General features: G+C 43.8%; 4 protein-coding genes across 6 annotated transcripts in view; 3 read left to right on the top strand and 1 right to left on the bottom strand.

Annotated features, from left to right (window-relative positions):
- Window positions 1-20,301: 20,301 nt before the first annotated feature.
- On the top strand, window positions 20,302-34,647 carry LOC124464892 (integrin alpha-2-like). 3 transcript variants are annotated; one of them, XM_047016798.1, is made up of 30 exons: window positions 20,302-20,478; window positions 21,434-21,557; window positions 22,001-22,110; window positions 22,309-22,394; window positions 22,742-22,856; window positions 23,309-23,436; window positions 23,595-23,743; window positions 23,969-24,119; window positions 24,298-24,463; window positions 24,711-24,787; window positions 24,892-25,030; window positions 25,271-25,416; window positions 25,630-25,773; window positions 25,896-26,099; window positions 26,254-26,384; window positions 26,671-26,839; window positions 27,070-27,114; window positions 27,986-28,096; window positions 28,320-28,405; window positions 28,985-29,126; window positions 29,345-29,440; window positions 29,531-29,607; window positions 29,736-29,819; window positions 30,499-30,601; window positions 30,819-30,929; window positions 32,754-32,864; window positions 33,178-33,291; window positions 33,496-33,585; window positions 33,926-34,042; window positions 34,162-34,647. In XM_047016798.1, the coding sequence occupies exons 1-30, from the start codon at window positions 20,433-20,435 to the stop codon at window positions 34,246-34,248; spliced, it is 3,459 nt and encodes a 1,152-aa protein (XP_046872754.1). In that variant the 5' UTR covers window positions 20,302-20,432; the 3' UTR covers window positions 34,249-34,647. The 3 variants fall into 3 exon arrangements, with proteins under 3 accessions (XP_046872754.1, XP_046872753.1, XP_046872755.1); XM_047016797.1 differs by having other exon boundaries at window positions 26,671-26,834; window positions 26,963-27,114; XM_047016799.1 differs by lacking the exon at window positions 33,178-33,291 and having other exon boundaries at window positions 26,671-26,834; window positions 26,963-27,114.
- A 2,232-nt stretch (window positions 34,648-36,879) lies between these two features.
- Window positions 36,880-42,913, top strand: fsta (follistatin a). Its single transcript, XM_047016806.1, has 6 exons — window positions 36,880-37,068; window positions 38,230-38,421; window positions 38,676-38,894; window positions 39,123-39,347; window positions 39,806-40,036; window positions 41,843-42,913. The coding sequence occupies exons 1-6, from the start codon at window positions 36,975-36,977 to the stop codon at window positions 41,929-41,931; spliced, it is 1,050 nt and encodes a 349-aa protein (XP_046872762.1). The 5' UTR covers window positions 36,880-36,974; the 3' UTR covers window positions 41,932-42,913.
- Window positions 42,914-43,398: 485 nt separating this feature from the next.
- On the top strand, window positions 43,399-54,798 carry ndufs4 (NADH:ubiquinone oxidoreductase subunit S4). Its single transcript, XM_047016826.1, has 5 exons — window positions 43,399-43,561; window positions 45,089-45,167; window positions 53,891-54,063; window positions 54,272-54,345; window positions 54,584-54,798. The coding sequence occupies exons 1-5, from the start codon at window positions 43,479-43,481 to the stop codon at window positions 54,685-54,687; spliced, it is 513 nt and encodes a 170-aa protein (XP_046872782.1). The 5' UTR covers window positions 43,399-43,478; the 3' UTR covers window positions 54,688-54,798.
- An 11,809-nt stretch (window positions 54,799-66,607) lies between these two features.
- The window catches only part of arl15a (ADP-ribosylation factor-like 15a), a 32,100-nt gene continuing 27,573 nt past the window's right edge, over window positions 66,608-71,134 (bottom strand). Inside the window, exon 3 of the mRNA XM_047016598.1 lies at window positions 66,608-68,065. Within this exon, the coding sequence (XP_046872554.1) occupies window positions 67,913-68,065 (153 nt within the window). The 3' untranslated portion in view covers window positions 66,608-67,912. The remainder of the gene's footprint in view (window positions 68,066-71,134) is intronic.

The following is a 71,134-nucleotide window of genomic DNA, read 5'->3' on the forward strand; positions in this document are numbered from 1 at the left end:
AAAATGAGAAAAACCTGCAAGCTGCCAAATCAATTCCAAAAGTTAAAGCCATCTTCTTATTGTCAAACTGCAGGAAGCAAAATCCAGAGATTTTGTATTTTAATACCTGAAAACAGTCTAGATATTTCTAGCAATCACAATATTGTAAGCATCCAATAAAGAAATGGCTTTTAGTTTACGAAAAGGTCATCAAATCGAAAAATAGCCCCCCACCCCCCGGTAATACAAAGTTCTACGAAAATAACACAATTTGATTTCTGTGTCCAGAATAAAACGATGGTGGATTTCAGAAGTGTTGGTCTTCATTTAAAATGATCTACAACCTAACTTGTGACTTGTGGACTGGGCCGTCAAGTACAGCTGTGACGTGCTGTCAGATGATCTTCCAGTTTAATGGAGATGAAGGAGAACAGTATTGACTGTATTAAGGAGCTTTTAAACTCACTTTGCACTGTACAGTACCTTTTGACTGTGATATGACCCCATCTTAACATCTCCCCATGTTGCCTCCACCGTCATGTACACACAGGGTTCAACAGAAAAACCTTGGGGTACACCTAATACAGCATCTGGGGGGAGGGAGTCAGATGGCTCAGCGGTTAGGGAATCGGGCTATTAATCAGAAGGCTGCCGGTTCAATTCCTGGTTGTAAAAAATTACTTTGTGTCCTTGGGCAAGGCACTTCACCCTACTTGCCTCGGGGAATGTCCCTGTACTTACTGTAAGTCGCTCTGGATAAGAGCGTCTGCTACATGACTAAATGTAAATGTAATCTCGTCCCACTGCATGTACAAGATGTTGAGCAGTGGGTATTTATGCTGGTGTCTTGTAAGATGTGTCCACAGCTACAGACAAGTAAAAACATGCAGGGTCTGCATCACTGGTCCACAAATTCCCTTCTTGAGGCAGTGTTCAGAAACAGGAAGAGCTTCCTGACACAAACACACACACACACACTTCCCCGACACCTGTCACTCACAGAGTGCAAAAGAAGTCAATTTGAAAGTAATATTTTTCTCTCTCTGTGACATCTCATTTATTCCTGGTAATCATCATTTTCTTTTTACACACCCTTCCCTTCTGCACGGCAAATCCCCCCTCCTCTTCCTCCCCCTCCTCTTCCTCCCCCTCCCCCTTCATCTCCCCTCCCCCTTCATCTCCCACATCCCTCCTCTCCTCCCACAACCCTGTCATTTCTGATCCGGTCAGAACCCCCAGCCATCTACGGGTCATCGCCTAGTCTACTGGCGGCTTGTCTCTTCAGAGGGGACCCTGGTGGGGATTTACATCTCACAGCAGAGTTTTCCCCTCCATTTGTCTGAATGCCAGGTCACTGCACCGCTCCTTTGACGGAGGGGGAAAGATAATGGCTTCACTGCACTCTACCTTCCCATTCATTACACACTCGGAGGCATCGACCTTGTTCAGGGCTTCAGGATGCATTCTGATTTCCTGTCAGCTCTTGCTAGCTTGCTAGCTAGCTGGTTGGCTAGCTAATGTTGATCACGCTACATAGCTGACCCTGCCAGTGGCCCAGTCAAAGTTCGGATCTCAATCCCATTCAGAATGTGTGTGTTTGTAAATTGCGTCCCACAAGCATTGAAAAGGTAGTCTAGACTCACTTTGCCATGCTGTGCAAACCTAGTACTAACCCCAAAAGTCTGTAACTATAGGTCATACTGTACAAAAGTGGCTATTGAAGAGAAAGGTGGCTGATAGTGTAAGGGGGTTGAAAATGTACGCAATCCAGATATTTCATCGTAGGTTTTTTTTTTTTTTTTAAGTATTTATCCGAACATAAACTAAGATCCCATTACAATGACTGCTATTTTAATATTCTAAAACACAATTTCAACATGCCATTCATACATATATATGAAATAATTGATGAGATGTCTGCAAGGCACCGAGTGTCATACACAGTTTTCATCCAATTTCTAAAATGAGGGGGCCACAAAAACATAAAATAAAGATTCCTTCATTTTTGATGTAAGCAATCCGAAATCTAGGGGGGCCGGACACATACATGAAGGGCCCTAGTCCCCCCAGGCCCCCTCGTGGCTACGCCACTGGTTTACAGGAGTGAACCAGGAACCAGAGTGATGTTGGCCATGTCAATGCTATCTCCCTCCAGAGAGCTTGTCTCTCCACCAGCCTCCCCTCCATAATAGCTGTGATCAAAGTGGTGGCAATGGTGAGAGACCGCTGTGCACAGAATGGTCGGCAGGATACTCTCCTGGAAATAGCATGTGCTGTTAGTCTATAACTGCCCCTGTGCATTCTGTGTAATTACAGTCACTTCACAACCCAAGAAAATTGGGACGATGGCTTGCAGGAAAGCTTGTTTTCTGGAGCCAAAGCTGGGAAGTGCAGCATTTGGACTGTAGCATGCAGCGCTATATACATTCGATGCATATTTAATTTGTATAGAATCTTCACCTTAAACTTCTCCCCTGATGCTTCTGCAGTGGGGTAATAATGCTCGACGGTACAGTACCATTTTACCATGTTAAACTTTCAGAAATCCGATACTATTCACAAGGTGCCTTTTGAAGCCTACAGTACGAGGATCACATTTTCATCAGCTTATGGTCACATAGAAATATTATCCACTAGTAAGACCAGGGACAAAGTTAAACAGAAAGATGCCCCGTTCTCAAGACGACGGAGCCACAGAGTCAGACACACCGATTCCTGTATTTTGAATTAGATCAGAATGCTGCCCCCCCCCCCCCCCCCCCCACAGATGTCACAAAATGGAAATGCTTGGATGGCCAATAACACTAAGGAAATTGAAAAAGAAAACTTTGTATTTTTCTGCCACCGTGCCTTGTTGTTACTGACATAGCCATGTGGCACCTAGTGTCACTGGAAGATGACAGTGTCTTTCTGCCTGAGAACACAGCCATATCACACAGACGACTGACTAAATGAAAAAGAATAGAGGAAATATATAAATATATGCCATTCAAGAGCGTGAACACCCCGAGATGCACACATGAAACAAAAGTACCTGAACACACACGTATATGTAGGCCTGCACGCACACACACACACACACCTTTTCATGGCCCTGTCATCTCAGGCCTGTGGATTCACTTCATTATAAAATGTAAAAATCTAGTCAATTTTATTTAATCAGCTGAAAAGGCAAAGCACTTCTGGATCATTAATCAAGTTCACCCTCTCAGAAGGGGGCCCGTCCTTCCACACCGCTCCCTGAATCATTAGGTGGAAAAAAAACTCAGGCGGAGAATGGGGCGAAATTCAGAGGGACCCAATCATTTCCCAGACAGAGAAGTCCGCACACTGTAATGAGTGAAACCAAGCACACAGCGCCCACGAGGCAGCGAGGTAAACACCAAGCGCCCACGAGGCAGCGAGGTAAACACCAATGGATGAGTCTTTTGTGTAGAAGAAGCCAGCGTTCAACATCAAAATGTACAAACTGGAGTTTTTTTGCGTTAGGCAGGCAATCTATGTCGGATTATAATTTCTCGTATGCTTTGTTTGAAGAAGCACATGGGGGACAAAAAACACCCATTCCAGGGGCGTTGTTAGACATAAAGCTCTACTGGGGCACAGGCCCCCCTCACAGGGGCACAAGCCCCCCTCACAGGGGCACAAGCCCCCCTCCCTGGGGCACAAGCCCCCCTCACAGGGGCACAAGGCCCAGTAGAGCACAGACCCCCCCTCACTGGGGCACAAGCCCCCCTCACAGGGGCACAAGGCCCAGTAGAGCACAGACCCCCCCTCACAGGGGCACAAGGCCCAGTAGAGCACAGACCCCCCCTCACTGGGGCACAAGCCCCCCTCACAGGGGCACAAGCCCCCCTCACTGGGGCACAAGCCCCCCTCACTGGGGCACAAGCCCCCCTCACTGGGGCACAGGCCCCCCTCCCTGGGGCACAAGCCCCCCTCACTGGGGCACAGGCCCCCCTCCCTGGGGTACAAGCCCCCCTCACTGGGGCACAGGCCCCTATTCATATCCCTTTTTTTCTTCCATGCTTGCTGCACACAATGCTCTACTAGGCTATAGAAACTCCCCTTGCTTAACCCGCTTAACCCACTATACAACAGTTCAGGGACGCAAGTTTGATATCAGCTTTGGCAGGGACATCAATAGTTAATGCAAGCGTGCAAAAAAAGAAATTGCATTCATTTGAGCGCAAATAGTTTTTTGAGGTTCATGTTATATTTTTTTAATGTTTTAGTCAAAATAAGATGATCGGTAGGCCTATCATTTAGAAACTTTTAGTTTTGTAATGTTTTCTTAGCCTACCTCAATTCTGCCGAGTCCGACACCTGGACTTCTGTGTGCGTGCTGCAGTGGCTATTTGGCAAAATCAGAAGAGCGCGCTGACATGGAATTCTGCGGTAATCGGTTTGTGTTTTCGGTTAAACTGCTTTGATTTTACAAGCATTGATTGGGACACTGCGTTTATTTTTTCCGGGATTATTAATCTAAATGAATGGACTGACTAATAAAGTAAATTGTTAAAACTCAAACTTTTGATTTTACTGGGGCACAGCAGATTTATACTGGGGCACGTGCCCCAGTAAAAAGGGTCTAACGACGCCCCTGACCCATTCCTCTTTGCTCTCCGTTCGGGGCATATTTGTTTTCCTTGCTTTGCAGCGCTCGCTATCTGAAAGAGTGCCAAAAGAGAAAAGAAAAAGGATTTGTTTTGCGCCATCTTCTTGAGGAGCTGGGCTCACAAACAGGCCAGTAATAATTACACACCTTTCCAAGCAGCATCGATCAAGCACTGTGCAGATCGTTGCACTTTCAAAGAAGGTCCCTCTTCATCAACATCAAAACCATTTGAGCAGAAAAACTGCAGTGTCTAAACGATGTTTACACTTCGGCTTCCATGTCTCTACTTAGTGATCTACCTAGTGTACCAGGCATACTTCCCCCGCCAGCCCAGGGAAAGATTAATGATGCATTACAGTGGCAACCCAATAACATTATGTGACATTTATAGAAGGCTAAACAGCAAAATCAGAAACACAGCAATTTTTCAAAGGTCATCCATTTGTGTGCTTGAAAGAACCAAGCTTTGGAAGGTGGAGGGGGGAAAAAAAGTAGGCCTATATTCTGTTCTGTGTGGTATTCTGTTTAAGGCATTGTCGACTATTCTTTAGCTGATTATCTACAGGTTCATCCATTTACAGATTTGTGCTTACACGTGTGTATTTCTGATAAATGAAACCTACCAGGAGTTTGGTCTGAGTGGGTCAGTGGGACTGGAATTAAGTAGTTACACAAATGTGTCACTTAGCATTTGGTTGACAAACTTTCCTCTCTGAGAAGTAAAAGCCACCGTGACATGAACTGACCTGGAATCTTGTCCCACAGTGAGTTATTACAGGCCTATTCATAGAAACATCATCAACTTGTCCCTTTCAGATGCTCAGTTATAGAGAATCAGTTTGATATCCAATCCTTTGCAAATGTTGCTCTTGAAAAAGCCTTCATTTAGCATATAAGGTAGACATATTTTCTTAAACAATGAAGTGAAAGTACGGTTAAAGTATATAACGTTCGTATATATAAAGTGCGGTGATAAAAATATAGCCTACTATGATCCTGAACTATTGGGCTGAAAATTATTCACTAACGAGCTAAACAATGATGAATGATAAATAAATAAAAAGTTGTAAAAAAATATGTGCATCTACAGTACGTAAAACAACGATCCAGCTGCATTCAAAAATGTAGCACATCCAGTTATTTTCTTGTGACCGTAAATCTGTGCCCAAAACATGGTCAAACATTAAAATGCTTTGTTTTGTACACCCACTTCACACGGCTGGACTTCACGTTTGAGCTGGCGAGGGTGGGGGTGGATGTGGGGGTGTGGGAGGGCGCTAATGCTGTGAGACGAGGGAATGCTGGGTCCTTAGCGGAAGGTGCTACGCGACCCGCTCCCTTAATGGCATCCTGGTAAACAGCTGCTCGTCTTCCGTCAAATATTTATTCGGTATGGCTATCTGACATGGCGTTGCCTTATCATCGTTCAAACAGCTTATATAAACACCTTTTACATGACCTGCAGGGCAGACCGGCCGGGCCCCTTGAGTCAGAGAGCGGGGCACCGCCCTCTGTTTTTCTCAGTAGTGCAGTGAAGCGTATGGCGAGTGTCTATGTGGGGGAATACGAGTTGGGAGGAGAAAAAACGGACAGGTAGTTGATATTTGACTTATGTTTCACAACAGATGCGGGTTATTTTCCTAAATGAACATTGACACAAGTCTCAGTCTGTTCACACGTTCGGGTAGTAACAGTAGCCGAACACAGACAGCGTATATTAACCACCCTAAAAAGACGTTAGTTCCGACTAATCGAAATAATGTTCGACAAAGCAGGCTTTGTACATTTTTGTTGTCGACGGTGTTACGTCCGGACACAACATTAAAGTCTCATTGTCTGGTACAATGCAGCCGGTGTGCCGTCTGGAGAGACGATCATCACAGGCGGTTTGAGTAGCTTACTGTATGCCCCCACAGCGTAAGAACAAACAGGTGCTGTCTATCTAGAAACCGTCATCTGCTAGAAAGCAGTGAAAGTCTAATCTAATCCGGTATCATCTGTAAACATCTCTATTCTCCACTTTAAGGATATCGACTTAGTTCCCCCTCCTCTCTGAGTAAAGCTCTTTAGTGGAGAGTAAAGCCAGCGAGGCCGTCTGTTGCGAGTGGAGTCTGTGTACGGCTGACCTAGCGGACGGGTCACCCACGGTCAGGAACTCCTTTCAAAGAGCTTGTTGTTGTTTTATGTGATTGTACGCAGGTTCTTTCACACAGGTACTTTTTTTGTTTGTGGTTGAAATTTTTGATCCTTTAGATTGGTTTAATGAATCGATTTATGGAGCGTGGGTCTACTAAGCAGTTTACTATGACGGAAGCATTTATTTACAGTAGGCTGTATCAGTGTATTCATATTCAGTAGGTGTTCAATGCCTAACTCTATTCCACTTTCCCGACTGACGGCATTTTATACTTATTTTTCGACAATGCATATTCATTTTCATGTTTTTTTTCCACAATACCATCTCAAGAGATTAACTTCTTAAAAAGAAGTCTTGTCACTTCTTAAACCACGCTGCAGAAACCTAAAGAGGGTACACCAGAGGCATGCATGTTTACACCCCTGTAAGAGAACCCTATGTTAGCATCCGACCCAGGTCAACCTTCTCAATGGCCCTGATCCTCCTCTCCTCCCTTCCCTTCCAGACCAGCAGCAGATGCCCGGACACTGTCAAATGGCCTACAAACCAACCAGAAGCACTTTAATCCTATGTGTAGCCAGCATTAAAAATTGGATTGGGGTGGATAAGATTAGATCTGCTGGATTTAGATGGGGGGGAAATGTAAGGAGAGAAAAAAAATATATGCAAAAGCTCCATTTAGGCTTGAACATAATCTCCTTTAATTCTCAGCTAGCACCAAGCTTGCAAGCAGATGCCAGACATTTTGCATGAGGATGTTTATCGAAATTTGTTTTCAAAATGATATTTTGGGGGGTGGTTTTCAATTTTCGTCTCTGTTTTCTTTTTCATTCATTTGGGGTTTCATATTGGAAAGCTTTTCGGGTTTGTTCTAGCAGGTTTAGACCCTTATGGAGCAGGTTGGTTGGCTTGAGCCACAAGCTTTTACGCTGATTTCCTATTTCTTCACAGCTAGGAATCCGATTCACGTCCACGGCTGTTGCATCACTTTTAACCAAATAAACCAGAGTGCTTTTAGGATATTACCTTTACCCCAGAAAGCAATTTATAGGGCATTTTGGGTGGGGGAAACGTAATACAATGTGCAATCGCAGACACAATCATATCAGGACACAAAGTTATATTTCTTGATTGAAATATTGAGGGGAACAATGTTATTTTTATATGATTCATTTATATATAAATATATATTTAAGTATTTGGGGGGGGGGGGGCCTGGGGTTGCGCTCAGCATGTCCCTTTTTGCAACAAGCACGATGAATATCAGATTATGCTGGCCAGTTCCAGCTCCAAGGCAGATCTTTAAGCACGTTTTAAGAGGCTCTTTGCCCAAAATGTGTCCTTAATTTCCCCCACGGCTCTGAGACGTCCCTGGGACCCAACTAAAGTGGCCTGCTGGTGGTGTCGTCTCTGAAGGCTTTAAAAGAACACACACACACACACTTTCATACACACACACACACATTCATACACACACACTAACAAGCCATCTTTCCCCAGCAGCAGTTAGCAGGAGCCTTGCTCTTGGGTAACATCTTAATCCTCCAACTCCAATCTGGCCTGCATCTGCAGCACAAGAATTACACTGATCTACACTCATCCCCCTCCGCCTCCCACGTACCACATTAATGGACATAGGAATAGACAGCTTAGACTGGAGGCTGTCACTTAAAGAGATAGCTGTGATATATGATGAGAAGTGATGTCAAGGTTCAATGCAGGCAAGACAGTTAAGGTATGTTACTTTGTTTCCATGTGTGATTTTACTTTGTAAATAAGGTAAAGGAATTGTTTGTTTTATGTTATAATATTAAGGAGGACGTCCACATATATATTTTTTTAAAGATCTAAAATACTTACACACGAGTATGTGTCAGCTTTACACTTTTAAATTATATTTTTCTAGTCAGAAATAAAATGGGCAGATTTTGTATATTCACATACTGACCATTTTAATGCGTTTTAGGGTCTATACTTAAAGTTTACTTCAAAAGTATTCTTTCGGTTTGGGGTACTGAATCGGGCAAGGCAAGATCTCCACGAGTACTACTGAGATCCTCTTGTGACCAAAGCAGATTTGTCTGATTTAAGAGCAGCCTGTCTTTGCTGCTCACTACCAGCCAGGGATAAGAGCATCTCCCTGGCAGCAGCTTTCTAATCCATGGCCATGCTACTTAGCAGGCTAGTAGCAACATGCTACTTAGCAGGCAAGGCAGCAACATGCTACTTAGCAGGCAAGCAGGAACATCCTACTTAGCAGGCTAGTAGCAACATGCTACTTAGCAGGCAAGGCAGCAACATGCTACTTAGCAGGCAAGCAGGAACATCCTACTTAGCAGGCTAGTAGCAACATGCTACTTAGCAGGCTAGTAGCAACACCAGGGTTTCCCCCCCTGCACTCAACTTGAAAAGCAGCAACAGCAGCTCTGGGTGTGTGTGTGTGTGTGTGTGTGTGTGTGTCTGTGTGTGTGAGTGAGTGAGCTTGGCCGGTCTGTGAGAGGGGGTGATGTAGAGATAATGTCAGTGTGCCTCTCTACACACGGGTGAAGGTGTGTATACTCCTGCATGCTGTGTGTGTGTGTCTGTAGGAAGGACGGAGGATGGTGTTGGGGGGCAGGGTGGGTGAGGTGGGGGGGGGGGGGGGGGTAGCAGGACAGCTGTCAGAGTGGAACTGGACCCCACAGCCTCCCAGTCGGTCCCTCCCCATATGGCACAAGGCCAGGTAGCAGCGCCCGGGGTTACAGGGCTGAGGCCCAGCGAGAGATCCTCTTTCAGAGGCCGGCCTGGTCTCCCTGCTCGAGGGGGAGGGGGGAGGGCACTAATCTGGACCCTTGGCCTATACCGGCCACTGGATTAAGAGGGCAGAGGGGGCAGTCTCGCCCGGACTGTGGAGGTTTGTCTGGGGAGAGAGCGACCACTCAGCTCCTTCCCAGAATTCTTTGAATGACCTTTTGAGTAAGTGCTCTCTCTCATTCTGTCTCTGTCTCTCTGCTTTTCTCTCTGTTTCCTTCCATCTCCATTGCCAGAGTGACAGCAAAGCATCAATGAATCTTTTCTTAATATATGATTTATTTTATTTTTTTCCTTAATTATTTTATATTTGTTACTCAGTAGCCCCTCAACTTGATCTCCCTCCCACACTAGAATGTAGACGAGTGTCTGAGACTGAGAGAGTGGACCTCCCCCTGCTCCTCACCAGGTTGACCGTCCGTCCGTCTGTCCGTCCTTCCATCCCCGATACAAGAGAGAAGCAGAGTGGATGGAAGGCTGAGAAAGGAAAACGGGGATGCACAATGAGCTGTGTCGCATGACTGCTTCCTGTCTACCGAGGTAGTGGATCTGCTGCAGTTTCAAACCTTCCTCTTCATGCAGGAAGTGAAGCGCATCCAGGCTGTCAGGTGTTGATGACAGAGATTCCAACTACAACTGGTATGTTTTGATTTGACAGTTGAACCTAACTGCAATATACCACAAGCATATTTCTCGCATGGCACCAAGGTGTTGAAATACAGTCGTCCACGTCACGCTAAATACTCGCGTTATCGCCAGAATAACAATTCAATGTTTTTACTTGCAGACAGTAAAAACAATATTCTCCCTGGTCCCCTTCACCCTCAATCATGTCGCATTATCTCTACAACAACTCATTCGCTGAACCTCACAAATAAAAAAGCGTCCCCTATTTCTGAATTTCGGCTACTTTTTACCACTTGGTCTGACGTCACCTTGGCTGAAACCGTATAAACGCCGGGTGTTAATAACGGCCTGTCATTCGCGGTGTACCCAGACTGTGGAGATATGCGAGGGGGTGAAGGCACAAATCTTCCCCTCAGGGCAGTAGGTACTGGGATCCCTGCCATGGCTTTGAAGTTGATATTGCCCAGAAATGAGTCCAGGACAAAAAGGAGATGAACCAGCAGGGCAGGGAGGATGAGTCTATCGGGGCCCGTGTTTTGACGGAGGACAAGGAGGGAGGGGAGCATCCTTTCTCTTGTGATTAATCACTCGCTTCCTTGCAGTTCAATGGACTTATGGACAAGTCTGTGTGTGTATGGATTACACCTGTAATAATAGACCAACAGAAACGCCATTCATCACCCCCTTCCTCCACCCTGCCCCTCCCTCTTTGACGTGGTAGCTGAAAGGAAACATCACACCTTGGGTTAGCTGCTTTTCAGGGTCAGAATCTGGGCTCAGAATCAGATCTCAGATATGCTTATGTGTCAAACTATTAGAGAACATACAGTGCCCTCCAAAAGTATTGGAACAGTGAGGCGAATTCCTTTATTTTTGCTGTAGACTGAAAACATTTGGGCTTGACATCAAATAATGAACGTGAGACCAGAGATCAACGTTTCAGCTTTTATTTCCAGGTATTTACATCAGGATCTGATGCACAACTAAGAAAATATCACATTTTGTTTGAATCCACCCATTTGTCATGTGAGCAAAAGTATTGGAACAGATATACTTAAAACATATTTAAGTGAATAAGACTTAATATTTAGTTGCAAATCCTTTGCTTTCAATAACTGCAGCAAGTCTGTGACCCATTGACGTCACCAAACTTTTGCATTCTTCCTTTTTGATGCTTTCCCAGGCTTTCACTGCAGCCTCTTTCAGTTGTTGTTTGTTTTGTGGGGTTCCTCCCTTCAGTCTCCTCTTAAGCAGGTAAAATGCATGCTCTATAGGGTTTAAGTCTGGATATTGACTTGGCCAGTCTAATACCTTCCATTTCTTGCCCCTGATGAACTCCTTTGTTGTTTTGGCAGTGTGTTTTGGGTCGTTATCTTGCTGCATGATGAAGGCTCTGCCAATCAGTTTGGTTGCATCTTTCCTTAAATTGGCAGACAAAATGTTTCTGTAGACTTCCGAGTTCATTTTGCTGCTGCCATCATGTGTTACATCCTCAATGAAGATTAATGAGCCCGTCCTAGAAGAAGCCATGCAAGCCCAAGCCATGACATTACCTCCACCGTGTTTCACAGATGAGCTTGTGTGTTTGGGATCATGAGCAGTTCCTTTCTTTCTCCAAACTTTAGCCTTTCCATCACTTTGGTAAAAGTTAATCTTTGTCTCATCAGTCCATAAAACTTTGTCCCAGAATTTTTGAGGTTCATCTCTGTACTTTTTGGCAAATTCCAGCCTGGCCTTCCTATTCTTCTTGCTAATGAGTGGTTTGCATCTTCTGGTGTAGCCCTTGTACTTTTGTTCATGAAGTCTTCTGCGAACAGTAGATAGTGATACCTTCACTCCTGCCATCTGGAGGTTGTTGCTGATCTCACTAACAGTTGTTTTAGGGTCTTTCTTTACAGCTCTCACAATGTTTCTGTCATCAACTGCTGATGTTTTCCTTGGTCTACCTGTTCGACGTCTGTTACTTAGTACACCAGTAGTTTTCTTCTTCTTCAGGACATTCCAAATGGTTGTACTGGCTATGGCCAATGTTTCTGCAATGGCTCTGATTGATTTTCCATCTTCTCTAAGACTCACAATTGCTTATTTTTCACCCAAAGACAGCGCTCCGGTTTTCATGTTGTTTTCACCTCTGAATACAGTCTGCATAGACAAAACCTATCTTACCCAATCTGAACCTGAGTGTAGACATTCAGTGGTATTTATTGATTGAATAATGTATGTAATAGGACACACCTGGGCAACAAAACACACCTGTCAGTCATATGTTCCAATACTTTTGCTCACGTGACAAATGGGTGGGTTCGAACAAAAAGGTGATATTTTCTAATTTGTGCATCAGATCCTGATGTAAATACCTGGAAATAAAAGCTGAAACGTTGATCTCTGGTTTCACATACATCGTTTGATGTCAAGCCCAAATGTTTTCAGTCTACAGCAAAAATAAAGGAATTGGCCTCACTGTTCCAATACTTTTGGAGGGCACTGTATATTGTGCTTTGGTCATGCTTCTGCTGAGACAACAGGTAATAATTTGCACCGCATGATGCTGTATAACCAAACTATACATTTACATCTATACAAGCTGTCACATTTCAAGTCATGTATACAATATGACCCTACAGAAGGGGAGGAAGGGATCTGGGAGTCAGGGGGTATCTGGGCCTGGGCCGTTACACATGTACACACACACATATATATATATATTTTTTTTAATTATCAGGACAAGAGTTATTTTAAAATGTGTTCAAACAGGATGTGATCAATAAGAAAGTGGGCTGAGGGCTGTGGAGGTCATGGGGGGTACCATCTGGTCTGTACAGTATGTGTGTGAAAGGGTGTGTGTTGATGTATGGGAGAGACAGAGACAGAAAAACACATCTCAAACACACACATATTATATATTCATCATAAAGTATCTCAACTTTTTTGCTGTATAAACCTAGTACAGAACATTCTAATCCTATTGGAGGCATCGTGGATATTTTATTTCAGATTTTGAGATGTTGTTTTTCATTCTACTCTTCTGTGCCTTTTTTCTGTTCATTCAATTGTATCCTTTATCCCATGGGCCTGAAGAAAGCTATTAGAACTGAAACAGAACAACAAGATGAGTGTGTGTGTGTGTGTGTGTGTGTGTGTTTGAGTGTGTGTGTGAGAGAGCGTGTGTGTCGGAGTGAACTTACAGCCTTTTACATTACACCGAGCACCTGCAGGAAAAAATGATCTTCTTATTTTAGCCATGCCAGAGAGAATAGGAGGTTTTAAAGAGAGAGATGCCTCAGAGGGAAATATTTGAAATCCACTCAAACATACTCTGATTCATTATACAATAAACATGTGCCAATCACTCCTATTCCCCCTCCTACATCCACTGAACAGTGCAGCCTGGATTTAGGAACAGCACTCTACTGCCCCCCTTTGGACCACACGGTAACTACATGCCAGAGACATCCTCTTGCAAAGGTGAACAATTTGCTAATGAACAATCCCCAGCAAATTGCAATCCCCCCTCTCTACACGCAACATATTAATTTCTCTAATTATACAGTTTATTCATTTTCTCGGTTCGGCAGGTATGAAGGCCTCCTTCGTCTCACCTGGGAATGGCAAAGTCCAATCACATAATCCAAATCCATGAAATAAATAATAACCAGCAGTGTGACTCAGAGACGCATGTGACGGGGGGGGGGGGGGGGGGGCGTACTGCTTATGTTGTGTTTTAATTGTATGAGGATGCATTCACTTTGTCAGAGCTAATTATGGATTAGCGCTTGCTAGCTCGGCCCGGCTGGGTAGACCTTTAATTGTACGCTGACTGGCTGTTGGAAACCTGTCAACAAACCTCCAGGACAACCACATGCACGCCTGTAACAAGGGGTTTTATTTTTTATTTTTTTCTTCTTGAGATTAACTAAGATTGCATAATTTGTTTTCTATAGGCTACTGTATACAATACAAATATATTTTAGTGTCTGTAAACTAAGACAGATTTAACTTTAATTTGCCAACTTGATTTGGCTTACTTGAGAGAAACCTGCAGCTTGTTTACATAGTGCGCTGTGAAATAACTCTAAGCCTTTCTTTTATTCTCGAGTAGTATACACAATGTATCATGAACGTATACATTTAAGTGTTTAATAAAACACAGCGCTTTAATTAATGATACACTGTGACTTGCTGGTCCTAGTCAAAGGTTTGCGTCCATGTTGTGATCGACCTGGGGCCTGCTGCTCATTTGGCCGGTGAGCAGAGGCCTGTTCCATAAAGCAAGCTCACAGAATAAGCCAGGCTTAAGGTGTCAGTTACTTTCCCTGACATTAAGCCTGGCTTATTCTGTAAACTCGCTTTATGGAACAGGCCTCTGCTCACCGCCCAAATTAACAGGAAAAGCACCACAACCAATATCGCCAGTTTCTCCCGACAGTGTGACCTTGCCAACAACTGGAGCGAGCCCTACGTGCAGCTTAATGCATACAGGCTGTCCCACCCTCCCACTACCAAAGTGCTAATGAGTTTCAATTACGGTTTTGCCTTCATCCCAAATGACCTACTGTAACTCTTCCAAAGCCTGTCACCCATTTGACCATATGCATAATGTATCACAAACAGAGCACTACAAGAGCTCTTCCTCCCCTCCTTGAAGGATTATTTATAACCCCACCGAGACTAAATGATTCCTGTAGGAGCAAGTAGCGGTTCAATAGATAGAGATAAGTGAGAGAAAAGAAGAGAGATAAGTGAGAGAAAGGAAGAGAGAGAGAGTGGGAGAGGTAGAGCGAGAGGAGGAGGAGGAGGAGGAGGGGTTGTGAATATTGCGGCAGACTGGCGTTCATGACTTATTCATGTGTGCATATCAGAAGAGGACGCAGCCATTTTTAATGTAAGATGTAAGAGTTCCAGGGGGTCTGAGGTGCGCTGGCCGACTGACTAATGGCCCACAGTACACTCCGAGGTTAGACAGTACAGCCCAGCCAGTCTCCCCACACAAACAGGGGAATCATTTGCTTCCATGCACCCCCCCCCCCCCACCCCCCCAAGTCTGGTGTATTGATTGATTAATCACTCCGCCGATGAACTAACAGATACTGACCTTTCAGAGGTGCATGAGCATTTAGCCTCCTAAAGTCTGCTAAAAAAAAAAGAGAAAAGTGCATCGATCATTTAATGGAACATCAAGCCTCAGCACAGATTAGCCGACCAGCATTTTGTCAAGCGCGCACCCACCCCCCATGCCGATCAATGGGTCTTCGATACATTGACCTTCCCTGAAAGTAAACAACAACACCAGAGGCCAGGGGATTACGGCTACTAACCCTCATCATCATTATTATCATGATTGTTGTTGTTTGGATCTGAGATAATGAGCATACTCCTCCCTCGTGGCAGTCTGTAGTACTTGTGTTTTGAATAGAAACTACATGCTAAAGGAGTTCCTAGGGAGAACTAGCCGTGCTAGCTACCCTGTGGGGTTGGGCTTAAAGGCTGCGAAGCTTGTTTCATTTCTATACCTTGTTACTGTTACTTGTATTTCATGTTGTTTTGGTTTTGTGTGCACAATCATAAGGCACAGCACACACTCCTGGGGAGAAAGGAAGTTGTCATCTTCAGGAGGAAGTGAGACCTACTCTTAATGGCAGAAGTATGTCGATGATCCCGTCCCCAACCAACTCATCTTTAAACACGATGTTCCGAGCACCCTCCACAACCCAACGCCGCATCCTTAGTGTCCCAAACAAAACAGCGAAACACACAATGTAAACATGACAGCTGGAGCTGTACTGCGGGGCTCTGAGGGGGTCCCAGGCCCTCACGAGGACTGCGGGCATGAAATGAACTGGATGCACAAGTAAAAAAGAGGAGGCTTAACAAACAAAAAAACCCGACAACGCAGCAGATCCATCCTGACTTATCGGCAGGAGAGGTCGTGTGGGAGACTCCTGGAGCTGAACTGGCTTTCTCAATAGACGTCAGGCCCATCCAGACTAATGGGAGATGACACGCAACATCATGCACCAACTACATCCCAGACAGGCAGGAGTAATGGGTCATAAATTCGAGGCCCCGAGCGGGGTCTGTTAAAACTCGCCAGTGCACGAATGGCTAATGGTTTTCATCCACCCAGCCCCCCCCACCCCCCATTTCCACCCCCCCCTCCCCACCCCCACCCCGCATCCCACCCCTCACCCCCCTCTGCTTCTAGAGAAACTGCAAGCACTACTGTGTGTCCGTCCGCGTGCACGCGCGTGTGGGGTTGAAGGGGTGGGGGAAGGGGGGTCAAACACAAACACACAATGACAAACACACGCACCCCTCATGCACTCTGTACCCTAAGGTGAAAAACCCAACCACCCTCCTAAAAAACGGTTTGCTTTTTAATTAATCACGCCGATACAATGGCGGCCGCCGGCTCGAGGGGCTTAAGTTCAAATCAATAGCACAAGCCAGGGCCCATGCCGTCAATACTTTACGAAGTGCAAAAATCATTGTGAGTCCTAGAGGCTCTGGCTGTCCCCAATAAAGCGCCCTGGGGACGGATACTGCCCTGGCAGACCCCTTGCTGTGCCCCGGATCTCCCAGCATGCATCACTCCTCTTTTGTTCTCTCCAGTCAGGCATGGAGGGCTCGATTCAGCAGGCAACCATCTCGGCCAGCCTGACAAAGACGCGGGCTGTGACCTGGTGTGTCGGGTCACGTGCGTCCCTGGCGAGCCTTTCACAGACGCACTTTGCCCTGCGGGGCCAGAGTAGCTGTGTAGGAGGCACAGTTTTTATTTGGTTCGGTGTGCAAGGGGATAAAAGTTTATTCAATTTCGTGAGCAGGGTGTTTGATCTCAAGGCCGACTACATCAACGTTGCTGGTTGTTAATAAGCATTCTGATGTTCTAAAGAAAAGTCCTTCATTACCCTGATTGGTTTTCATGAGCAGAAGTAATGTTACTGGAACAACTTTTTCCTTTGCCCTACAACTGGGTATGTCAGTATGAATATAATAAACTTCTGTAGTAACAATTGTTACAGATTTTTCATATCGAGCCATTTTCAACAGCTTTGATCTTGAAGTTGCCTATGTCACTTACCTCCTAATGGTGATTTTCCTTTTTTAGATTCTCATCAACATGATGATCTGCTTTAAGGCCCGAGCACGCTAAGCTAGCAGGTCTTCCAGAGTGTTAAGCTAAAACAATGTGATTATAAAAAGCTTGTGAGGTGAGCAATGAAAAATGATCCAGTGGTGATTAACTGATCCAGTGGTGATTAACTGTTCTATTCCAGAGTTACACTTCCCCGAAGCGTTTACTCACTTCATTGGTCCAACACATTGCCTAGAAACCATACTGGCAGATGACCACTTCAGCATGAAGGAAAATTATATTTGTGTCTTTAAGTCTTTATAATGGTCCATTGCCATTAAAGACAAAACTCAACCAAAAGAACAACTGTACTGTAACTACCCAACATCACCGTACCTACCAAATGAGGCCAGTATTTCGTCATTCAGCACACACTTGTGGCCCCTAACTCTGTCTATCACTGGATTTCTCCTCTGTGGTGATTCTTGGTCCACTATTGAGCCGCCCAGATAAGCAGCTGACCCAGATTGATTCTGGATAGTGTTTCCTGTGGAACAGAACCCTGGCTGACCACCAGGGGACCTGGGGACACCCCTGTGCTCTGATCAATGCTGCGGGTGCTGGTGAAGAGAGTCAGGAAGACATGCTGTCTGGGTCCTTGGAGGATCTGAACACCTCCACACACACACACACACACACACAGGCCACACACACACCAAAGCCACACACACACACACACACAGGCCAGGACACACACACACACAGGCCACACACACACACACAGGCCACACACACACACAGGCCAGGACACACACACACACAGGCCAGGACACACACACACACACAGGCCAGGACACACACACACACAGGCCACACACACACCAAAGCCACACACACAAACACACACTCAAAGGTCAGGACACACACACACTTGCAAGCCAAGATGACACACAGACAGTTTTTGAATATTTTAGGCATAATATTATGAAAATGTACCTAATCAGCATTTACCAACTTCTAAATTACCTATTTTATGTGTTGATGTGCATTGTTTACCTAATGTATTCTTACATATACATTAACTCTTTTAGCCTAGACACATAATATGTCAGAATTAAAAGACAGTCCCAAAGTGAATGTCGTAGGCGGTCATTTTATGACTGGTGCAGGGCTCTTTTTAGACTGAATTAAAATTAGTCTAGGTACACACTGCCATCTGGTGGCAGACAAATGTAATGCACATATCTGCGAGGGGCCCGTTGTGGGCCCTTAAACGTCGGTTAAGGTTATCTGGAGATGCAAGACAGATCCAAGGGTACATTTACGGCGATGTAAGGCCACAACTTGCAGAAAACAGGCGAGCAATTTCAACACAGTGGACAGTGACGCGGATTTACCATTTAGCCTGTGTGACACGGCGGTCTGAAAACCAAGCAGCAGCAGCAACGCCAGTTTCTGTGACGACATGGCTGTCATCCCAAACAATTAATATGTAACACCTCATCCTACCATTGATGTCTTTATCCAGCGAGGGTCAGGTTGAATCCAATCCAGCACAAAGCACATGGAATCCACTGTAGCCCCCGTGAACTGTCCAATTTCTCAAACTCGTCTGAATACGCCAAAAACTGTCATGTGTCCTGATATTTTGGCAGCATCATCCTCTCCTTCGTAAACTTATCAATAACAACGGTAAATTGAGTTTAGAGAGGGGCCTTCTTTCTCCATTACCGTGTAGTTTTAAAATAACTTCTGTGACTGAAAGAGCGTTTGAAAAAATCTGATGACGTCTTCCGTAGGCCCCAAATACAATGTAGCCGATGGTCACAAGGCCCTTTTCATAACGTTGCAGGTGATTTAGGGCAGAACAGCTTATGTTGTGTTGAATTTACACTTCACTACATATAGTAGTATATGAAACGAAATAAACAAATTCACCCAAAACTCTCTCAGCAACACATCGTCTGGCTAGCTCCTCGTTAGCGACGTTTTCACTTTTTAGGCTAGCAGCCTAGAGCTAGTCAGGTAGCTAATTTGCCAGACATGAAGATTGAGTTGTTTAGAGTGAGAATCAGTTATTAACACAAGGCCGCAATATTGTTTCTCAGCTCTGGCTCCTTTTGCTTTATTGCGGTCGACGTTGTACTTTTTTTTTTACATTTTAGCCACCACAGCCTACGGTTAACTTCTACTGACGAACAGGAGACAGCACAGCGTCACGTGCTCTTTCAAAGTCAGAGGTCGTCCAAATGACGCACTTAGCCTACGCGCACGGAGAGAAACATATCAACAGAGAGGGGGGAAAACTGAATGAAATATTGACGTGGGTAGTGATTGATTGTCACATTTTCTCCTCTTGATTTGAAAATGATTGTTACGAAATACAACAATCTAAACAGAAATAGGCTACAGCAGACATTCCAGTTTTTAAAACTCGCGGCAGCCAAATCGATTTGATAGAGGAGGTGGAATCAAGGGAAAGACCAACAAATCCCCCCCACCCCCATTTCGAAACACATATTTAATCTCTAACAATGGAGACCGCCAGAATGGTTCACCAGAAACAGATGCTTTCCTAAAAGAGATTATTGTGGGTGCTGTTGGGTAGGTTATATGGACGACAACAGAATGTCACGCCACAGATTCCTCACAATTTCAGCAATTGACCACAACCCGACTATAGTCAGCAGAATAAGCGCCAATTGAGTTTGTGTCCTTTAATAACTGAATTTCAGACTACGTGACGTCGTTCTTGTCCTGTTAGGTCTCCAGTCCGTTTCAAGATTAAAACTGAGAAGTCTTTATTAGTCTTGAAGCCGTCTATCGGCTTGATAGACGGTTTTGAGGGACAAAAAATAAATAATTAAAAATGTTGAGAATTCCGAGACTAATACAGTGGGGACAATGATTGGCTAGCCTACATCTGAGAAATGAAATAAGATTCAATGGATAACTCCAAATTGGTTATGACACTATTATTATGTCAGATTTTTTTATATTGCGGTGAACTACATGAATCCTTGTTATACGATGCAAATAAAAGAGCAATATTTAGAATCGACCAAACGTCATCGCCGACTCATAAACGCCCAGTCAAATCTAATAAGCCTACAGGACAATAGTCACTTATGGAGCAGTCTGCAAAAAGTTTGTCAACTACTGAACGGAAGGAGAGTTGAACCATCATTATCAATGCAACCGACGTGAAAATGTCATCAATCGGAACGGATATCCTCGTTAGTCTTCTCATTCTTTGTAAGTAGAATCATATATAAACGTAGGCACAATACAATCATTATGCAAACTCAAGTCTGTTAGTATTAGAAGTAGGTAACATAAGCGTGATGAGATTGGAGGTGTAGGCTACGTGTTTCTCCCATTTGACAAAGTAAAATAGAATACTTGTTTGTAAATATGTATCGTATTAACATAGTGTTACATTTTCTGATGGTGTTAAGCAAATATCCGTTTTCCCACTATCAAGTTTCTTTCCGATATCCATGCAATAACATATTTGACATAGCCTAGTTACATTAAAAATAACAAAAAATGTTCAGTAGCCTACACTTGCACCTGACATATTTAATTGACGACCTAATCCCTAATCATTAATCAAATTATGTTGAAGATACTAACAAGTTGGTTGTCTGGTAGGCTACTGTGCGGAACCTAATTTATTACACTGTTGTAATAAAGTTGTAGAAAGTTACCCTCTTTGATACTACACAAACACGTAATGGAGGTTTGGAATAGATTTTTCTCAGAGAAAATAATAATTTAAACCAGGCACGTTCTAATGCCTTGATTTATTTCTGAAACAAATACGACTACAAGTTTTTTTTTGGGGGGGGGGGGGCTCTGTTAAAGCATGCATCATAGTCACAAACTATGGACTGCATGCTTACACGTCGGTCTGACAAGCTTGGGCTTGTGGGTGAAAGCTGTTTGGAGCAGGTACATTCCATGCCCTCAGGAGTACACAGCCTACCTGTGAGACATGCTCCTCACTTTATACACCATTTTGGATCGCACAGCGGTTTGGTAGAAATGAGTTGTGTTTGAGGATGTTTTGTGAGGAGGATGGAGAATGTTTGCTAAACTCAAGCTCACTCCTAAAACGGGGAATTCAGGATGGATGTGAGAGATGGATCTCTCACTTGTTACTTTACTATACCCAATCATTTCCCAAACCCTTTTGGTTCTGCCCCAGTTGACAGGTTTGGGTCCTCGGTGCTGTTCAACGTTGGCACGGCCGGTGCCAAGATCTTCTCTGGGCCCACAGATGGGCAGTTTGGCTACACCGTTCAGCAGCTGACTAATCATCAAGGAAAATGGTACAGAATGAGGAACTCAGATCACCCATGCAGACACACTTCCTTGTGCTTCTTAAAGACTTACTGTTCTTAGATATTAACGTCCTGTTATAGACGGACGATGACTTTATTCCTTCAGAAGATCATCTATTTTTAAAATGTCCCCCTTAAACATGCCCTCCATACTTAAAAATGCCTGTTGAAAGGACTGTCAAACCCATTCATTTCCCCATGAATATCTCAGGTTCACTCTAATTAGCACAATTTACTTTTTGAGTATGAATGATCAGTGAGTATAACCACTACGCGCTGTTGTTGCAAAACTGTGCTGCTTTCAAGACCCTGTTTAATATAATGTCATGCATTGGGAATATGAACACTTTCATGGTACAAAAAAGTATATGTATGTATATATGTTTGTAAGCGTGGAGGAAGTCTAAACGTGAGGCGTTTCTGCTTTCTAGGCTCCTGGTTGGTTCTCCCTGGAGTGGTTACACTCAAAACAGGAAGGGAGACATTTATAAGTGTCCTGTATCAGGATCCACAATCAGTTGTGAAAAGCTCAACATTCAGGGTAAAGCCCACTTATACACATTTTAAACCTTAAGCGAGACTGAAACACACTAAAAAGTTGTTTTTATCATAACGTTAATCTTTGACCAAAGAAAAGACATGGCTCCCTATTGAAACTGGAATTATCTAAACAATGTTTAATTCACAGTGTCTTGTAACTGAAATTATAAACATTGAGAACCCTTTTTTATGTTGTTAGACTCTATGAATATTCCCAACGTGCGAAACATCAACACCAACATGAGTCTCGGTCTGGCTCTAACTCGCAGGGCCAGTGGATTCATGGTAAGACTTTTCACTGTGTCTATGAAGGCTGCAATTGTTGTGATGTTGTGCTGTATTCATTTAGCCCACCCTTTTATCAAAAGCGACGTACAGGGTTGTATTTGAACCTGGAACCTCCTGATCTACAGTGACATTTTCTACCACTGAGTGATGCCTTCCTGTTTGGCATGTAAATCATTGACATTTTAAAACTAGTGTGACAACTCTCAACATTTAAAATGAATCACACTTCACACCCCAACACCAAAAGGATGCTATTCAAATCTTCAAAACGTGTGCGTGCTCAGAATGATGCGTATTTTGTAAGGAAAAGAGAAGTCAAAGCTCAGTTTTTGTTGTCTCTGCAGGCCTGTGGTCCACTGTGGGGGCAGCAGTGTGGAAGTCAGAGATATTACCCTGGGGCTTGTGTTGAAGTCAGTCCTCTCTTCAAACCTCAACCTGCCTTCTCTCCTGCTGTGCAGAGTAAGACACTTTCATCTTCCAGAGCATGTTGTTCCTGTTAAGATAAAAGACAGTGTGACAAAAAACTGTTATCAAGGTAATGTTATGTTGAAGTTCCTCTTCAGGAACAGCAAGACTAGTCAGTTGGATTCTGGGTTTATGAGTATTAAGCAATCTGCAGATTGGAGAGAATGTTTAACACACCTTGACATGACAAAAAAAGAATACATGAACAGATGATAAGGCAACCGCTGATCTGCTGATCCTGATGAACATAAACACAAGAAATCCCTGATATCTTCCACACACGTGGTCATCAGTAGGAATTCAGGACATGTTATTGTTAAGGGTAATAATGGAACATAGTTTTAGGACACTTTACTGAAATATTATTATGGAACAGTGGTTCAAGTAGCTGTGTAATGCTATCCATATTCGTTATTAATCACAACTTTCGACCATTCCTTCTTCAGCTTGTGGAGGCCCTATGGACATCGTCATTGTTTTGGATGGCTCGAACAGCATTTATCCTTGGACACCAATGAACGACTTCCTCACAAAGCTAATTCCTGCTTTAGACATTGGACCACAAAGTGCACTGGTTAGTATACAGTATAATGCATTGTACATATGAAACTTAAATATTACTGGGCTTAAAAAAGTAAAATGTCCTGAATCAATTAATTGTGACCCTAGAGTGTCAGATATACACTTGGATATACATTTAAATTAACTGGACGTTTTTTGTTTTTCACCCAGGTAAGTGTCATCCAGTATGCTGTAGAAGCCCAGTTTGAATTCAGATTGAGAGATTACAATACCAAAAAGGGAGTTTTGGAAGCTGTTTCCAAAATCACCCAGATGTACGGTCACTCCACGAACACATTCCACGCCATCAGTTACGCCTGGTTCGTATTACTTTGTGGCACTCAATTCAACCAAACATTTCACTTACCTTTCTGTCTGTAAGACTTCTAGGTAGGCCTATCCATTTTCTTTACCAACCTAAAAGTTTATCACACTGCCCGTGTAAAAGTATTTTTAAATTGTACTTTTTTTTCTTCAGTCTTGGAAAGCTTTGCAAGTTTGTTAAATGAAATCAAACAGGTTGTCAAGTTGAGAATTGTTTCCAGTCAGTGGGGTTTTCATGCGGATAGCGGCGGTCGGCCTGGCGTGCCCAAGGTGATGGTGGTGGTCACCGATGGGGAGTCCCATGACCGTGCCTTCAGGGACAATGTCATACAGGAGTGTGAGAAACAACGAATAACCCGCTTCGGCATCGCTGTAAGTGAGAAGACGACTCCTAAATCAGCTCTTCTTAAGAACGCTCTTCTTAATAACGTTCTAAGAGCGTTCTAGAGCGCTCTTAGAACGTTCTTAAGACGCTCTTAGCGTTAAGAGCGTCTTAACGAATCTGGGAAACCCGGCCTTTGTCATTTCTGTGTTCTGCTTCTGGGCTTAGGTGCTGGGGTACTATTCCAGGAACAACATCGACACAACAAACCTTATAGCAGAGATCAAGTCCATCGCCAGTGTCCCCAGCAACAAGTATTTCTTTAATGTCTCCGAAGAGGCAGCACTATCCACCATTGCTGGATCACTGGGAAACCGAATCTTCAGTATCGAGGGTACAGTTTGACTGAGAACTGTGTCATTTTCGTTGACAGGCACAGTAAAGTATTTCACTATCCAGAATGACTGGATAGTGAAATACTTTATACTGTGCACATGTTAAACATATCACGTTACTTGACTGTTGACTTTGAGGTGTGAGAGAGCCAGTTTGAGATTTAAGGAGAGTATTCGATTACCATAATCAGACCTTCCTCATAATCACTTGAAGAGCAGCGTATTCTGGTTGTCTTGACTCACTAGGCACGGGGACCGCTGGTGAGAACTTCAAGATGGAGATGTCTCAGGTGGGCTTCAGCGCTCACTACTCCAGCTCACAGGTTGGTCCCTGTCCTCTCAGGCTAGCATGCCAGCTTTAACAGGAGAGGGAACCTGGGCTTATTTTCTTTTCTTTTTTTTCACATCCTGTTTGTTTGCCAAACAGGATGTGATGATGCTGGGGGCGGTGGGTGCGTACGCCTGGAGCGGAACGGTTGTCCACCTGACTGGAGCCCAAGCCGACATCTTCCCCTCCTCTGTGTTCGAGAACATCCTGCAGGATAGAAACCACAGCGCCTTACTGGGTAAGCTATCATAAAGAACAGAGATTTTACTGTAAAATTATCTTAGGATCCAGTTATTTTACCATTCACTGTAAGCACAGCAATGTAGTGCTTGGAGGTTGCAGGTTCAAATCCCACTCTGTTCGTTGCTTTGGATAAAAGTGTCTGCTATATGAACAGTGTTGCACTGCCCCATCCCACCAGATGTTGTGTTCAGGTTGTGTATCATAATGTTCCATGTCAAATTGTTTTTGGTTCCAGGTTATTCTGTGACCACTTTAAGTGATGGAGCCTCTGAATACTTTGTGGCTGGGGCTCCCCGCGCTAACCACTCAGGTCAGGTGATCGTCTACACGGTCAACTCCCAAAAGCAGCTCACGGTGGTGGACTCAGAGAGAGGGAAACAGGTACTCACAGCCTCTTTCTACAACAAATGGCAACAAATGCACCAAAAAATGCGGTGTCAATTTTACAGCCTGATTTCAACATTTTGTAAAGTAATGCCCCTGTCTGTAAAGTAAAGGCCCCTGTCTGTAAAGTAAATGCCCCTGTCTGTAAAGTAAAGGCCCCTGTCTGTAAAGTAAATGCCCCTGTCTGTAAAGTAAAGGCCCCTGTCTCAGATCGGGTCGTACTTCGGGAGCGTGTTGTGTCCTCTGGATGTGGACCGAGACGGAGTGTCGGACCTGTTGCTGGTCGCGGCCCCAATGTTCATGAGTGACCTGAGGAAAGAGCAGGGGGTGGTCTATCTCTACTCCGTCACCAAGGTAACATCCAGAACGGGCAAAGTAAGGGGTGTCGGTGACGCTTATAGAATTAAGTGATGGCTAGACACCTTTTGTAGAAAACAGAGTCTTTGTAATAAATCTCCCTCGTCTCTCTCCTGAAGGGCGTTCTGAGCGACCACGGCGTCCTCCAGGGTCCGTCCCCGGGGGAGAACGCCCGGTTCGGCACGGCGCTGTCGGCCGCCCAGGACCTGGACCTGGATGGCTTCAGTGACGTGGTGATAGGGGCACCCCTGGAGGACGGCGGGAGGGGAGCCGTCTACCTTTACAACGGGGAGAAGAAGACGCTGCGCACACAGTTCTCTCAGGTGAGGGGGACGGGAGGTCGTGTTGGGGTCGTGCCGGTTCAGTGTCAGGGTGTGGATTGACCTTCCAAACACCTTCAACAGGGCAGAGATCCCTGCTGTTTTTGGCTTGATTCACCACATGCGCTTCATCATACATTGATTTGTTTTATTCCAGAGAATCCTTGGGTCTAAATTAGACTCTAAAATGCAGTATTTCGGGAGGTCTCTGGACAGCTATGGAGATTTGAATGATGACACCATTCCTGATGTTTCAGTCGGGGCACATGGCAAAGTTATCCAGCTGTGGTGAGTTAGGCTTGTCAGGCATCAGTGGGCAAGAACTACCAAGTTTAATACCAACAAACCCTTAACCTATTGAAATGTTGAAATCAAGTTACCTCATAAAATCAGGTAAATACAATCACAAACTGTTCCCGTCTAGTTATTGCTCCACTTAATTATACACGCAGACATATCTTGAAAAGTATCTTGTGAAAGGGATCAAGTCTTAACATCCTAGCCCCATCTGAGATATTTCCATTATGGACATCTAATCAGAAGCTAACGTACACCTCATGGTATTTTCCGCCAGGTCTCGTGGAGTTGCCACGGTGATCGTCCGTGTGTCCTTTACACCTGATAATATCAACATCCTCAACAAACCCTGTTTGTTTAGCGGCCGAAAGCTTTACTGCTTTGAGGCCAAGGTGTGCTTCACAGCCTCCTTCAAGCCCAAGAATCCTGTCGGCCCTGTAGGTAAGGTGAGCATGCTGGCTTTGTAGATGGGTTTAGCTTAGCGGTTAGAGCATTTGAATAAATCCTCTTAAATGTTACAAAATTCAGGTTAAAGGTTAGGGGTTTATAACTAACTTTTATTTCTCTAGTGATATCCTACAATCTTCTGCTTGACGCTGACCTCCAATCAACACATGTGACCTCCAGAGGGCTGTTCAGTCAAAACAATGATAGACTTCTCTCTGGAAACCTGCAGATATCATCTGTTCCTGTGTGCCAGCCCTACCAGATATACGTCCAGGTATCTGATGATACACTCACCAGGCGAAGCTAGCAATACGTCCAGGTATCTGATGATACACTCACCAGGCGAAGCTAGCAATACGTCCAGGTATCTGATGATACACTCACCAGGCGAAGCTAGCAATACGTCCAGGTATCTGATGATACACTCACCAGGCGAAGCTAGCAATACGTCCAGGTATCTGATGATACACTCACCAGGCGAAGCTAGCAATACGTCCAGGTATCTGATGATACACTCACCAGGCGAAGCTAGCAATACGTCCAGGTATCTGATGATACACTCACCAGGCGAAGCTAGCAATACGTCCAGGTATCTGATGATACACTCACCAGGCGAAGCTAGCAATACGTCCAGGTATCTGATGATACACTCACCAGGCGAAGCTAGCAATACGTCCAGGTATCTGATGATACACTCACCAGGCGAAGCTAGCAATACGTCCAGGTATCTGATGATACACTCACCAGGCGAAGCTAGCAATACGTCCAGGTATCTGATGATACACTCACCAGGCGAAGCTAGCAATACGTCCAGGTATCTGATGATACACTCACCAGGCGAAACTAGCAATACGTCCAGGTATCTGATGATACACTCACCAGGCGAAGCTAGCAATACGTCCAGGTATCTGATGATACACTCACCAGGCGAAACTAGCAGGACAATACTTTCAAATCTGTGTTTTTCCAGATTAGCAGCACTCACTGTCAAAAGTCACTGTAAAAGTCAGGACAGGCTTAACATTTAAGTTAATTTTTAGCCTCACTTAACCCTCAGAATATTTTTTTGGGGTGTGGTATAACTTTAACTTTATTAAATTAATATCTTTCATATGTATTAATTTAAATTTGCATCTTTCCAACAGGAAACCCCAGACTTTGTCAATTCTATCAGTTTACGTGTTGACATCAGTCAGCTGAACTCAGATTCCAACCCGGTGCTTGACGTCTTCTCCCCTCACGCATGGGAGTTTTTTGTAAGAATATTTAATGGTTTTGATTTATGCACACAGTCATATTTAGTAAGGCTGTTTCATCCGTCATATGGATTACATTTTTCAGTTTGTGTCCTCTAATCATCACCTTTACAAGCTCTGCTGTAATGTTGTTTGAAAGCTTGGTGCGGAATTAGGTGGTATGGTCAGTTTAAAGGGTTTGTTTGAATTATTTGGGGAAACTGACGCAGAATGTTTCGGGCAGATTCCCTTCTCCAAAGACTGTGGCTCCGACAAGGTGTGTGTCAGCGATCTGGTGCTGAAGGTAAACAAAGGAAGAGAGATACCTAGGTGAGTTCTGTCATACTAGGACAACCATCATGGAAGAATGTGTGGAAGTGTCTTCCATCTTATTTCACTAATACTTTCCAGTCAGAATATCTAAAGTGATGATTCCTAACCATTGTTTTCATTTACCGACCTGCCTCACAATGTTGTGTTTAAAAGGAACATTATATTCGACATCCCGAACTTCATTTGTTCCGTAGATGTCGTGAACGTTTTTCAAGAGTTCTATTTAATTTTATACAAGCCTCTTTTACTAAAGAATTCCTTTAAAACTTATTGTTCAAGCTTCAACTCAGAGCTCAATCCTCATAAAATGGGTGTGTCTCTTTCAGCCGAGGCAGAACAGCTCAGAATCTATTTTCAGAACCTGGAATGACAAACGCTTAATAATACCAGCTCAAACTAAATACAATTTGAATGCCCCATTTTTGTGTGTGACCTAAACCATATCGTCAATAGAAGTTTTTGATATTGTATTATAGATGTTTTCCTGTTCTCGTGGATTGTAATGGTTAGTTGCACGCCATTATTTGATTTTTTACAAATGTTTCAGTTATCAGTTGTTGGATCTCTTCCTTGCAGTGATTCCACAATGCTGGTTAGCTACAAGAACCGTAGAATCTCATTTGAGGTACTCGTGAGTAACACGCTGGAGAACGCATACAACACTCGGGTCTTAGCTACGTACTCAAAGAACCTCTTCTATGCTTCGATAACTCCCCCGGTGAGCTTTGAGTGACTGGTTAAGGTGTTGAACTGATTCACCATGTTAGATAGGCGTTTTTACCCTGTACACTACTGAGTCTGTAATTCATCCAAAGTTTATTTAAAATCCAACACTTCCATTTAGATAGGATGAAAAGGAAAATACAAAACTAAAGACTCAATTGAATTCCTGAAGAGTTTGCTTGGAAACAATCAAACTGTGACTTGTTGTTCCAGAGTGATGGGACTTCAGTGAAGTGCTCCACCTCCGCTGAGCAGTCAGCCTCCTTGGCTTGCCAGGTGGCCTACCCTGCCTTGAAGAGAGACCAGCAGGTCTGGAACAGTGATTAACCATGAGCTCCACACTAACATGCAACGCTTCCTGAACAACACTTCAATGTCTGTGTTCTCTCTCGTCTGCAGGGGAAGTTCTGGATCAACTTCGACTTCAACCTGAATCACTTACAGAAGCAAGCACAAGTCACGTTTGAGGCCATAAGGTAGATTAAGTTCACATTTGCCTCATTTCTGAAAGATAAAGATGACAAAGACAACAGTAAGAAGTACATTAACTTGTTTGTGCCTGATGTTGATGATGTGCAATAAATGATCGTAATCTCACCGACAGTGATGGCGAGGAGAAGAAGCCTAAAGACAACAAGGTGGTCGTAACAATCCCTGTCAGCTACGACGCGGGGATCATCATGACCGCGTGAGTCTACCAGAACCGTTCAGTCTACCAGGACCGTTCAGTTTACCAGGACCGTTCAGTCTACCAGGACCTTTGAGTCTACCAGGACCATTCAGTTTACCAGGATCGTTCAGTCTACCAGAACCGTTCAGTCTACCAGGACCGTTCAGTCTACCAGGACCGTTGAGTCTACCAGGACCGTTCAGTTTACCAGGACCGTTCAGTCTACCAGGACCATTGAGTCTACCAGGACCGTTCAGTCTACCAGGATCGTTCAGTCTACCAGAACCGTTCAGTCTACTAGGACCGTTCAGTCTACCAGGACCGTTCAGTCTACCAGGACCGTTGAGTCTACCAGGACCGTTCAGTTTACCAGGACCGTTCAGTCTACCAGGACCGTTCAGTCTCACTCATGACAGTACAACTTGATCAGGTCAATAGCAGGGTTTCCCGGTGGCAGGCGTGTTGCTTAGGCGGCCGCCTTAACTGAAAAGTCCTGCTGGAAACCCTGAACAGTATGGTGGTTAGTAATGATAGAACCACACATTTTGTATTTGTTATAAATATGGTTAACCAAGAGTGCTGTAGTCGGTTTAAGTGACTGTACAATGCCAAGAAATAAGATAATATGAACTGTTGGAACAACATTGATGTATCAATCGCTATTTTGTAAAATATCATGTAATGTTTATGTCCTCAGGCAATCCAATATTAATTTCTATGTGGTGGACGAGGCTAAAGCAGTGAAGACCACCATTAACAACCTGGATGACATTGGGCCCCAGTTCAACTTTTTCCTAAAAGTAGGTCAATAAATATTTTAAATAATTGTGTGACAGTATTTCCATCATAAAGTAAGTTACTGTAATATTTTTAATAACAGTTACTGTATAAAGAATGTATTTAGGGACGTGTTTAGGGAGGTTTGACTTCTACATGAGGTGAGAGTGCAGTGTGAATTTGATCAACGTTGCTGCATATGTCTTTGGTTTATCGGTACTACAGTAATTTCCCTTCTAGATTTCCACAGGCAACATTCCCGTCAGCCTGGTCTATCTCACCATCTTCTTACCCAACACCACCGATGCTGGAAACCCACTGCTCTACATTACAGGCCTGAGCACGCAATCGGTGAGAGTCCAATCTGAAATACTTATTAACTACTGCTTGAAACGACAATTCTTCTACTCAGCTGTACCTACAGTGTAATTCAACCATGGACAATTTCGAATGTCGATTTTCCACTTAAATTTCCCTTTTCTCCGCCCAGCCCCAAATACAGCTTCTACACATGTATCCTTCTCGTGAAAGCTGGGGCGTTGCTGTTCGTAGTTAGCCCGTTCCCCTCTGCTGTGATATGAAAGACGCGCGTTCAGAAGGTTGAAGGGGCGTGTTCAGAAGGTTGAAGGGGCGTGTTCAGAAGGTTGAAGGGGCGCGTTTAGAAGGTTGAAGGTGCATGTTCAGAAAGTTGAACACGCGTTCAGAAGGTTGAAGAGGCGTGTTTAGAAGGTTGAAGGGGCGTGTTCAGAAGGTTGAAGGGGCGTGTTTAGAAGGTTGAAGGGGCGTGTTCAGAAGGTTGAAGGGGCGCGTTTAGAAGGTTGAAGGGGCGTGTTCAGAAGGTTGAAGGGGCGCGTTTAGAAGGTTGAAGGGGCATGTTCAGAAGGTTGAACACGTGTTCAGAAGGTTGAAGGGGCGTGTTCAGAAGGTTGAACACGCGTTCAGAAGGTTGAAGGGGCATGTTCAGAAGGTTGAACACGTGTTCAGAAGGTTGAAGGGGCGTGTTCAGAAGGTTGAACACGCGTTCAGAAGGTTGAAGGGGCATGTTCAGAAGGTTGAAGGGGCGTGTTCAGAGGGTTGAAGGGGCGTGTTCCAAAGTTTGAAGGGGCGTGTTCAGAAGGTTGAACATGCATTCAGAAGGTTGAAGGGGCGTGTTCAGAAGGTTGAAGGGGCGTGTTCAGAAGGTTGAAGGGGCGTGTTCAGAAGGTTGAAGGGGCGTGTTCAGAAGTTTGAAGGGGCGTGTTCAGAAGGTTGAACATGCATTCAAAAGGTTGAAGGGGCGTGTTCAGAAGGTTGAAGGGGCGTGTTTAGAAGGTTGAAGGGGCGTGTTCAGAAGGTTGAAGGGGCGCGTTTAGAAGGTTAAAGGGGCGTGTTCAGAAGGTTGAAGGGGCGCGTTTAGAAGGTTGAAGGGGCATGTTCAGAAGGTTGAACACGTGTTCAGAAGGTTGAAGGGGCGTGTTCAGAAGGTTGAACACGCGTTCAGAAGGTTGAAGGGGCATGTTCAGAAGGTTGAACACGTGTTCAGAAGGTTGAAGGGGCGTGTTCAGAAGGTTGAACACGCGTTCAGAAGGTTGAAGGGGCATGTTCAGAAGGTTGAAGGGGCGTGTTCAGAAGGTTGAAGGGGCGTGTTCCGAAGTTTGAAGGGGCGTGTTCAGAAGGTTGAACATGCATTCAGAAGGTTGAAGGGGCGTGTTCAGAAGGTTGAAGGGGCGTGTTCAGAAGGTTGAAGGGGCGTGTTCAGAAGGTTGAAGGGGCGTGTTCAGAAGTTTGAAGGGGCGTGTTCAGAAGGTTGAACATGCATTCAAAAGGTTGAAGGGGCGTGTTCAGAAGGTTGAACACGTGTTCAGAAGGTTGAAGGAGCGTGTTCAGAAGGTTGAAGGGGCGTGTTCAGAAGGTTGAAGGGGCGTGTTCAGAAGGTTGAACATGCATTCAGAAGGTTGAAGGGGCGTGTTCAGAAGGTTGAACACGTGTTCAGAAGGTTGAAGGGGGGTGTTCAGAAGGTTGAAGGGGCGTGTTCATAAGGTTGAAGGGGCGTGTTCAGAAGGTTGAACACGCGTTCAGAAGGTTGAAGGGGCGTGTTCAGAAGGTTGAAGGGGCGTGTTCAGAAGGTTGAAGGGGCGTGTTCAGAAGATTGAACCCGCATTCAGAAGGTTGAAGGGACGTGTTTCCCTTTTCCAGGACGGGGCAGTGAGCTGTGACATCAGCGGCCTGGTCGATCCTCTGAGGGTCGGGGTGAAGCCGCACAAAGTGGCCTTCAAGGAGGACAGCTTCAGAGGCCTAGAACAACTGGTGGGTGGTTCCTCAAATATAAATGTATAAATGATGTTGTCAAATAACAGCATTGTACCACAAACAAAGTACTTTAAAAGTACCCTATTTAGCCATTGCTAAAAGTGGTTCAAGTTGCACAAAACCATAAGATATTCTGACATGCCTCAGAACATTCCAGACTAAATAAACGAAAGCGATTGAATGTTGACAGCTCCCACTATCCCTCTATGAACATGTTTGGAGGTGCTATTCCACACTAACACATAAACATGTTTGGAGCTGCTGTTCCATACTAACACAGCGTCAACAATCTCCTACTTAACTTCCCCAGGATTGTGAGCATGCTCAGTGCACACTTGTGAAGTGCATCCTCAAAGACATGAGGGAAAAGAGCCACTACTTTGTGAACGTATCATCCAGGATCTGGAGCAGTTCATTAGTCTCAGTAAGGATAAAACACTGACACGGTGAAATGTTTCAGTGTCACTACCAGTCTGCCGGACACTTACTTAAATGTTCTTCAACTCCATGTGCACGGTTAGGGTTAGAGATATATAATTAAGATGCAGTATGATAACAATACTTATGATTTATGATGTTTCATTTACGTTGTTGAATCACTCTCTCCATTACCTATTCTGTTACACAGTCGACGTTCCAAACTGTTGTGCTCACAGCAAGAGCAGAAATAAAGACTTCCCAGCCTGATCTACTCCTCATTGCCGTGAAGACGTTACAGGTGATAGAACGTGTGTTTTACATCTAACTATGCTTCCAGCTCTGTCTCCTGAACCTGAGAATCATGGGTCGAAAAATAACACTGAATATAAAACTGCACACGCACAATACATCTGAACGACAAGCCCAACTGACAAGGAATGATGAAGGAACGCCCATGAACCAGTGAATTTGTTTTAGCCAAAAGAAACCTGAGTGGTGTAGAGGTCTGGTTCTCTGTGGTGGAGACTCACTCCTCCTGTCCTAGAGGCCTGGTTCTCTGTGTGGTGGAGACTCACTCCTCCTCTCCTAGAGGCCTGGTTCTCTGTGTGGTGGAGACTCACTCCTCCTGTCCCTCCCAGGTCCTCCTCACAGTCAGCAAGCCGGGGGAGACGGCGGACGTACCTGTGGGGGTGATTGTGGGTAGTGCGATAGGTGGGCTTCTCCTATTGGCTCTGGCTGTCGGCCTGCTGTGGAAGGTAACCATCTGTTTTCAACCTTGATATTTTCATGCATATGGTATGCAAAACTGTATACAGTTTCACTGTTGATTCAATCTGTCGTGCCTTAACTGTTACTGGCTTTTTTTATGTTTTAGTTTGGCTTCTTCAAGAGGAAGTATAAACAGCTCCAGAAAGAAGCAGGGGAGGCGGAGAACGAGAACGAGCAAGAGGAGGAACCATGACTGAGAACCCAGCGAGGCCAGAACCTCATCTCGTCTCCTACGGTAACATGGGGCTGTGTTTCAGGAGACAAATGTGGAGCCTGAGGAGTACTCTGCTCTGTAGACACCCCTTCTACAGTACACTGGACTGATACTGGTATTTCTGCAGTAGGATTTTTTCATGTCTTTTTAAATGTTTCTTGACCTAAAAAAGCTGTTTAAATACATTTCAATGTAGGGATTTAGCTCTTTATAAATTGTTTTTATACAGAGGGAGGATTATTTATACATTTCAGATCATTTTCAGCTTTTACAAAATGTGTTTTTGTGGTCACAGAATAATTTTGCTATGAGATTCCACTTTACGTTGTATTTTACCTCTGCAATTCAACAACTTGGCCCAGTCCATTAAAGGATACTATTAATAACCTGTGGTTGACTGTATGATTTATTCCACAAACATTTGCTTCCTTGATCAAACACTCATCTCACACATGTAAAATAGTCTACAAAGCTACCATGGGGCAAGGCAAACTTGATGAGGACTCTACTATAATCTGCTCTAATCTGCTTTACTCTGGTTTAGGCTTCTCTGTTCTCCTCGTCGAAAAAAAAGTTTCTAAAGATTTTCCAAATACTTTCGAAAGAAAGTTTGGAAAGAGCTCTGCTCTGCTCTAATCTGTAGAAACCGGTAACTGTTCTACTACTGTGTACTTTTCCTGGATTCAAAATACTGCCCTGTCCGTGTGTTTAACGCTTCTACCTCTAGATGGCAGCATCACATCGGAGACTTTTCCACAACGTCTCGTACATCCTTTTCCCAAGTCCTGTATCACGTCAATGATCGGACTCTGCATCTTTCAATGTACTGAGTCGTTGGATACATTAGTGGGATCATTATAGTTTGTCATTCATAAACGTGTAGCATCACGTTGACTTTATCCGACGCTGCTCCCGGAAGTGTAATTGTTTCTATTGAATTGGGGAAAAACTACCGTTTATCTTTGTTGTCTTTAGGACATTTTCTCGAACTTAGTCTGACTTAAAATGTACGTGTTTTTTCTAAGCCTACTCCAACTGTACTCCAAGGGTAGCCTACTACATTTAAATTTAGCCTACTTTTGTCAATTGCCAAGTTATTAGTTCTTAACTTTAACGCAGTGAGATGCCTGGAGTTTAGGCTACTAATGAATTGATTCAGGGTACTTTGTTATTGTTGTTCTACCTATTTAATCAATTTTAAATGAAGACGAACAGTTTGAATTACGCCCCAAACATGGTTTCCGTGACTAAAACTATAATTAAGCCTATTAATGAAATTTGGCTTTCTGACTAAATCCATAGTGAATCACTCATGCACCAGTTTATATGCTTTTTTCCCCCAAAATTTACTTAGAAGCTGTTAATTTCCTGTTTGAAGGCACACAATTTACTGATACTCGAACATTAGGCCTACATATTTGCTTTTCAATCAGTGGTTTACAGAATCGACTATTCAATCTATTTAGTGCAATCACCCAATGTTACATTTTGAACCTGCGTCTGAAAATGTTATATCTTGTTAAATTGTTAAAACATACTGTATATTGAGGTATAATATAAAGGAAATTAAATGAATGAAGCTAACAATAATCACAAAAGTTTTTTGAATATGACATGGGACACAGCATAAGGAGACAAAATATTTACTCTCCGAATCTCAGCCAACAAACTTCTCGCGCTTGGATTAAGTTTCAGGGTATAACATGGAGTTTGCTCAAGAGGTCGCACGCGGACTTCTGAATAAGATCACGAGGCTATAAGTGGACATGAGGTGTTCCTGCCCTGTGTTTCATTCAATGAAACGTAACACCCAACCTCTCTTTCTCTCTGAAGCCCCTTCGGAAACAGGACTGATTATATTTAAAAGCTTGACACGAAAGAGCAACCCAAACAACTGTCTGTTCTAATATTAGCATCCATGAAGGCCTCTGAAATCTATTATTGTCTGTGCAAGGATAGCTGGTTCCAATAGTCAGACACGTTTCATTAAAAGATTAACACATTAATCTGCAGTTGGTGGGAAAATTTCAGTTATCACCTAATCTCAAATAGAAGGTTGGGTGAAAACTAACTAAATAATAAACTTGAATTGCAACAAACCGCCTCTGAATACAAAACATTTAACACGTTAAGGGTTTTATTAATAGTTTAGATAATTGTTAATAGTATAAATATGAATATATAAACCATATACATTGATTGAACCCTGCAGGTTTAAAATGGCATATGTGTTTAAATTCGACCTATAATTTGCCAAACATGCGTCCTTTAGATAAGATCAACACGAATTAGTTAACTATGTAATTGTCATCTAACATACTATTTGAATGCATAACATTCTGTATTTTATGTCGTCCAAGCATCCTTGGTGGTTGCAATAGCCAACTAACACTTCTTTGGATCACTGGGATTAATTACGCACTGTGGTTAGTCAGAGATATTTTTCACAAAACTTTTACTCTACAAATTCAGAGAAATTGCCACTAAAGATGTCACCTGATTGGGATTGAAAGAATTTCGGATGAACAAGAAACTCCCCCCTCCCCCAGAACAGAAGACCGCCCACCCCAGATTGTCGACCAGAGACCCCTTATAGATTTAAATAGAGGCTGCATTCTCAGACTGACATTCGTTCAACACTGCTACCATAAGCAGATTACTTTTTGCGCTGCTTGTGTCAATACGTGGTTCACTTGGTCTCCATCATGCTCAGGATGCTACGGATCGATCACTTCCACCCTGGTATAATTCTTTTGTTGATATGGCTCTGTCATTTCATGGAAGATCAGAAAGTTCAAGGTAAGTTTGTTAGTTTAATGTGTACTTACAACATTTTCTGGATCCAAATCCGCCAGCTGAATCAGCTGCACTTCGGTTTGGATGAACTTAAAACCATGACAGTGACATAAACTTTTTTTTAAAGGTTCTTTCCATTAATTTTGAATGTCCCAGTATCGGACAGAGCATGTGCAAATGTCTCTATAAAACAGGTGCCATAAGGGTAGTCTCAAACGAATTGTATTTCAAGTTTTTAAAGGTGTTTAGAAATAATTATGAAATTCAACTGTACTATGAAAATTCATTTCTGTACTTTGGGACTTTTGCAAACGGAGTTGTTTTCGTCATTTGAAAATTGGATGTTTTATGTAGGTAAATAGGACAGCCTTTGTCAAAGTTGTGCTAAACAAAGTTTACGGGGGGCGTGGAAGTGTTTAACGATAATGTAGTCTACATGACATTGAGACACACTCAGCTGCAAAACCATTCATGCGGTGGGAATTTCAGCCAGTATTTCCAATATTTCGATTATAATCATCATGTAGCATCCATGTACAAATATCATCTTATGGAGGCGCATTAGAGTTTGGAATAGGATAACTCAGAATATGTTTTCGAAACTTGTAACGTGACTTGGCCAAATGTTAATCTTAATATCATGTTACCAAACCATTGCATTACCTTTGGTGCTCATTTGATTTAGAGGCTTCCTGTGTATGTAAAAAAAAAACAACATTATAATTCAAGCATTATTCTTCTCGTTGCATTGGTCAAGTGACTAAACATTTAGCAGAGCAGTTTCAGAATTTCCACGCTATATCGAGCATGCCAGAACATAGGCCAGTGGCTAGTAGCCTATAGATTTATGTGAATGTCGATTATCTGAGACGCTTGGATTTGACACAGACATACAATAGTGTCTAGACAGTTCAGTTGGTGTCCTGATAACACCTGGTCTCTCAACGTATTGATAGCCTATTTTAAAATGCTTTTATAGTTGTCATTGTATATTTCGACAGTCATTCATTGAATGTCTAGTTGTCTATTTGCACTCGAAAACCTGACAAGTAGCCTACCTCGAACGAGGGAGAGATCCAGATTATACAGACTGCACGTGTTTGTAAACGGTTAGGCGATTTCGGACTTCTATAATACGGACGTGTTTTGTTTCTTGGTTTACAGCTGGTAACTGTTGGTTGCAACAAGGGAAGAATGGAAAATGCCAGGTTTTCTACAAGCCTGGGATAAGCAGAGACGAGTGCTGCAGGGGCGGCAGACTGAGGACTTCTTGGACGGAGGAGGATGTGCCTAACAGCACACTGTTTAGGTGGATGGTCTTCAACGATGGAGCCCCTAACTGCATACCATGCAAAGGTGGTCATTTGTATCTAACCTATCACACTTTGATATTTTTTTTTACGTGATTAAAGCGTGCTTCCGTTTAAACGATGCAAAAAAAAACAGTGTACCGTTTAAGATGCACCGAATTCCCCGTGGATATGTAATGGGCTATTTCGGAATGCATGTTAATCGGGATTTAGAATTAGTCAACCCGCCAGGTGTATAATTACTGCAAGCTGCACTTCCAATCCTTGCCATTAAATAGCGTAACATTCATTTGATTTTAGAAACCTGCGACAATGTGGACTGTGGCCCCGGAAAGAGGTGCAAGATGAACAGAAGAAGCAAACCACGCTGTGTCTGCGCTCCTGACTGCTCCAACGTCACTTGGAAAGGACCTGTGTGCGGATCGGATGGAAAGACGTACAAAGACGAGTGCGCACTCCTGAAATCCAAATGTAAAGGTCACCCGGACCTTGACGTCCAATACCAGGGAAAATGCAAAAGTAAGGAAGTATTTTTTTGAAGCAAACGAAATGTTAAGCTGCACCGCGCTGAAGTGATGATCTCTCAATTCAGGTTACATAATAAATTACAAGATAATCGCTACTGCTGTGGGGAACTACAGGTGGATATATGTCGTTTGAGTTCGCTAGGCTATATGTTTTCAAATAACTTGTTACTAATAACCTTTCCTTTTCTTTTCTTTCACCTTTTCTTTTTTTTTTTTACAGAAACGTGCCGTGACGTCTTGTGCCCTGGTAGTTCCACGTGCGTCGTAGACCAGACGAATAATGCATATTGTGTAACGTGCAATCGGATTTGCCCAGAAGTGACGTCGCCTGAGCAGTATCTGTGTGGAAATGACGGGACCATCTATGCCAGCGCCTGTCACTTGAGAAGGGCAACCTGCGTTCTTGGCAGATCTATCGGAATGGCGTATGAGGGAAAATGCATCAGTAAGTCTGACACTGGATCACTGCTCTAGGCTGTGGTTTTCACAATGCTCTTAGCAAATTGTTTGAGTGCATCTCACAAGTTATAGCCAACATCCCACAGTTATTCGGTATGTTTAAAAACATTCCACTAAAAAGGAATGTTCTAAGTTATGTTTGATTAAGAAATGATAGACAGCTAAGTATTATGATGCTGGCAGCATTTTCCAACCCAACACTACACATGAAGTCAATATTTCAGCAAGATGAATTCAGTTTTTTTTAAAACAATTTCCAAGTACTTCCGTTGTTGTGGAGGTGCCCTTGGTCGAGCTTGCTTTGCAGGAGGTCAGAGATACTGGGTCAGCCAAAGAACTCCAATTAAAATGCATCCCCTCCTCAAGGCAAGACCATAACGTGGCACGCAATTACATGATGCGATGGTGCATCTAACACGGGTTCCCTTCTTGTCTTGCGCTCAGAGGCCAAGTCGTGCGAGGACATCCAGTGCAGCGCGGGGAAGAGATGCCTGTGGGACTCCAGGATGAGCAGGGGTCGCTGCTCGCTCTGCGACGAGGCCTGCCCAGACAGCCGTCCAGAGGAGGCCGTGTGTGCCAGCGACAACACCACCTACCCCAGCGAGTGTGTCATGAAACAGGCCGCTTGCTCTTTGGGAATGCTCCTGGAAGTTAAGCATTCAGGATCTTGCAACTGTAAGTAATCATCCAAGCTAAAGACAAGTCCATGCCCCCCACCCCCTCTCTTACCCTTCCCGTTCCCCACCCCAAAAACCTCAGCTGTAATCCTGAGTCACCTTAGGGTTTCCTCAGTAACTCTTTCTCCTTGGTCCCTTATCTCCCTGCCAAACGTGCTCCCCGTACCCCCTGCCCAGCACATCTCAAGCAAGCAAAGGGACTTGAGAATGGGAGAACTTGCATGATGTTGTCTATGTCGCTGCCTTTTGTTATTTTTTGCATGTCTTCTGCAAAAACAAGTAAACAAAAAACATATATCAATAGGTTAAAGATAATAGTTCCAACATACTCATTTTGGGAGTTTTGGATACGCTAACGCCATTAAACTAACAAGTATATAAAGGAGACTAACTTTTATTTTGCAGTTTAACAATCGTGGTAAATTTAAAGTCTAGCTGAGTTAGCTCATCCTCTGGGATCTGCTGCTTAACCGAGCAGGTTCCAGAAGTTTCCAGCTGTTTCTTCATTGTCATAGTGTTTTCTTTTTGGAATAGAGAGACATATTAGAGATCTTAACAGCTTGTGAACCCAGAGGTCACGTTAGTAATTTCATGTTAATCATGTATTTATTTTTTGTTTTTGCTTTTGGCTGTAATCAATCAATTCAAAATGCACTATATCATGTGACAAACATCACTTTTCCAACATGTCAAGGAAAACCGAATATATTTGCATAATCCATATATGTGCATAAGGTGATTGTAACATTGGTGCCAGACCAAACCTTATCATACTACGTAAAAATATATAAATGTGAGCTATAACCTCCGTAAGGTTGGGCTGCCATCAGACTTTGCAACATCCTCAAGGAATATCAATTTTCAAAATGTATTTTCAATTTTCACCATAAAATAGTTTTTATTTCTTCTACATCCTCTCCACTCTGACTGCCAACCTTAATGTAACCGTGGTAACCGTGCCTTAAGGTTTAAGATCAACTCTATGAAGGGACCAACTTTATAATCACCTCATGGGTCAAAGAAAAGTGTCATTTTACAGTTTGCTGGATAAGCAGAAGGAAGCTTGTAGGACAACACAATCTCATCTATCTTCTACCGTCAGACAAATTAACACTTATCTGCTGACTTTGTGTGCTGTTTTAAGTGAATGTGTCTACCTGAGTAAACATACAGTACATATATATATATATATCTATATCGAAAATATCTATAGGGATTTATGAGGGATTGCCTGTTTATATTTTTGCTCTTGCTTGTGTGCTTTTTTCATTTCCAATTGTTAAACTCTTGTGTAGAAAAAAAAATACCTCAAAACTGTGTTGCTGACCTTTGACCTGCCTGCTACTGGTCAGGCTGTAACAGTCTCCTCCCACTGACTGGCAGCAACAGTATTTCTGACACAACAAGGACACGTAAATGAGCAAAAGCCTAGAACACAGGGGCACTTTTGTGTGTGTGTGTGTGTGTGCTTTTAAGTCGAGTGTATGGCTGCTTCCAGGAATTGCCAAACAAGACCTGAGACATTGGACGCTTCACCCCCCTCGAGCCGCTCGCCCCCGCCACTCCCACCCCCTCCCTCTCTCTCCCTCGTCACAGCCCTGACTACCTAGTGTGTGTAAATAGGGTTGCATAACTGGGGGGATGCCCACAAATGCATTATGGACTGCCAAGTTGCATAATGATCCCAAACACATGGCTGTAATGGGGATTTGAAGGGGGATTTTTTGAGAACATTCAGTCAGTGATATTCTGCGCTGTTGTGGTACCTATTCATACAACAGTTGCCATGTATTCTCCCATGTAGCCATCACAGAAGACCAGGAGGAAGATGAGGAAGAGGAGGACCCTGACTACATGGCATTTATCCATTTGTCATCTTTACTGGACGGATAGGCGATCGACAGTAGGGGGAAAGTCGTAGGGCAAGGAATCATGTCCTGCACACGTGTATGCTTATTTATTTTTTAAAGAAAAAAAAAAGTATACATATAGTCCAGTCTGATAGATGTTTATTTATACTGTGTTTCGTGTTTTATAATTTATACATTTACAATGTCAGGCTTCCTATCTACCATGATATCTTGAGTTACCACTTTTTTTTTCTTTCGTTGTCTGTTTTACTTTTATTTTTTATTATGAAGAAATGTATTTGTCCAAAGAGAAGCAGTGATATTTATTTGTTGTGTACCGTGTAAGTATAAGCCTTCTGCAAGCTGTAAATTGCATTCCCTGAGCTGTAAAAATCTGCTTATTACTGTCAAATCTTTATCACAGATGTTTATGTCACACATAAATGCATGTTTAGCCTGTGTGTTTATTTATTGGAAACCTGTCAATCATTATGTACAGAAATGTTTCTGGTTTGTTTACAACTCATTATAACTGACCAAAGGGATTCTCTCAATGGTTCTGCAACGGTACTTTATATGATGCAGCATTGTAACTAATCCCTTGTTTATCCTTTATCCATTAGTTATACCCAACGGTAATGACAAATATTATTCAATAGCAGTATTTAATATTTTTCACTAGAACAGAGATGGGTTTTGGACAATACTTGATTTCTTTGGAAAAAAAAATGTGCCATTAACATGTGTGCTGTCTTCTTGCCAATGTGTTGCTCCAAACGGCTCCTCCGGAGCTTACAGGATGATGTATAAGCAGTACTTACCGCTATATCAAACCGTATTACTTTGCTTCTCACACTATTTTTCAGAATGCATTTTTATTTCCAAACATCACAAAGGAAATACAAAATTCAGTTATAAATATATAGTTTTGTATTTTTTTATGTAAATGTCATATGTACATAAAAAGTTTGATGGTATTTGTACATATATGAAGAGTTAAACAATTAAACTGTTTTTTCCTTAAACTTTTGACTCGTATATTGCATTTCATTCTTGGTACATATGGTATTAATGTTCAGCTGTCCAGTCCTTAAACACTAACATATGACCATTCATTCCAACACCTACACAACAGTTATAAACAGTTCAAAACAGTGCCTTAGCATTAGCTGTCAATGTAGTAGTAGAGGAGGTGGAAAACTGTATTGAAGTATGGAACAACAAAACAATCTGTTAAATTAGCTTTAACCTACACTTTCATCAAACATGCTTCCATATCTTCCTAAAATCCTAGCAGATGTTTTTAACATGAGAATGCATGTTTATAAGGAAAAATACCTTGATTAGGAATCTTGAGTAAACTGATTTGAGAGGCAATTAAGAAATAAAAGCATTACTCAAATGAGTAATTGTGATGCATGAATCACCGTGTAAAGACGGAAGTCAATTTACTGATTACAGCAATTATACATTGGTTGCAAAGTTAAACTCCCAGCGTCTGACATTTTATGAGCTGTCGCTGTCAGACGGAATCGCGATTTACTTTCTGAACTTTGTCGGACTCCGTAGTGTAGCCGTGTTGACAAAATTATGGCGTCCTCAATGTCACTTCTTGGGTTAGGACGTCTCTTTCTGCTGAATTCAGGCACAAAAATATTTCTGAATAACTCCAGGTAATGGCGTGTCCTTTTCTTATAAGACTTTGTCCCTATTCATGATCATTTAAATTGTGTCAATGTATGCACCGTCCATACCATTCCAAGCCAGGTAAATGAAGATGGCTAGCTTAGCAAATGTGCTACTTAGCTGTCAGCTAGCTAGTGCTAGCTGGCTAACACTGGATACACACCGCTAATTATGCTACTCTAAAATGTCAAGCTTCATCACTTGAACATCTATTAAAGATGCTTGCTGGATTTGAGGCTTACGAACTTTTGGGGAACCAAATCTAAACTGCACTGAATTTGCAAGCCAGGAACTCTATGCGTGTCCTCTGGTAATTTGGTAGCAAAGGTGGCTACATAGCTAGTTTACATATGGGTGGTAGTGCAGTGGTCTGGCCTTGCTAAGAGAACGTAGCTTGGTAGCTAGTTAGCTAGCTAACGACATTAACAAAGACTACAAGTCAGGTTTTCAATGTATCTAACCCACAAAATCGCTCAACATGTTTAAAATGGTATCCTGAAATATCATTCAAGGCAATCTGATATATTTTCACGCGTTCACAGACTTCCCTCTCTTGGCAGTCACTCGGCTAGAATATATCCAGGTGAAAGGAGAACCATGTCCTTGGTGAGGTAGTGGGTCTGCTGCATCATGATCTCACTCCGTCATCTTCAGGATGTTGGCATGGTCTCAGTATAGTAATGCTTCTGCAATACGCTGTGCTTCTGTATCGTCTGAGTAGCTTGTGAGTCAGGGCGCTGTCCAGGAATGGATGTAAAAACTATTATCCTATAGCCTGTTGTTGATCATTTCAAAACTGGTATTTGTAACGTGGCTTGCACTGGATTACTTTTTAGGTCAAATGGACCAAATGGGTTTGTATAGTCTTGATGTAGTTTCGGGGTACATTTCCAATAGCTCCCTGCCCTGGTTCTATCTTTACTGACAGTTAGTATTAGGGAAACTAGGCCTATATTTCTATTCAAACATTTTAGCAGAACACCACCTGCCAGCTCAACCAATCACATTTGATATCTTTGTCCAAGATAATTTGAGACGCAGACATTATCCTGAAGACTAGGACCTGTTATTTGTTGAAGTCTTCTCCGCATGGCCTGCTGGCTCAGCACACAGGCCCCAGAGCTGTCGTTCTCCTGCTGGCTGTACTTCCCCAGCCGAGGCAGCGGGGTACACAACAGTATCGTGACAAGCTGAACCCTGTTCGCTCACAGAGAGCCCACACAGTCCCCGCCACGGACCCGGTGACAGTTGGTCGTTGGGCCAGCAGTTTGTCAGTAGCAGGCGAGTGGGAGCTTGCCAGAAAGGCTCCAGACAGAACTAATGGGGGGAAAAAACAAACTCTCCCCCCTCCCCCCTACTCTCTCCTTTCACTCTCTGCCCCTACACCTCCTCCAGAACAGCTAGCCTAATTGCTGTCGTGGTAGCCTTTTTACGTAATTTCTTTTTTGCAGCTTGTGCCTTTTTTCCCCTTGCTTCTGCCGTTTTAAATGTCTCTCCAACTGTCTGTTTTGCAGATTAACAAGCACCTCGGCATGGAGGCTTGCAGAGAAACAGGGACAAGACACGCAGCTCATCACTGTGGATGAGAAACTGGTGAGGATCTCTCCCTGGTTGGAAACCTACCAGAGTTTTGGAAGAATGTTAATCGATGTGAAACCAAGCTTTCTCTTTTCCTTTCAAATGTGTCGGCATTCCGGTGACTACATTTGACACAAATTGTGGCCTTGGCAAAACATTGCCTAGTGAATGTTGAAAGCATATAAGCCTGGTACCACAAATAACGGCAAAGAACGCAGCATTATAAGGGAGTACTGAAATACTCCCTTTTCAAGCATGTAGTTCTGAAGGTAACTATCATGGTGCCCTAAGAAATAGCCTGGCCTTTGGGGGCGTACATGCAACAGCCTTTAGCTAATTTAGTTTCATCTCACCACCTGGTGTCTCCGTCTTAGTCTAAACACTGATAACCTGACCCACAGGCCCACTTTGAAGCTGCCGGGGTTGGCACAGATTTCAGAGTACATTATGGTTTTGATTGCGCAAGGGTTAGAAGATGATGAAACTGTTTAAATCTAAAGGGCTAGAAAAAGAGGGTGTGAAGGCTGAGATATGCAGCAACAGAGTCCAAGCAACGTGCGTTTCTTCAGTATGTTTTAACTTTCATATGATAGGAGCCAACGAGAAGACTAGACATTGCATGATGGTGATACTATGAGACTCTGACAGAAGTCAGAACCTTCACACGAGTGCAGAACCTTCTGTCTTGTGCAGGGTTCATCTCCCTTTCAGGCCTGTGCAGTATGCACAGGAAAAGACCAATATCGGTCGACGTGTAGTACTAGGTTCCTCCAATCAAACGCGTTTGGCCCATAAGACAGACAACAGTTGTCACGATCAGGCTCCTCTGATCTGGATGGGGCTCATGTTCTGGCTGTCAGGAGTCGCCTCAATGTTTCATCTACAACTTTTTAAACAGACTTATTGGATCAGTGGGTTGTTGTATATGAGAGTAATATTACTTTCTTATCTTATTTTAACTGAACCACTTATGTGTAAAAGCTCATTGTTGTTAATTGTTGTCACATTTCCTGTTGAAATACAAGACAGGAGGAGGAAAACTTGTTGGGAGTGAAAAATTAACTGGTGTTGAATTTAATTGTCATAGCTTGCTTGTCAGCACACAAGATATCGCCCACCTGCAATTCACCTCTCACCAGCTACTAAAATTATGCTGTCTGTTCTTTTGCGAACACAAAACACTGCGCGGCACGAAGCACCAAACATTCCCCGCAGCCCGAGGCTCGTCTGCTCTCAATAGCTGCGGAGGAACAAATCGACCGTGTCGAAAAACGTCAGAAAAACCTGCGTGATGGGGACTCTGTCCCAGAACCGTCCATTCTGGTGTCTGCTCTGCACTGACCCGCTTTTGTTAGTAATTACTGTTTGATTAAGCATGCTGGTGTGGCCCTGGGGCCAGGAACCGATACACTGCTTCACACGGACATCCTCTGGGCCGCCACAGAAGGACACAGACAGACTGGCAAATTAGACGGACTGCTGATTTGCTTTTTCCCCGGCCCTGTCCACAAATAACCTCCATACCCCTCTTCCCTGGCTCCTTGGAGACTTGTGGGAGTTCTGAAGATGTTTAATCGGTGCAAAGAAGATGGTTGAAAATACCAGGCCATCCAATTACAATGCTGTGTGTTCCCTGTCCAGACCAGGACAAAGTGTTGGGAGTGTTCCCCTGGGACTGCTTTGGGACAGGGCCTGGCTTACTGCCTGTCTGCTTTGGGACAGGGCCTGGCTTACTGCCTGTCTGCTTTGGGACAGGGCCTGGCTTACTGCCTGTCTGCTTTGGGACAGGGCCTGGCTTACTGCCTGTCTGCTTTGGGACAGGGCCTGGCTTACTGCCTGTCTGCTTTGGGACAGGGCCTGGCTTACTGCCTGTCTGCTTTGGGACAGGGCCTCACTTACTGCCTGTCTGCTTTGGGACAGGGCCTGGCTTACTGCCTGTCTGCTTTGGGACAGGGCCTGGCTTACTGCCTGTCTGCTTTGGGACAGGGCCTGGCTTACTGCCTGTCTGCTTTGGGACAGGGCCTCACTTACTGCCTGTCTGCTTTGGGACAGGGCCTGGCTTACTGCCTGTCTGCTTTGGGACAGGGCCTCACTTACTGCCTGTCTGCTTTGGGACAGGGCCTCACTTACTGCCTGTCTGCTTTGGGACAGGGCCTGGCTTACTGCCTGTCTGCTTTGGGACAGGGCCTCACTTACTGCCTGTCTGCTTTGGGACAGGGCCTGGCTTACTGCCTGTCTGCTTTGGGACAGGGCCTCACTTACGGCCTGTCTGCTTTGGGACAGGGCCTCACTTACTGCCTGTCTGCTTTGGGACAGGGCCTCGCTTACTGCCTGTCTGCTTTGGGACAGGGCCTGGCTTACTGCCTGTCTGCTTTGGGACAGGGCCTCACTTACTGCCTGTCTGCTTTGGGACAGGGCCTGGCTTACTGCCTGTCTGCTTTGGGACAGGGTCTCACTTACTGCCTGTCTGCTTTGGGACAGAGCCTGGCTTACTGCCTGTCTGCTTTGGGACAGGACCTGGCTTACTGCCTGTCTGCTTTGGGACAGGGCCTCACTTACTGCCTGTCTGCTTTGGGACAGGGCCTGGCTTACTGCCTGTCTGCTTTGGGACAGGGCCTCACTTACGGCCTGTCTGCTTTGGGACAGGGCCTCACTTACTGCCTGTCTGCTTTGGGACAGGGCCTCGCTTACTGCCTGTCTGCTTTGGGACAGGGCCTGGCTTACTGCCTGTCTGCTTTGGGACAGGGCCTCACTTACTGCCTGTCTGCTTTGGGACAGGGCCTGGCTTACTGCCTGTCTGCTTTGGGACAGGGCCTCACTTACTGCCTGTCTGCTTTGGCACAGGGCCTGGCTTACTGCCTGTCTGCTTTGGGACAGGGTCTCACTTACTGCCTGTCTGCTTTGGGACAGGGCCTGGCTTACTGCCTGTCTGCTTTGGGACAGGACCTGGCTTACTGCCTGTCTGCTTTGGGACAGGGCCTCACTTACTGCCTGTCTGCTTTGGGACAGGGCCTGGGTTACTGCCTGTCTGTGGCCGATCACCCTTTCTCCTTTCACATAGACAACACAAGAATTTAAAGCGCTCATGAAGTTTGTTAGAGTTGTCTGAAGTCACTGGGGTTTGATGAGTTGGAGAGGGAGGTGGTGAGAGTGAAAGACGCGTAGGAAGGAAGAGTGGAGGACAGCACTGAACTGGCACCTACAGCGCATCTTTGGGTCATCTGATTGATTTTACACAGAAGTTAAGTTTGCCCACGATGTATATGAAGGATAAAAAATAGTTATTTGGAGCTAGTGTTTCAAATACAGGCCCCTGGTGTCAGTCTGTAGCAAACCCCTCAGACAGTTCAGAATCACAACAAACTTAGAGGAATTCCACCGAACATTATTTTGAGTGGGAGTTAAAGCCTGCAGAACAGGGGTGCAGACTCTGGGCCCGTCTAGGGGGTGACTCAGGGGAACAGTCGAACCCTCATACCTCCCTCCCTCCCACCCATCATCCTCTCTTTTCCACCCATCCTTCTCTCTCCCTCACTCCTGTCCACACAGACCTCTCAAGTGTCTGTTTTGTCTGGTTGTCCCCTTGTGATGTGAGCCTGTGGAAAAAAAGTCTCACGACTTGAGACGAGGGGTGGAGGGGAGGGGGGGGGAGGGAGGGGGTCAGAGGACAGGGTTCATTGTTTGGGGGGGTGGGGGGGGGGGGGGGGGGGTCATCATTTGAATTGTAGACTTTCATCTAGACTGCACACTTATAAGTAGAGAGCATCTCTTCAAGGGTCCTTCAGAGTGAGGAAACGGCATGTTGCTAGCTGGACAGAAGTGTTTGCAGTACGGATTAAGAGAAACTTTGCCTGTTCTCTCCTCTTTAGCTTTGCAAGGAACCCCATTAGGAACCCATCAGGAACCCCTTTAACCCCTAACCCGATTTCAAAACGGATACAAAATTATTTGAAATCAAGGCCATTTCTATTTAGTCTCATGCTTTGTCTACTTAAACACGCTTTTAAATCCTTGCCTTTTCATCAATGAAATGCTTTGTAAATGTTATAGCTTTGAACCTGGCCAGTGGGTTTTTACTTGATCACCTATGAAACTTAAAATTGCTAATAGAATGATTACTATTAGTGTTACAGTATTTCAAGCCTATTTTTTTTTTATTACTTGTCACAGCCCCCTCAAAGGCCAGGCGGCATTTAACCCCAGGTTAGCCTGGATGTATGATGTCTCTAACAGAGGTTGCAGAGAGAATAAATAAACTAGCTGGTAACGTAGCACTGGGCAGATGAGACCCTGCCCCCCTCCCTCACCCCGTCTCACTGCCCCCCTCCCTCACCCCGTCTCACTGCCCCCCTCCCTCACCCCGTCTCACTGCCCCCCTCCCTCACCCCGTCTCACTGCTGTAGTGTGTAACGTGAGAATTAAACCATCCTGGCCGCCATCTGCTCCTTGCTTCCCTGCGCAGTCACTCCTTCACAGAAGCAAAACCTCACTATATTTACGTCTGTGGGAAACGCCCCTACAAGTCCGATCGGTAATTGGCACACTTTTCACACTTCAAAGATGAGCGAAGAGGGGAAACTCTCGAGGGCGATGAGTGAAATCTGCATCCTTGAAACGGTTTTCCGGCTGGAGGGGTTAAGGGTGTGATGTTTTAGCTTTCTTTTGACCTAGCGCTGATTCGCCATGATTCAGCTTGGCTGACCTGTTGACCCCCGCACATCAAACCATGCCGGCTGCAAAGTTGTGGTTTTGGCATATGGTGGTCCAGGCAGTACACACCGTCAAAGGATAAGGTGTCCAGTCTCTCAGCACACCCGTCAGATCCACCCTCCTCCTCCGCCAAAACATCCTGATAGCTGAAAGCCCCGTGTGACAGACACACACAGGCAACTTCATTATCAAGCCTGGTTTCCCCTCATACTTTACAAAGGGTTTTTGACAAGAAGTTTGATTCGCCAGTTTGTCAAAAGCAGACAGAATTGCCCTGTGTCTGGTTAATGTCAAGTAGTAATGTTTAAACATTCAGTTGTTTTAACATTTTCAGTGAGTGATTCATTGTTTAGTCATATTTGGCTTTTGGGAATTTCCTGGGTAATTGAATTTGCAGACAAGCAGTTCAGAGAAGACCCACTACTTTCGTCTGTACTAGTCTTCATCTTCATGTTGTCAGTTGCTTGGGCCCTGGCTCTTTAATATGAACTCGTTTTCAAAGCCCAAAACAGATGATATTGCCATTGGAATCTAAGTATGTAATGCAGCTTGACGTTTTTACTAAATGAAATCCTAGACAAGCAAGTCATTTTTTTTTTATTCATTGGCTTTGAACCCATATCATGCTTTACTTTCTAAAACCAGTCCCTGATGTTTTAAGTAATGGACTCAAACCAAAGGAGGAGAGAGATGATTGTATTTCTGGAGGACAAGCAGTACTGACAGGCACAAAACATTTGGTCTGTCATAACAATAATAATATTAAGCTAACATCTTGGTTATGCATTTAGATTAATCTTCTTTTCTTTTATGCCACCTTTGTTTTTTCTCTCATCAGTACATGTCCTGTTCCTTTTGGACCAGACCTGTAGTTCCTGTCAGAATATTTCAACATTATTTTATGGGATTGACTGGTTCAAAATGGGTCCAGTTCAGACGGCAGTTGAGTAAACTATTAAAGTATCTTAGGGTAAGTGGGGACACTGACCTGAGAATCAGTGAGTGGTGGATGGATTTGAGGAGCGAGGAAACTGTAGCTTAGTCAGATCACATCAGACAAATGTAGTTCACTCAGTATTTTCGTGGTCAGAATGTTCTGTTATACCAGTTGGCATGAAGAACCATATTTCTCATGATTATCTGGGATGATTTCAATCCATTTATCTTTTTGGGTAAAAAGGTGGCGAGTTTTTACAACTTGTAAAAACTTGTTTACACTGAGGTCTCCCACCCTGGGTCTTTGTGGAGTTTTTGGAAAAGCGACGCTCAGACGTGCAGTATTGCTCTGACAGCCTCAGGACACCAGCCCCCTTGCTCCTAATTCTCAGACAGAGTCTGGAGGTGTCAGAAATATCGACACGCTTTCACGTGATGGAGATTTTGCCAGCCTTCTCCCCCCTTTTCTTAAGCCAGGCTTTCTGCCTGCTCTGCCAGGTATTGTCGGCTGTGTGAATAGTGTCAAACTTCATAGTTCTCATTTTACTTCCTGTACGTGGCAGAAAAAGGGCTTGCCCTGTGGGTTTTCCTTTTGTGACGGTCCTCTCTAGTCTTCCTGGGAACCCGCCTCCTTCACCCTCTGAGGCCCTCAGGTTTTGTGCTTGTTGTGCCGGTAGCCCTCCTAGCTTTTACACTAATGTATGCAAGCATATTATTCCCCCCCTCAAAAGAAGTCTAGACGTATTTTTCTTCAGGACAGTGTGAGGAATATCTGCTGATGATACTAAGGACGTTTCTATATGTTTGAGTCTTCGACACTCCCAGCTTATGATTTAGGGTCTGTTACAACTGGAGAGATTATCCAGCCACGTGAAGTGGTTGGTGTAGCATGCTTAACCGTGGACCTGTGTGTTAATCCCAGGGGCGTGTGATCTGGGATAAACACTAATGTGTCTGGAAGAGTGATGTTCCTGCGTTTGTCTTAGAGAGCGTTCTCACAGGGACCTGTAGCACACAGTACTGTCAACCACTAAGAGACCTCAGAACGAGCATGCGGTTGTCCTGATCCAACCACACCAGTAACGAATGGTTCTATTAAATCATAAATAAGCTTTTATAACTGTGGAAGTGGCCCTGATGTAAGTATTTGGCTGAAAACTCCCTACAAATGTTTTGTAAGAACAAAGCTTTGATGGGTTTGTCCTCTGAAATACAAGGCGCCTGGGGAAAAAACTAAACATCAGTTTCAAACCCCAAAATAGTAAAACGTCTTTATCACATTCAGGTCCAAGCCTTTTGTTCCTGTAACAAGAAACGCTCTTGTGAAATCTTCACCGTATTTGATGACTTGTCGATGCTTCTGAGATCAAACAGATCTGGGTTCCTTCGTTTTTCCCGCTCTGACCGTGTGTTATTGTGTCATGAACCAGCCCTTCTGCTGAAAAGAGGCCGTTTTCCTCTCCAGTGTGAATTGTTAAGGTTAAGTAGATGGGGCAACCGGAAATAATGAGTACTCTTGAAGTGCCTGCCCCCCCCCCCTCACTCACCCTTCCCTTTCTTCATGAAAGGTTAGCCATTTTTTTTAAGCGGAGATCTTGTGTGAATCATTTTAACACAGTTTAGATCTTGAGGTGTATTAAAATTGTTGTTTCAGTGAAGCAAACTGTATTTTAACGACCGAGTCTGTAATTTTGCCGTCTTAACATCGGGTGGCAGGGAAGTTTTCTGCAGCACAGTTAGCGAGTGGGCCTTTTGTGTGGAGTTCATGCAAAAAGGACCCCCTTTATACAAATCAACTGGCAGATGACAGACAATGATGAAAATTTGATTCTTTGAAGTTGTAATGGGCATTGAAATGTGTGAAATTCTTGTATTGAAAGGGGAGCGTTCTGCCAGGGTGAAGCTTGGGTGGCGGCAGGCTGGGAGGTTTGTCTGTGTTTTGTCGCAGACTTCCCATCACTTGTTTGCTAATTCCCTAAAGAATTGGACAGGGTCTTCTATAGGAGACTGAAGGAGCTTTAGCTGCCCTGGAATATGCATATGACACCCAAAGTGCACCAGCTCCCTCCCATCCTTTTCAGACTTTTTTTTTCCCTTCGGTTTTCTTCTATAGACAGTTATGCTTGTGGTCTATTTATTTTTATTTTGTAGAGTTGCATCAGCCTGCTGCGTCGGCCTATTTTTACATTTATAAATGTATATTTGCAGTTTGGATACAGTCATTAAACATTTATATTTAAAAGGTAGGTTAGGTGATATGGCCTAAAATTCATATTGTTCTTATTTCTCCAAAACATTTAGAAGGAGTGCAAGGTATTTAAGGCAAGGCTCTGGTAATTAAAAAAAACGTAAAAAGAAATTATTTGTTCTATACTGTATTTGTCTAATTTCATGTCCGTATTTTGCCAGTTGTAAAGCACACCACGCTGAACACGTTCCACTATACCAGCCCCTGCAACGCACACAATCACACCGTGAATTAGCCTTCCTAACCGTCAGTAAAAGGAAGACTGATCAGGGCGTCAAACCAGAGAGGGAAATCAGTGTTTTTAATATCTCTATTAGTGTGTATTTTTTATGTTCAGGAGACTCTATTGTTGTGTATGAACATGGTAAATGTTGGGCGGTCTTTGGTCTTTGTTTTGTCGTGTCCCTGATCCAACCACACTTTTTTCCCCTGTGTGATTTTGTCATCATTACGGGATGGCAGTGAACCATTAAGTCATTATCAATGGTCCACTTAATAGAACGATATCCATTGTTTGTCTAAAAGGAACTCATGCATGCTCGTCCAGCAGCTAGTGGGAGGGGGGGGGGGGCTTTGCTGTCTGGGAAAATAGTAAAATGGGATCTCTCCATCCGTCTCAATTTCAAAAGTTAATCGGAAGGTCAGTGAGACCGGGGAAATCTCTTTGATGGCTGAAGTTTGGTTTGATTTTCGCAACCAAAGGATTTCAAGTCCCATTCAATTATCAGACGATGATATGTTAATACTTTTTAAAAGAATGAACGATGCCCGTTACTTGTAATCGTGAATGTTGTTGCAACAAACGTAATTAGTGAGTGTTTTATGTGCTTTGCCCTCTCCTCAGGACATCACAACCTTGACAGGGGCTCCGGAGGAGCACATCAAGAATCGCACGGTTCGCATTTTCGTGCCGACACGTACCGCCATGCAGTCAGGCATCAACAGCACCAGGAAGTGGAGGCTGGACTTCGACACCAGGGAACGATGGGAGAATCCACTCATGGGATGGGGCTCCACGTAAGTCTGCAAACCTACACTTGGTTGTCTAAATCCTCTCTCAAAAAGCTATATCAGAATCTTTTATATTCACGATTTTCCTCCACGTTTGTGGCTGTTTGGAAAATCCCCACCTGGTGAAAGGGAATCAGATGTTATAAAGCTAATTAATGGACTCAAATGCTAAAATGTTAAGACTGATTTAGCATGCCTCACCCCTGTCTTACAGAGCTGATCCGTTATCCAACATGGTGCTTAACTTCAGCTCCAAGGAAGACGCAATCGCCTTCGCAGAGAAAAACGGTATGCCAAAGCTACCCTTCCCCTCTCTGTAACTTCGTTAGGTTAGAGGTGCCAGTTATGTGTTAAGTATGTGGAAGTATGTGCTGTTTAAACAACAGGATGTAGATAACTGCAGTTCTGTCTATACACAGACCTCTGATGTCTTCGAAGCACCTCAATTGTGATTGGAACCAGTCCAAAAGGAATATACGAAGCTGTCCACTGCCGCGTTGCTTATTCAAGCTGTTTGTTTTTGCAGGTTGGAGCTATGATTTAACAGACAAGAGGACATCGAAGCCCAGGGTGAAGTCATATGGAGCCAACTTCTCCTGGAACAAGAGGACGAGGAGGTCCGCTAAGTAAACCGATGACACCCATCTGCTAGTCTTGGTTCATCGCATTGCTCAGTGACAATTCTGTATCATAACATTCTGAATTCTGAAAGTAAATAAATAATTACATGTTAACTATGAATGTTTTAATTCTTTTTTTGACCTATTGTTCAAGAAAAGGGATTTGGGGGTTCTTTTGAGAGTGTTTCAGAAGACGGGAAGTTATAATGTTGTTCTCAGCACCACCTTCCCCCACTTGGAAGAGTTTTCTAGATATTTAATTCAAGGTTGAAACATTGGGAGCATTGAACTGCTAGATCATATTAAATGGACTTGGATGGTTGGAAGTTGGAGGTAAATTACTTGACATTTCGTTTGAGAGAACTCATTGAACACATGTAAAACTCAACAATCTGATAAACACAAAAAAACAATACAGCCAGATTGAAATTATATTAGCACAGGCACACACAACTGTGTTGTGATTCAGGTAAACTGTTGTGTCCTTAAATACAGCCATCATGGCTCTTACTCTGACAACAGCTATACAGGCAGTAGAAGGATTGTTGACGATCAATGTATTAGTCCTGATGAATCAAATGAGCCATTGAACCATTGCGGTGGCTTTGAGACAGACACTACAGCCCTCTCAAGATCCTCACGGTAAAAAACCTAAATCCTATCACAATGGCTGGTTTACTGCCATCTTAACTAACTTTCAGTTATTGAAAGTGGTGAGGGAGCAGAAAAACCCCAGAATGCTTTTCTTGCCGAACTTCACAATTAGAGGTCCGCTTGTTGCCAGTTCTTGTTTTGAGTCTTTGTTTGTGTTCAGTAAACAGAGATGCTTTCCATGTCTGCCTGACTGGGTCGATCTTCACACAACCAACTGGCCTGTCTAATTGGTATAGGCCGCCGTTAATTAACGCAATGCATCGCAAACCTTTTCACAGTCTCTCGCGCTCAATATATATTTTGACCCATCACTTGGCACATCTAAAGACCCGCTCCAATATGACCCATAGTTTTTTGACCAGGGACAAGAAATGGCGTATTCATGAAGGGTCGGTATGAGCAGGCTTTTGCTTTGAAAGCCTAAACAGAAAGACATGCTGCTTGGGTTTCTACAGCAAACAGTAATGTGCCGTAATAAAAGTTGAAAGCATTCCATCAGTCGGTCGAGTGGAATTGAAAGAAAAAAAATGTATAGTGTCCATTGTTGAGATGCGATTTAAGTTCTAGCCCCTTCTTACAGTAGCATGGCGCCATGGCATATGGACTTTGTAAATCTAGTACAAACTATTCCTACTGGATCAAAGATTTAATATATTCTTTAGAGATTTATCATTGTAGTTGTTGTAACATATGTCAACTGCTAACTTTTCAGAGGTTAGGTTAGACCTAGTGTTTACATTTTTGATGTAGTTCCACTACTTTTAGCTTTCTTGATCCAGCAATATTATTTTTTTAAGCCTAACATACTGAAATGATAAAAATAAACCTGTATTTAAAAAAATGTATAAATATATAAAAAAATCTAAGTGCACAAATCGTCAATTTTACCATGCCCTGCCCCAAGCGAATTAAAAAGAAAAAGGAGAAAAGGTCATCACCAAAACTAGGAACAAACAAAAAACTGTCAGAAAGCATCTGTGGTGCTTAATTTGAGTTTAGGTCCCTTCAAAGGATCCCTTTTAGATGCTTCATCTTCCTTCTCTGGTCTCCACCAAAGACAGACAACTCTCTCCTGGGACTGAAGGCATCCCAAGGAGCCACACACACATTTTCCGCTATTTATCTGTTCCAGTATTCATGGTTGCTGCTTGACCATTCACACTGTGATATCAGGTTGGATGTGTGTATCACTCAAAGGGATCAGGGCCCACTTCTGAAAGAGATCAAAGTTGCTATTGATTAGTTCAGTGAAGAAGCTAAAAGGGTGGTTTTGGAAATCCACTTCAAACCTAAACATTTCATTTATTTTAACGACAGGTCCTTTTTACCATTCAAACCAATACCCAACAACTAGGGAATGTATGAAACAGCTGTTCACTTGTTGTTTTTGTGAGGGTATAGTCTGTTTTCATAATTTGTCCAAATATTTATTTTGTGTGAAATCACAGTGTGTGTAAAGTATCAGACTTGGTAGCCAAATTATACTAATATGCCCAATTATCAATATTACAGTTCCTATGAAATTGAGTATTTTTGGGGGGGTAAAAGGACTTGATAAGGTAGAGGTAGGCTACTACAACCGTTATGGCACTTGCGTTGTCCACAGGACTGCTGTCCCTAAGGACTGACTTCCAACGAGCGGGAGGGTGATACTAGTCTACTAACGCGTTTACCACCGTGTGTTTGAAGTGTGTGAATGAATGGCGGGCGACGATGAATTGTCCCCTTAAGAGTAGGAGAAAAACAGAGCAAACTATAACCTTCGTTTTTCTCTCCCCTGTCCCGTTTGAAGGAGATGCGAGTTGGCAGCACTGGAGAAGCTTGAAGATTAATGGTGCAGAGGAGAGCTTTGACAGCTTTTCCGCTGGTTGCAGTTCTCCTGGGTGGCCCGATTGGTCTTGGATGTCACTTTTGCTACTTAATCTTGTGTATGTGAAACAGCCTGATTTGAAGAGCCTGCGGGCTGCCCAGTGTATAGACGTCAATCCAGAGAGAAAAATAATGCACCTCTACATTTTATTTAATCATAAAGTAACTTCCACCTAAAAGTAACATAGACGCCATGGATAGCCTACTTTAGCTGCCATAGTGTATCTCCTGTGCCCAAAATACAATGACTTGCCTCTCGTAAAACAAAAAAATAATGCGGGATTTTTTAAAGCCCTTTTCATTAAACTGTATGGTTGTTGTAGCCTACCGCATGCCCTTGCTCATAATCCAACATAGGCCTACTGCAAAAGACAACATACTGCACTTGACAAACGCACAGGCACAATCATTATTCAATACACCTGTTATGCAAACAGCAAAATACAATCTGGTCACACGATCACAAAAGATTAACTAGCCTATATTATTCGCGTACTCAAATCACAGATAGTATAGCTCTTACTTTAGAAGTTCTTCTTTCTTGTCTTTTTCTTTGCAAAGTTGCAGAACAAGTTCAGCTCCCTCATCAGCTTGGACTCGATGCCATCAAGGACAGTGTAGAAAGCCTCTTCTGACCCACAGTTGTCCTGAGTTTTTATTTATTGTATTCGTTTCAGTTGAGAACATGTCCTCTCTCGCTCACAGACAGAAGTTAGCTACAGTAGCTAGTGATGCTTTAAAGGTAACGTTGGCTAGCTCGACATCCTTCGCTTCGTTTTTAGCTTTTTCGATCGTTTCTAGCTATTAGTTCCATATGTCTATACACTGACCCTGGATTAGTTACAAATTGATTCCACTCTTTAATCTCAACTCTTTCTCAGAAAAACTGATACTCAATCAGTGGCCTACGATGTAAAGCACCTGCTCATGCCCACCCATCATTACCATTAGCCAATCTACAGTGAATTGCGGCCTGTTCCCAATCATTGCCTGTCCAGTCATCAAACTAACACACACAACATTAAATCATGATACTTAGTTTTTTTGTAAACAATTTGTATTTGATTCTGATTGGATAATTATCAAGATGAGGGCCAAGCAAGCCTTGTATAGACTGTATATAGCCTAAACATAAATAAGAAAAAGAAAATTCACAGATCATGGAGGGCCGCTCTATGCCCAAGGGCCCCTGGGCACGTGCCCAGATTGCCCATATGGTAGATCCACATTTTTATAATTGTGGATCTAATATATGGGCATTGTTATAATCATCCTATCATTGTTGTTGCTAAGCTTCTGAAGACACCACAGTTTGGTTCGTGAACTCACGCGCACTTTAATTTCCTAACAGGTGAAAGCTATTTCAAACTGCACGTGGACGTGAACGATGTGGCGCGAAACGGATTATGTCAGGAGAGAAGCATGGCTACTCAGCAATTTGTAAAATAGACTACTGTCTATAAACCGCCCAGTGATAGCAATGGGACCAACGGCTAAACTCAGTTTTGTAGACGACTTAAATTCACAGAAGTCTAGCATCACAGTTATGGACCTCAGCCAAGAATAGCCTACTATCCAGGCTTTGTAAAGTGCATAACTAATAATTATTATATTTGTTCAATAAATGAGTTATCTTTTTATGAAAGATATGGAGCCTACTCTACACATTGAAGATAAATTGGCCAATTGATTTTTCTCCATGATGATGCAGCCTATGTCCCTGTTTCAGCGCAATGTTTACATGCATTGCTGCATACAAAAGAAAATGCATGTTTCTCCAGTCTGCTCCTCTAAGCCAATCTAAAGTGGTACTTAACATGACCTTTCTGACTTTTAACCCTAATCCTACACACTTTAAACCCTATTTATGGCAGCCTTCCTAAGCCTATTCCAATGTTCTAACACCCTCTTGTCTCATGACTACAGGCTAACAAACCTCATGTAGCTCCATGGTTGGCATACACACACTGAGACACTGAAGTGTGTGTAGTGTACTTTAATATAGACTATACAATACATTAGGACTATAGTAGACCTACTAGGCCGAATGAAAACGTGTTGTACACAATGGAAACCGTAATTAAAATATACGTTTTTGTATTATCGGGTCAAATTTAATTTGAAGTATTAGTCACTCGGTTTTAATGACAAATCTGCGTTGATTAATAGCTGATTTTTTCACAATCCTTTAATTGTTTCCTGTTGTTTGCCAAATATGGTTCTGACATCCGGTAAATCACAAATCAGGCAGAAAAGTGTTTTGTGGAACCAGGTGTTTTCCCTCCATGGGAATCATGTGTTTACAAGATTGTGCCTGTGAAAGACCTAGTTTTTCTGACTTTCTCTCACACGAAACGTTTGTATTTTGAAAGCTGCAAGCTGCCCACATAGTGTCGTCACCCGACTCGTTTTCCGCTGTAAACTGTTTGGATTCAAAGAACTAATCCACCTTCAGCGATTGGCCCAAAGCCCCGCTACACAGCAAACAGATCATTTGGTCGAAAAGTCTCAATTTAAAAGGGACAATTTAATTCTTACAACACATCCTCCTCCTCATGTTTTTTAACAAGTTACTATTCAGGGAAAGATATCAAAAGGAATGGTTAGCCTATGTTTCATTAAACAAGTTACAAAGTATAACATATTTATCTGAGATCAATTGCTTATCATGCATAGAATGTGTGTTAATTTAAATATATGTGAATACAATATTCTTTGTACCATTTGGCAACATAGGTCTCAAGAATAATAGTCTACATTAAACATGTTTTCCTCCCCAATGTCTAAAAAAGCAATAATTATAACCATCAGTCATGTTTAATACTGAGTTGATTGTTACATGAAGACCTCATTGGGATTTTGGAGTATAGCCAAGACACAGCTGTGCTCTCAACAGTCCATCCAAAACAGAAAAGAAAAAAAATCTTTGTCCTTTCCTCATTGCTCCTAACAAGATAATACAGCAGTCTAGGATTAGACCCTCTGTCCATTCAAGCACTGAATTATGACTTAAAAAGTCACTTGTTTGACAAAGAACCCAACTGAAAATGATCATGTGTCATCAGTGGTTGGGCCCGTAGTAAACTGAGCACTGAGAGTCTAGACTGATCGAGAAGGGCATGTTAAGGTCATACTCATAAACGTGCTCTAGACAAGGCCCTCCTGCCCCCCTCGGGGAAGAGGGAAAGAAAGAGAGGAGAAGAGAGAGCAAAAATCACCTGCAACAGATTGTGCAAGAGCTCCAGTAAGGAGCTGCAGAGGCCCCCTTGCAGCTCTGAGAGAGCAACAGGAATCATATGCGCTACGCCGTGAATCAGGGCCTTGTCAAGTAACTCATGGCAGACAGAAAAGGATTGTGACTGATGTTCGTTGTGTGTGGTATCCCACTGCCGACTGGAAATGTGCGGTGGAAAGTAAGGGTTAAAAACACCTGGATTAAAAAAATCATACAAGTTTTTTGGGCGTGTTGAGATTTTAAGTTAATGCTCCTAAAGGGTCGTAGTAATTTGTGTTTTGAAATGTTTTTATTTTGTGAGAATATAAAGGCAGGAGTCCTTATCTCAAAGGATGTCACCACTAATTGAACTGAAGAAAGGAATGCAGTGCCTTTGACTTCATTTCTATAGCTGTGGGAGGGAGATGTGAGGTGGTGGAAGACGATAGCGAAGGAGATCTTTGTGAAGATAATGCTCCCTGGCCCCCAGTCCCTCAGACAAACAAAGAAAGTGAGTGATGTTTGTCCGAAAAACCAATAGTTGGGATCCCCTCCTGTCTTGATGTGTTGGCCACCTGGGAAGTGTCTTTCCATCAGCGCTCTGCTGGTGGGAGAGCTGGAGAAACCGAGAACACAGGAGTCCCCTGCACAAACAGCCTGAATGACAAGTCAGCTGGAATCTAGGGGAAGTCACTCCGACTGACAAGGCATTCAAACATGCGACGGAAAGAACAACAAGAGACATTTGGGGCCGCGACAAAGGGGGGTGGATTTAAAATGCGTAGCGAGGATCCCACAGTTGTTTACCAAGGACTTCTAAATAGAGCTCTGAACCTTTGAAGAGTTTCCTTGGAGCAGCACAGTGTTGATACGTTTTTTTTTACTTAGAAGTAACTTGATAAAACCACATGCCTCGTGAAGTTGTGTGACTCCATCCTGTGTTGTCTGTTAACTTCAGAAGCTAGGAACAAAACAATGCAAGGAAAACCATCAGCTCAGAATCTCTCCCTTCAAGCCCTAATGTCTACTAAATCGGTCTGCTAATGAGATCACATTTGGACAAAATGCCAAAGCATCTTTCTAATGATGTGTGCTTACATAAAGTGCACTTACTGTTTAAGGAAAGTCTAATTAATTAGAATAAAATCCTGCTTTACACCTAGATCATAAACCTCACATCTCAAGACACATACGCAAGGCTAATGGAATTTATATTTGCTTTACATTCATCATTAGAATGTCAGAATGAAAGGAATCTCCCTAGGCACATTCTAGAACACAAGAGTTGGCAAGGATTGGGTAAATAAATCATGTCATTAGCAAGACAGCGTACCACACAACAATTCATTTCTCATTTTGTGACCGGTTTGAAGAGGTCTTTGGTATCACTTTCAGGTCCTCTCACATGATTATGTTTGGCGAGACGTATTCCTGACGGGATGCAGACAGATAGCGTTGAGACGACAGCTGCAAGAAGATGACGTCTAAATAGGAACATCAAAGTAAACGTGTGTAGCTTTCCGCAACACACCCTGCGAGTCCCACAGGCCCTTCAGCATGACCCAGAGTTCCCTACACCGACCATCCCACTGAAACAGACCTCTGACTCTCTGGTCTGTTCATCTGAGATCACCCCTCCAGCTTTTTCTTTTACACGGTGTTTGTTTGACTAAGGATGCATTTCTCTCTGTGTGTATTCCAACCGGAGGTGAGTGAGTGTTGACGTGAATAGGGTAGACAAACCCCCAAGTTATCCCCTGGGTGATTTACAGACACCACCAGACATGGAAAACCACGATGTAATACTTCAGGTTTTCTAGTATTAGTACTTTACTTCAATATAAATAAACCCAACTTTTTACTTTAAGTCTTAAAAACATTTACACAAATATCTGTACTTTCTACTTATTACATTTTCAACCCAGGCTCTTTACTTTAGCTTTAATCTGTATTTGGTGTCATGATCAATTTTATTTATCGTCATTGCCCACCTTTTCAATTCACTGGCTATCACGCACAACAAACATAAGCTAGTTTCCGAATTCTTAACTTGAGTGAAAGATTGTAGTCGGTACTTTAATAACTTTAATATGTTGTTATTACACTATCATTAAACTGAGTGCACTTATCACACGGTTACACTGTTAATATGTTGTTGTTGTTACACTGTTACTACATCGTAACAGTACTTATCACTCCCAAATTATTTTTACACAAATATCTGTACTTTCTACTTCTTAAATTTTCTAACCCGGCTTGTTGAGTATTTAGTATGTATTTTTCATGTATGTGGTGGCACGTGGTGGAGAGTGACACTAAAACAGGTAGTAGTAATGGCTTCTTTTTAACTTAGGTAGATTATATGTCAAAACCCATACTTCTTTACTTTCACTTGAGTGAAAAAGTGTAGTCAGTACTTCAACTTTTACCAGAGTCTTTTTAAACATGAGTATCTGTCCTTCTGCTTGAGTGAAAGATGTGTGGACTTTTGCCATCTCTCCATGCCACAGAAAAACTAAAAACACACGACTGTTTGCTTCTATCCGGCTAATTTTTCGCGGTACGTCACCACTCCAGAAGAGAGACGGGCCACTTATTTATCTAAAATGCCCCTGTGGATTGTTATCAGGGCTTAGGGGTAGCATCTACGGGGGGCGACCCCCTCACTGCGAAATGGGTGAGGAATGTGAAGACACAGTGGACCTCCTGCGCTCAGCGTCCCAAAGCGACCCAGGACCACCAGGACCAGATGGGTGTCCAGCCCGACATCTGTTCTCTTCTGGGTTCCCTTATCAAGCAGTTGTGAGTGATCACTCTGTCCACAGGGAGAAGGAAGAGGAAGTGGTTGTTTTTTTTGTCTTGTGAACAAAAAGCTGTTGTAACAGTTGCATTGTACTTTTGATCACTAATAATTACAAGAAGCCTGGAAGATGGGTACTCAGGTTCAAGACTATCGTTCAGTTGTATTTGTCTTATGAACAACAATGTGTTCTTCCAGTTTCATTGTACTATTGCTTATTAAAGAATAATTTATGACTGCAAGGTAAGTTTACTTTAGAGGTTCTGCAACCTTTAGCCATAAATCTTTGATGTTTGGGATGGAAAACTTGAGAAACAAAAAATTGTTAGCCACCTGAGTAGTCATTAAACCCTTTTAAAAGGGGCGACTTACTCACCAACATACCATGGAATTTGCAGTGTGCAAATGCTCACTAACTTTATTTTGAAGGAGAAAGTCTGTTGTATAACTTATGCCTGCACAATAACCAGCCAAACAGGGCTCAGCTTTGACACCTGTTTCAGGTCTATAACTGTTTCACTGTACCTCAAACAACGTCACTAACATCTCAAGCAGTTCATTCATTCCCTTAGGAGAATTACTGATCTATAATGTGACAGTCTGACATGTTGGGTGAAATGGGTCTATGTATTTCAGACGAAGTGGCTTTGGAATACTAAGGCCACGTACAATTTTTTGCCTAGTTGCTTTGCCAATAATTTCAGTCTCGGTTTGAAATACCATTAGACAGGAAGTGATCCTTTTAACTTTTCACTCCAGATAGCTGGAATCCTATTCTTTTCGTCCACATTTCCTTGTTGGAAAAAAAAGTCTGTCTCCCTGCAGCAATGAAGCAGGGCTTAAGCCTTGCTCGCTGTCCTAAACCCGTCACCCTAACTCACTACAATGCGTTCAGACAGAACTGAATCTCTGTCTAGACTGTTCAAATGGACATCCATGCTCAAAAATGCTAATTGCATTCTCCTCTGTGGTTAAATATAGCGCCCAGACCAGACGACAGTGAAGGGGGCCTAACCAGAGAGGCTGCCCTCGTCTGAGCTGCATTAGGATATTTAGAGTTGTCCCCTGCGGCTACAAGGGCTTAACTATGGACATCAGTGACCAGGAACGCCACCGTTCTGGGATAAAAGGCAAACTCCCGGACCCCCTACCTCCCCCACAGGTACCTGTCACCTGCCCCACACGACAGGGGTACAGGTTTCATTCGAAAAAGGCAAGTCTTTTGGACAAATGTGTGTCCGAACATTTGACTGGTACTGTATAAATACAAACAAGAAGCTGTCCCCCCAGACCCTCCTCCCCTGCCAGGCTCCCATCACAGGATAATCTGACCGGTTAGGCTGGGATTGTTTGGAGTACGAGAGGGCAGGCAGGGTTTAGTGTGGGTCTGCTGTGGGTCCCAGTTGTGTTTTGGAGCGGTAGCCCTCTTACTCCTTCAGCCTCTGACTTGTCAGGACCCCCCCACCATCCCCACCACCCACACCCCACCTTCGGAGATGACCTTGCCCATGTTGAGGGAGCGAGCCTTGAGCGTGACCAAAGAGAAGCAGAGACAGAGACAGAGACAGAGAGAGAGACAGAGAGAGAGACAGAGAGAGAGAGAGAGAGAGAGAGACAGAGACAGAGAGAGAGAGAGACAGAGAGAGAGACAGAGAGAGAGACAGAGAGAGAGAGACAGAGACAGAGACAGAGAGAGAGACAGAGAGAGAGAGACAGAGACAGAGACAGAGACAGAGAGAGAGAGACAGAGACAGAGAGAGAGAGAGAGAGAGAGAGAGAGACAGAGACGGAGAGACAGAGACAGAGAGAGAGAGGGGTTAAAAGAGACAGGGAGACAGGAGGAAAGAGAGAGAGAGGGGTTAAAAGAGACAGGAGGAAAGACAGAGAGCGAGACACTGGAAGACACAGAGAGGGAGACAGACAGAGAGAAAAGGAGGAGAGAGAGAGGGAGACAGAGGGAGGGAGGGGGAGGCAGCAGTGCCTCCAGGGGAATCGTCAGGACTAGTGTGCAGCAGACTGGAGAGAGGCTGTTCCGGACCTAGGGAGTGGAAAACGGGATCAAAGAGTCGTCAGGGCAACCTGTGTGACACACATTGTATTAAATCCACACGGTTAATTTGAAAGAGGGGAGAGAGGGGGGAGTAGGGGGAGAGGGGGGGAGAGGGGGGGAGAGGGGGGCAGGGAGAGGTACCATGGTGTACTTCAGAAACTCATTCAGTTGACTTCCCACTCAAACTCCCCCCCCCCCTTCATGTCAAAATATTTTTTCTCCAAAGACCAAAGCCTTTTCATCCTTTTCGTGACTTATCATTATTAGAGCCACTTATATGTTTGGCACTGTATCTTACAAAACCAATCATCAAAACGATTACCCAGTATCATAACTCTCACCGTATGCAAATATTCTCGATTAACAGAGTGATGCAAGATCAGCATCACTGACCATAACAAGCCTGTCGCTGCTTCACTGTGCCACAAGGACCTACAATATCTCTAGCGTAGGTCTATTTGAATAGGTCTTAACACATATCCCCAAGTAATGAAATCGCTGATCTGCCTAACCCTGTTTAAATCCTGAACCTGTTATAACACAGTGCCAGTTGAGCCGACATCAGCAATTAGTCACCACACTGACGAACACCACAGGCTATCCGTTCTGTTCAAGGTAAATGTTATTTATAAAATGTAAAATAGAGACATTATAACTCAACACTATTTTTACTACTTGCAATAGATGTTTAAAACAACAACCAGAATCAGAATGAAGGAAGACTCCATGTTTTAAATGTTTTAATTACTTTAAATGCCATTAACTGACTAAAACTAATGAACTGAATTAAAAAGTAGTGTACCTGTGAATGACCTAATTGGTGAACAAACAGTAAGTATTAACTACGTTGGCCCCCGGTTTGGCTAAATTCCTATCAAAAATAAGTTCAATTGACTGAATGTACAAATCTATTCATTTCCAACAGCAACAGTAAAAGGCAGAGGATACAGCATGTCTAGAGGGTACAACACGTGATGATACAAAAACACTGTTAGCACACGAACATAGAGAGACATAGAGGGAAAGACAGGGAGAGAGACAGAGAGAGAGAGACATCGAAAAAGAGAGAGAGAGAGAGACAGAGAGAGAGAAAGAAAAAAAGGGAGAGAGGGGGTTGTTTTCTTTCATTACAACACGTCTGTACACCAACACTTCAAGACACCTGTGGCACATAAAATATCCCCAATCACAGAGGTGTGGAGTCCAGCGTCTAAATTTGAAGAGGGGGAATTTTGCAAATACCCCTAGGAGGTCTTGGGACAGGGAGTGGACCTGGAAGGGGTCTGGGGGTCTGGAGGGCTGGAGGGGGCTGGGGGGGGCTGGAGGGCTGGGGGGGGCTGGGGGGGGCTGGAGTAGACAGCAGCGAGGTGGTAGACAGGGAGGGTCTTCACAGACAGTTGGAAGGCATTAGGGCATTGGACAGGGACATGTCAGGTGCAGCTGTTGTGCTGGCTGATTGATAGTTTGTATTTCACCCAATGGGAGACTGCTAGGGTACTGGCCAGTGTGTCAAATTAAAAAGCAGCAGCAGCAACAACAAAACATCCTTGCAAACATTTAACTTTGCTAAATCATGAACAATCCTACAATTCTGTCACATTTTTTAGGTCCCAAGGATACATCGAAACAAGATGACAGAATTTATTTTGGTCTTGGATTTCAGCAAAATAAATCGGTGAAACAAAATCTTGTTGTTAAGATTCCTTACAGCGGCTCAACAGTATTCCGATACATGTTAACTCACATATATTTATATCAGCTCAAGTCCATGCTTAAAACAGGCTTTCTGACTTGTAACTCCATCCCCACTCACTCTCTCACTCACTCTCTCTCTCCTGATGTGACTTGTACAACATTCTCCCTCTATGTTACTGCCTCTCTTCTCTGGAGGACCCTGGCCACACCAGCACATTCTACAGCACCCTCCTTCAGAGACCCACACACACCATGGAGACACGTATATGTAACCCCAGTACAGTTCATCACGTAAGGCTTCAGACTACACAGTCCTATCAATGTTCATAGTGATTAAGTGCAAGTGAGCACTTTCAGCGACTGTACTTACAGTCGACCAGACATGAGAATCAATGTGTGCAAGCACATACCTTAAAGTAATTAACAGGAAGTGATAAACGTGTTTCCAGACTGGTCGTGCCGTGTGTTTGTGACGATGCGTGTCTAAATGAATGTCACACGCCTTTGTGGGCTCGGCAGGGTGCCGTGGCCATGTGGCACAGATCCTGGTGAAGGAAGGGTTTCCCGACAGGAACTCGATTCCGTAAGTCGAGTGAGGCGGGAGCTGGATGGCGTCTGTCCGTCCTGTTTGCAGACACACAGCGGCCACCGGTGACTCCGCTACCCCGTGACCACTCTCTCTCTCTCCGTTTTCTCAAAACGGAAATGAGAGAGAGACGGAAGAAAAGCTAAGAGACAAAACTCTACAACCGACTACACTAAGAGATTAAGGGAGACCGGCATCTGTCCTGTCTGTGTGTGTGTGTCTGTGTGTGTGTGTGTGTGTCTGTGTGTGTGTGTGTCTGTGTGTGTGTGTCTGTGTGTGTGTGTGTGTCTGTGTGTGAACACTGGCAGGTCTGGTTGTGCTTTGGAAGTTGTTGTTCTACTCCGGGAACATGAAATGAGAGTCTTCTTCATATCCTCCCTGTGTCCATCTCCTTCTCCTCCAGAAGGCTGATGAGCTGAACGAAGCTCTCCTTCACTGCCACCATGTTGTCTGTGGTGCAGCCTTCCAAGATCCACCTCTTGCCTCTCGCCAATGGCTCCAACTCAAAGTACTTCTTTATCTACAAGGAAAAAGACAGAGAGGGAGAAGAAGAAAGAGGGAGAGCAATGGTAAACAACACATCACAGGCAACATCTTGTTTTCGTGTCTCTTTCCCTAGTACATTATCGAAAACTTATTGTCTTATGATTAAGTCGGCAACTCTACAAATGGTGTCCTTGGGAAGGGGTGTTTTGATAGTGCTTGTGTCATTCATTCCATGGTTGAAGACGGACACCCAAAGGCCTTTTGTCGTTTTGGAGCACGTCCTAAAAGGACACCTGCAAGGAGTCTGTTTCCACAAAAATATTTTTCCACACCTTCACTTATCGTTGTGGTTACACAGACACCTGTGTGGTCACCATGACGAGGCGCTGCCTGAAAACATGGCAGTCGAGACACACCGGAAAAATATATTTGGCCTTCCGATCCGGGAGAGCCTGTAATATGGAGTTCTTGGCAGGAGCGCCGGCTGTTTGTCACTGAGTATTATGAGCATCATATGTTAGCTTTATGTTCAGTGCCTGATTTATTTTATTAAGTTGGCAGCTGATGACAATAGAAGAGACAGAGAAAGAGAAAGAACCAGAAAGAGAAAGAACCAGAAAACAGCTGTAATGTAAATACACATCTGAGGGCGGAGAGGAAATTAGTTTTGACTTCCATGAGGAGCCAGAACTTGTCATGAAATCTCTGCAGTTTCTTTTTTAAAGAGGCTTTTTAAAAACCGACCACTAGGCAGCAACTGGAAACACAATGAGGGGAATTCTGATGCCCTCGGGAATAATTTGTTATATCAAACAGTTAAGTAGGACAGACGTTTCAAGCTGCTAAACTAACGAGTGGTCATTACATAACAAGGATGCAATAAAACACCTTTCATCGATGCTTGTTTTCATGTGTTTCTCTGATGTTCATATATGGAATTCAAAATAAAAAGCAACAAAAAACTATCCGCACAATTCAAGATCTGTCTAGTTCCCTTCAACAGAAGACAAAGAGATGGGCGATGCAGATAGGAAAACACTGTATTTATATCAAGACATCAAGTACTAGATGTGGTTATCCAAATGAGGCGGGATGTTTGAGGTTGTTCCTCCTTGTGAACAAGGGCGGTAGAGGGCGGTTTGTCTGGTGGCCAGGACACCATGCTGTTACATCCAGGTGACTCATCACTCTCCTGAATCTCTGTCCACTTAACCCTTAGTTAAGAAAAAGGCATTACTAATAATAATACATTTTATTTGTAAGGAGCCTTTTTTGCACTCGAAGCACTACAATACAATAATAATTAAAGTCATAGAGCATCATAGACAATAACAACAAACAATACAATTCATAATTAAAAACCTTTAAAAAAAAAAGGTTCGCTTTAAATAAAGTACTGCTAACCTACAGATTAAAAAAAAGTTTGGTAAATTCAACAGATATATGAAGCAGTTCCAGAGTTAAGCCAGAGGTGTACACCTTGTGAAACGTAGCCTACAGTCAATCTTTTTAGCGAATAAAATTCAACGTGTATTCACCACTAGGTGACCTGTGAAATTGCTTTGTCTAGACCTGTGTGTTCTGTCTGGCTGGCTGTGCCGTGGTGTGTGACATGAGGGAGGGGAGATGGAGGGGTGAGGTGTTTAGTGTTCTGTCTGTGTTCCTCTCAGCCCAGTGCCAGCTAGTGGGGCAAGAGAGAGCCACTGAAACAAGATGTTGCCTGTGAACTGTTTTGTTTATCTCTTTCTCTCTTTCTCTCTCTATCTCTCTCTCTCTCTCTCTCTCTCTCTCTCTCTCTCTCTCTCTCTCTCTCTCTCGCTCTCTTTCTTTCTCTCTCTCTCTGTCAGTGGCCCCTTCAGCCTGGCCTCCAAGTGTCACACAGGTTTAATGACTGATTAGGTCACCTCAGCTGTGTTTCACCCAGTCTCTCTCTCTTTCTCTCTCTCGCTCTCTCTCTCTCTCGCTCTCTCTCCCTTGCTCTCTCTCCCTCGCTCTCTCTCCCTCGCTCTCTCTCTCCCTCGCTCTCTCTCTCTCTCGCTCTCTCGCTCTCGCTCTCTCGGTCTCTCCCCCCCCCCACCCCCGGCTGGAAAGCCGAGTGGACCCAAACAGTGTTAACAAATCTGTCTGGGTAACTTGAGCTGTTCTAGCACCGGCTCTAACCCCCAGACCTAGCCTGCAGACGATTTGGCTGGCTGGCTGTCTGGCTATTTGGCTGCCTGTCTGGCTGCCTGGCTGGCTGCCTGTTCGGCTGCCTGTCCGGCTGCCTGTCTGACTGTCTGTTGATCTGACTGTGTCTAAAGGCCCTCTTCTGGTAGACTCTGTACTGTGCTGGCAATGACCTCTGTGACAGCAGACAGGCACAGCTTCATACAAGTCCAGTCCCTCCCTCCCTCCCTCCGCTCCTCCCTTCCCTCTCCTCTCCTCTCCTCACGGTCAGGGGTTGACCTATTTGTCGAGACTGGAGAAGAACCTCGCTCTGGCCCAGAGCAACCTCCCTGTCCTTCGCTCGGCAACACCTCCACTTCTCAAACTTCACAGGACAAACTAGTTCCTCTGAGATTAAGTCCTCCCTAAGCACACTTATGGTCTCCTTAAGGCGTGTCGTGAGACGATGGGAACCGTAAGCCCCACAGGACTGGGCCAGATGGCTCCAGGGATGACCGCTAGGTCACCCAGTCTGGTTTCTTCTAGGTCACTCTGACCCAGAGCCGCTGATCACAACACAAGGCAGAGAAAGCGGCTTACTGTAGATTCTGGGAAAAAGTGCAGCTGTGGCAAAAGGTTTGGCTCCAAACCTCTCCTCCTCCGTCACTCCCCCACCGTGTGATACCGCGTCACAGACTGAGGCTAGGTGGTCATCTGGACCTGGGCTAGCAGGGCATGGTGCTGACGGCCAGGCTGGTTGCTTTGGTTGCCCGCCCACCCTGCTTTTGGCTGAGTGTTGATGTAGTTCAATTCTTACTGTCCTACATGCGTAAGGAGACAAGCGTGATCTGTAGACGAGCGCGATCTGGAGACGAGCGCGATCTGGAGATGGCGCGCTGTCGATCCATTCAGCCGACACAGAATCTGAAGAGCCCCTCTCACAGAGCTTCAGCTTAGC

The sequence above is a fragment of the Hypomesus transpacificus genome, unplaced genomic scaffold, assembly GCF_021917145.1.
Source record: "Hypomesus transpacificus isolate Combined female unplaced genomic scaffold, fHypTra1 scaffold_42, whole genome shotgun sequence".
Taxonomy (NCBI): Eukaryota; Metazoa; Chordata; class Actinopteri; order Osmeriformes; family Osmeridae; genus Hypomesus; species Hypomesus transpacificus.

Bases quoted from the DNA above. Each gene is read 5' to 3' on its own strand.
- LOC124464892 (XM_047016797.1), top strand. From the start codon at position 20,433: ATGTCATCAATCGGAACGGATATCCTCGTTAGTCTTCTCATTCTTT. The intron at 24,464-24,710 runs GTACAGTTTGAC...TTGACTCACTAG, and splicing joins CCGAATCTTCAGTATCGAGG to GCACGGGGACCGCTGGTGAG. The intron at 24,788-24,891 runs GTTGGTCCCTGT...TTTGCCAAACAG, and splicing joins CTCACTACTCCAGCTCACAG to GATGTGATGATGCTGGGGGC.
- fsta (XM_047016806.1), top strand. From the start codon at position 36,975: ATGCTCAGGATGCTACGGATCGATCACTTCCACCCTGGTATAATTCTT. The intron at 39,348-39,805 runs GTAAGTCTGACA...TCTTGCGCTCAG, and splicing joins GTATGAGGGAAAATGCATCA to AGGCCAAGTCGTGCGAGGAC. The intron at 40,037-41,842 runs GTAAGTAATCAT...TCTCCCATGTAG, and splicing joins GCATTCAGGATCTTGCAACT to CCATCACAGAAGACCAGGAG.
- ndufs4 (XM_047016826.1), top strand. From the start codon at position 43,479: ATGGCGTCCTCAATGTCACTTCTTGGGTTAGGACGTCTCTTTCTGCTG. The intron at 43,562-45,088 runs GTAATGGCGTGT...TCTGTTTTGCAG, and splicing joins ATATTTCTGAATAACTCCAG to ATTAACAAGCACCTCGGCAT. The intron at 54,346-54,583 runs GTATGCCAAAGC...TTGTTTTTGCAG, and splicing joins CGCCTTCGCAGAGAAAAACG to GTTGGAGCTATGATTTAACA.